Below are 72,089 nucleotides of genomic sequence, written 5' to 3'. Positions count from 1 at the left end.
TTGAGAAAATATTCTTTGTGGCATAACATTGATGAAAGGTTCACATAAGACTGATTATATGCATTCGCACTCTGTTCACACTGGTCGTAACACCATGTGTTTAGCATAAAGAACGAAAATAAATTTAAAATATGAATCTCCTTTTGATGGTGCTCATTAACTCTCACAAAATGTAAACTTCTCTCAAATTGCCAAACTTAAGGAGCTGAACTTTGGAATGTATTTTCTCGTCACGGTAAAATCATAATTATGCGAATTTTTTGGATTAGATATATCCGCAGAATATTTAAATATCATGACGGCATCGTAAGTGTTTGTCTTAGATGACATTTTACACTGTTGACTGTTTATGAAGGTGAGCTACAACGCCTTCTATAGATCCTAATGGGGAAGAAGCAATCAAAAGAGCGCTTGAAAAAATGAAAGATCTTATATTTACTGGAGCGCACTTATGATCCATAATGCGAGTGTTGTTTTACGCCTCGATCAGCACAAGTCTGGTGTGAAACAACAAGAGAGAATAAAATTGTATTTTAGTATTGATAATGGTGAAGATTATAATTAAATATTTTTTACTTCCTGAGCTGCATACGGCCTTAGTGATAGTTCATGATACTGTAACAGGTGTTGATGATGCAACGAGGTACGAGTGATTACGTGAAATTTGCCAGAGTTGAAATAATGTTCACAGTGCCGAGCTTTGGCGAGGCACTGAACATTATTTTAACGAGGGCATATTTCCCGTAATCAGTCGTACCGAGTTGGTCATTCTACTTATTACACATAATGTTATTCAAAAAGAAAAACAACGAAATAAAACAACCTGGAGACAGGACTTGTGACCTCAAAAAGCTGAATCGTATTCATGCGCGTATTATACTTCTCCAGAGGTAATAACATAACTACGCTATGGAAAGTAATACGTCGTAAAATCACTTTAGAATGCAACAAATACATTTTTTATGGAATAATTTATTAACATTTGTTAATATGATAAAAACGATCTTTCAAATGCAATATCATTGAACTTAGTAACAGCTAAAACGTTTTTTGATCAAGTCAGTGACGGGCGGCGGTGTAGTGTTGAAACACACTTTGGCCAAAACCTGTCAATTTTTTGGAAAGTAAACGGTTGGGAATTATAAAAGACAACCATCCCACGAATACATCTAGAAAAAGTTTTCTGTCAAGAAACTCAACAAGTTTGAAGATTAAACAACATTTTGTTCTGTGGAAGGCGTGTTACAATCACGCCATTGGTCGCAGTAGAGTACAGCAGTTCCAAGAAGGATAACTCTAGTCGGAATCCGAGTCAATGGGAAGAATACGCCTCTTTTGGAGCATATGGTCGACTCACAGAGGAGTCATTCGAGATGTTAAAGTGGAATACACCAACATAAAATGTACAGAATGAAGATTTACGGCATGCGACAAAGACTGTGACGTCATGGTGGCAGTCTGAGGCTGAGTGGGCAGAGTGGTGGAGTTACAAGGGGTTTGACAACAATTTATTGATGGACTGATGTTGTTTCTCATTAATTGAAGAGTAACTATTTATTGATTAAACATTTTTGTGGCAGACTCACTTGTCACACTTTCAAGTAACACCTTTAGTCGGTATCCTGCTGCTTCTATTTCCCCGAATTCAGTTATAACAACAAACAGGTTGTAGGTATTCAAGGGCTGTAACATTCTTCTCACTCTTCCTACTAGGCCACCATCAACTTTGATTGACCTTGATCGGGGTTAGCCTAATGGCGGCCATGTTTGCTTACAAACAATGCAAACGATTGTTGTTGGTTTTTTTAAGGTTATCTATTTTTAAAAGACTACTGTTTATAACGCAATAGTATTGCAAAATAATAATGTCTAATAAAAGGAGTATTCATATTCTTTAACCTTTATGTTTTCTTTTTTAAATCTCGGAATGTGTGAGTTCAGCATGTTTTTATTATCAATGAAACGGTAAAAGTTGTCAATGAACTTGGATCATGAAAAGTAGTTCCGTCAACCAATCATATTTCTTCTCTGCTTAGCTGACCAATCAACGTTGAGAATCACTGAAAAGCACATGTGCGATTGTCACAAAAATAATCACCTGTGCATTCTAACCCGTATGGGTGATATTAACCGCTCTTAAACACTTGCCTGAATCTTGCCTCTGCTGAACATTTTTGATGAAATTGGGACAAAAGGTCATGTTCCTCCCTCATAGTTGTTCCTATTCCAGAGCCTGGCCGAGATCGTACAGATCCATCAAATTATTGAACTACTTCTTTAACTACCCGTGTTTGGGTGACCATGGAGCGAACGAAGGAACGAAGTTATGAAGATATATAGGAAAAACATATATACTCACAAGATATATACTCACAAGATGTTCATATTGATGAATCTACTTGCAATACTGTCAACGCGTGGATGTGCGTCGACTGGGGAATTAGCTCATGTTTAAGATGAAGTGTACGTACAATACGTTGACAAGAAGAAGGAATACGTTGAGCTCAAACTTCTTTAGTTACATGACAAACAAATTCACAAGACATAAATGAGGTGAGCGGGAGTACCTGCTCAACCCCAGGGCGTTTCCTACAAGCAGCATTATGCTGCTCGTGGTCGTCTCAACACAGACAGTCGGAATACCGGACACGTACACGTACCGGACACTGTGTTTTTTTCAATATACATGTACATGTAGATGTGAGCATATGTTTACAGTTTTTGACAACAATGGACAGGTGAACAGAAGCAATTTTGAACAAACTCACTTGCCTCGTTGTGGGGCAGGACAGATGTCCTAGAACTCTCAGGAAAGAGGACATGGGTATTGGTAGTTTAATAATTCCTTGTTGTTAAAACCTGAATATGGAAACTTAGTAAAAACAATATTAAATGATACTATTCAGGAATATTCAACAGAAAAAACTGATGACTTTAAAAACACTGAACATATTAAACTTTCAAATTTTTAATTCCTTATTTCTTGAAACTTTATGAATGAAAATTCGGGGAAAGGCTATATCTTTTTCATCCTACATAAAGAACACAAAAACAAAAATACAGAAGAACAAGACTTAAAACAAACCCAGGTTATTATTAGCAGAAACTTTCAAAACATTTATGAAGAACTTTTGTGTGAACTATATAAGAAAACACGGAAGAAGTTAATAATGAGGAAGTATAAGGAATACAAATCCGACACCGAACCCGAATTCTTTGGTATGAAGAGTTAGAAAAATATTAAAAATATTTCTGCCATCTGGAAAATAGAAATGTCCCCCAAAATCAATCAATAAGTTGATAACTAATGATAACAATGAAATCACAGACAACAAATCAATACTTAATGAAGTAAAACTAGTTTATAAAAAATCTCTATACTTCTCGTGAAAAGTATAAGGAAGAAAACTGCTTGAAGGATATTAAAACCCCAACGAAACACTAAGAGACTATCTTGAAAGAGAAATCAGTATAGATGAAATTAGCAATGCTGTTTACAGGATGAAGAATAATAAAAGTCGTGTGATTGATGGATTTCCTATTGATTTCTTTACATTTTGGGGGAAAGAATTTAAAATATGGATCTATAGATTTAAAAACTGGAGGCCAAGCTCTTTACTTAATGATTTACTCGTGCCAATAATATTTAATGGTTGTCACTCCCCTCCCAAACCCAACCCCACACACCTCACACACACACCCCACACCCCCTCTCCTATTAAAAAAATGAACCAACCATTATTGGCATGAGTATATTTATAAACCTATCAGCTCCTGCATTGCTCAAAGATTAAAAACTGCTTTAGATGAACTTATTCACTCTAATCAAGCTTGTTTTATACCAGGTAGGACTATTAGCAAAACTACAATATTGTTATGATATAATGTTTGGAACAAATTCCTGGCTTGGTGATACTGCTTGATTTTGAAAAAGCGTTTGACACTGTTTCAAAAGATTTTATTAACCTAGTTTTACATCAATTTAAATTTGGCCCTGAAATGATAAGATGGATAAATTTATTAACTTACGAAACAACATCTCGTGTCATCCAACATGGTAATCTGTCTGACCTATTTGCAAATGAAAGAGGATGCAGACAAGGAGACCCACTATCCCCGTACCTTTTTCTTTTTGCTGTTGAGATTCTTGGCTTCTTGATACGAAATAATGAAAACATCAAAGGTATTGTCATCATTGATAATGAATATAAACTGGATCAAAATACTGATGATACTGAACTATTTCTTGGTGGAACAGAGTATAGTTTGTACACTGCTATTGACACAATTAATCATTTTTACAAAATGTCAGGTTTGAAAATTAATTTAGATAAATCAAATATAGATTGGATCAAAATCTAAATATATTGATAATTTGATAAAATATGTAATGATCTGAATTAGTAATTGGTGAGTTTGATGTACTAGGTATTAAATTTACACCAGATCTTAAATACGTATGTGTAAGAAACACCCATGTAATACACCTTTCAAAGATATATTTAATTTTGGAGCAAATTCTGAAACTTACATTAATATTGAAAATATTTTTCGGCATGATGTATTTTCTTGTTTCAGTTTGTATCACTAGAAAGTGGTTTTCTCATTTGTGTTTTATTCGTATTTATTACTCGCCCGTGGAAGATACTGCAGTGTAATATGTTTACAATTGCATGAGTGGACAGCGCACATCATGACACCAGGTGTTCACAAAAAGAGTCATCAATATGTTGGCACCCACCTCTCTCACAAGACTTAATGTGTGTGGTGGCAGTTGCAAAGTTTGACGCATCAATGACAACAATGATGTCCGATGCAATTCCACATTTTGATTTGAACCAGACCTCCCTGCTCTGTTAAGGTCAATAACTGTGGTCACATCTGAGGTCATCAATATGTTGATAGTGATTTATAAACACATGTTCGCGATACAGTAGGCACTGTACGATCAACTCGACGTTCTACAAAGATTTCTTATTGATAATGAATAGGTTTCTTTTATTTGAAATATATGTTTTTCATTCATATGTAATATCACCTCAAGTAGATTTATGAAATAAAGGTAGTGCGGTGGTAACTCTTCAACTAATTAAATCACGCAAATACAATCCCCCATGCAAACGAACTACTTCAAAGTTGATAGGACCCGTGAAGGTCCGGGTTAGAATATTGATCTTCAGTAACCCATGCTTGTCGTAAGAGGCAACTAACGAGATCGGGTGGTCGGGCTCGCTGTCTTGATTGACACATGTCATCGGTTCCCAATTGCGCAGATCGATGCTTATGTTGTTGATCACTGGATTGTCTGATCCAGACTCGATTATTTACAGACCGCCGCCATATAGATGGAATATTGCTGTGAGTGCGGCGTAAAACTAAACTCACTCACTCACTCACTCAGAGTTGATAGAGTGTCACTCGAGAGCACACTTTGCTTTAGGTTATTTTTGCCAACAGAACAATAATACGCATGAGAGTTTTACAATTTATTGCTCTACTGATAATTGCGAATCAGTGTCCATTTTGTTCTGTGGTTCGTTTCAGGTTTGGGGCAGGAACGCTGAAAAAAGAAAGAAAGTTAAGAATGCATAACAATGTGACGTTTTAGATACTGGTTTACGTGATGGAAGCGGAACTTTCCCTATTTCAGCTCTCATACTCTTGTTTGTTGTTTAACGTCACACTCAGCAATATTAGAGTCTAGACAAGTAATCTACCCATGAATATCATGAGCATCGATTTAGGTAATTGAATGGGGATACCATGTGACAACCAAGTCAGAAAGCCTGACCACCCGATCCCGTTAGACGCCTCTTACGACAAGCATGGGTTGCTGGACCAATTCTAACCCGGATCTTCAGGGTAAGTTTAACCATGCCTTGCAGTAACTCACTTTGATTGATGCAAAAAGGAAATACTATTATATAAATACAGATCAAAAGATTCCCCGATCATTTGCTTCAACACTAATGTATACACAAATCGATTAAAAAGAAGGTTTAATAATATAACTTTTTTGAATCATTGAGTATATTCTCTGGTATTAAGAGTTATAAGCGGAGTAAATACCCGTAGAATTAGCCTTTCCAATTTCCATTGTCAGAGTATAGTAAGACTGGTAAGAACTGGAATATATGTCATTGCATAATAGCTCTTGTGACACACAACGAAAGAAATGACATTCTACATACGTAGTAATAGTAGATAGAAGCGACAAAATCTTTTCCACACCCATAGTAATCTCTGCCAGCAACAGAGTCGATTGCACAATTGTGACTATATCATAAGTATGTAAGCATATATTTGTTTCAGCAGTATTTGTAAACAAATCGAGTCTGGACTAGACAATGCAGTGATTGTCACCACGCGATACGATGAGCATGTGTTTATGAATCACTATGAAATAGGTCCTCCTGAGAGGGTACGTAAGTCCCAAAACATTCAAAGTAATACTTTAATACTAATATTTTTTTATACGTATTACTTTTGTGAATTTACATCATGGCTAGATTCGACTACAATCGCCAGCGGCTAAAGGGATAGTGTAAATCCAGCTATGATCCATGCAGGTAGCAAAGGCACTGCAAGTCCCCATGTCCCTAGCATGGTGATCTACATTCAGTTGCTGGCGATCTATAGCCCATTTTCTATCTTGCATTGTCCTAATTTGAAATCCAATTTTAGAGATATATGCTAGATTTAATTCTTGATACTGTGATATTCTAGTTGGTTTTACTGTCCTTCGTTCTTAGGCTTTTTTTTATAATTTACATGTATTTATGGTGAATTTACAAAACTTAGTCACGATATCGCTGAAATACTGCCGATGTGACTTTAAATATTAACTCACTCACTCACGATGAAATAGTGATGATACCAGGCGTTCGCAAAAAGGTGAGCATATCCTCGTATGTTGAGCCTAGTCAATTGTTCACCTGAAATAATTCAGGAAATATGGTATAAGTCATAATAAGGAATTGCATCAGACATCATGTTTGTCACTGATGTATCAAATTTCGAACTGTTCTCCACATTTCTACTATAAAACTTCTGGAAAACTTTACTGAGGCCTTGAATGTTGTAACCTTGATCGAACTACTTCTGAGCAAAAGTGGCATGACGCTCTTTGAAATCCTGATAAAAAAGGTCAAGCTCGATTGTACCTCAAAAGTTGTGAAATGTAAACACCAAGCTATTGAAATATTGCTCGACATGAAAGGGAAGTTGACAATAGGAAAGTTGAAATCATCCCATTTCTCATAGAGCCTTGTGGCTGTGTTTTGTCACTCTGAAACTTTATGCATAGGTCTTAATATGAAACGGTTGAGGCGGTCTCTCTTGTCCCCTTAATTTCAAGTTCAGGTGGGTAAGTCAGTGGAAGGCAAATGGCTATTTGGTGGAAGCTTATGTTAACCTTCTTGGCCAAATTACATTGTTTTGATTTTGCCAACCCAAGCAGAGTCATATGCATAAAGAAACAGATCCGCAAGGAGGATAGCACAATTGGTGCATGAATACACAGTGCCATATAGAAAGTGGTCAGTGGTAACATATGTTATATTTGGGATTACACTTTCTTAGTAAAGTACAAATTCTAGTACTTTTTGTTGGGTTGAGCCCCATCCGGGATTCGAACCCACACCCTCAGAGTCAGGCACCTAATCGCCAGCACACAAAGTCAACCGCCTAACCCGCTTAGCCATCGCGACTTCCACAAACATGGAAGTCGGACAACTGGTAGTCTAGACTGCGGATTTGTGTACCCCTCTGATAAGTGTAAATTGGCACGGCTCCCAAGGCCGAAAGCTATGATTACACAATGCCATTTAGAAAGTGGTCTAATGTAACATATGTTATATTTGGGATTACACTTTCTTAGTAAAGTACAGATTCTAGTCCTCTTGTTGGGTTGAGTCCCATCCGGGATTCGAACCCGCACCCTCAGAGTCAGGCACCTAATCGCCAGCACAAAAAGTCAGCCGCCTTACCCGCTCAGCCACCGCGACTTCCACAAAAATGGAAGTCGGACAACTGGTAGTCTAGACTGCCGACTTTGTGTACATAGCATTCGGCCGTGAGAGCCGTGCGAATCACTTTTTTTAATACAGACGAAAAGACTCCACAGAATGTCCTAAGATCTCGAAGCTACATGAATGATTGAGTATAATCTTTGGCTTTTGGAGTGATAAAAGGAGTACAAACCCATAGAATCTACCTTTTGTATAAGGTTCATTTATCATTCTCAATCTGATTTGCAGATTATAGTAAGCAAGGTAAGAATTGCAAAATGTGTCTTTCCATGATGGCTCCTGTTGCAAACAACAAAAGTAAGCGAACGTCTACACACCTGCTAATAGTAGCGAGGGTACTGGTAGTTGTCATATTTGGGCTTCTGGTAGTCATACCTGGGCCTGTAGGAGCCATATTTGGGCTTATAAGGGTCATACGAGGGTCTGTAGCTGTCACCCTTTGGATAGTCATATCCCACGTATCCCCGGTTATCATAACCGTACTTTTGATCATAACCAAAGGAGGCCTGAGAGAGGGCCAACACTAGCGCCATCAACAAAGCAGCAAACAGGTTCTTCATCTTGACGATCACTGAGGGAAACGAAGAGTAATTATTAACAAAGTAGTATGTGCACATAGCATTTACACATGGTCACTGACATCTCTGTGGGTTCAGGTTTTCTTTGGAGAAAGAGTGAGGCGTTTAGTTTTACGCCGCATTTAGAAACAAAGTCCATCAATATTGCGGTACGGGACATCTGAAATAGGCTTCACACATTGCACCCATGTGGGGAATCGAACCCGGGTCTTCGGCGTGACCAGCGAACGCTTTATCACTAGGCTACCCCACCGCGACGTATAACTACTGAGAGAATAACTGAATCAATGTAGAATTCTTCCACACACACTCAACCTAATAGCTACTGAGTACTTACCAGTATCTCTACAAGACAGTGTTATGTGAAATTACGGAAACAGTTCTCCTTTTATAGAACAAGAAACACACTTTAGCCTATTTTAAATAGGCCTGATATAGATCATTTCTCGACAGTTGAGATATTTATATTTGTCTGTGGCTTGATTGATCAATAGTTATTGTAAAAGGTGAAAATATGTCAGAACGTAGGCATTTGAAAAAAAAAAGTTCTTTGTGGTATAAGCATTGATTAATGAATACCCATAAGATGGCCGACACGGGTCGTAGCAATATGTGTTTCGTAAGAAAGTTGCAGTCATACTGGAAACTCTATCCGTGAAGATCAGGGTTAGAATTGATCTTCAGTAACCCTTCAGTTTTCCTTCAGATGTATTTCTGAACAAAATGTCATGCGAAGAACGGTTAAAAATACTTGAAGCTTAATGCTATTTTGTACCCGTTAAGATCCGGGTTAGAATTGATCTTTACCACCCATACTTGTTGTAAGAGGCGACTAACGGGAACGGGTGGTCAGGCCCGGTTGACACATGTTATCGTATCCCAATTGCGTAGATCGATTTTCATGTTTTTTGATCACATGCAACCCAACTCACTCAATCACTCACTTATTTTTTACCTGGGTGAGCTACAATGCCGCCTTTAGATTCGAATTGGAAGGAGCAATGAAAAGAGCACTTGAAAGAATTAACGATTCTTTATCAACTAGAACGCATTTATTATCCAAAATATACTATACTGAAAGCCATAACAAATGCAATTTGACATTCATACTTTCTTTACTCACACTAATTTCAACATATATAAACCTAACTGGCAGATATGTTTTAAGTGAACATCTGTGAATAATTTCATCTGAAAATGTCCAGTCAACAACAACATCAGTGACGCAACAACGACATCACACAAAGGAGGGTCACTTGCAGTCAATACCGTGTGTGTCCACCGTGCGCTGCAAGACATGCTCGCAGTCTTTGGTGCATTGAAAGACACACATTTCTCAGGAACAGCTGTTGGATGGTCTGCAGCCTCTGATGGTCTGTGGTCTGATCATGACACCACCCCCCCTCCAAAACAATCATGTTCAAGGACACAGTTTGGCGCAAGTCTTTCTCCTTTACGTCGATAAATCTGTTGACGTCCATCTGCAAAGGATAAGTTAAACCTGGATTCATCTGAAAAAATGAAACTTGGCCATGACCTGTTGCCAAGATTGGCCCAATTTGCCGCCCATCGCTGTCTAGCAAGTCTGTGGCGATGCAATAAGGTTGGACCACGGTACGGGTGACGACACCGGATGTTGAAGGCAGCAAGGCGTCCTTGCACCTTTTTGGGCGCTGAAATGACGTTGACTTGTCCCAATTGTCCTCCTTGCCTAATCATCAGCTGTTTGGAACCGATTTCGCAAGTGTGAAACTAGGATATTGCGGTTTTGTCGAGCTGTTATCACAGGTGGTGCACCAGTCGACTTACAGTGGATGGATGCACATTAAAGTGCCTGGCAATCATCACATCTGAAGCACCGTGGCTGACCATACCGATAACCTGATTCCTTTCGTCTTGTGTCAAGTGTGGCATTTTCTCAAAGTGATTGAGTTCCACAATTCCTTGTGCTTTTACAGGGCCTGGGTGCAGGTAATGCATGTGCACAACGTGTTTCATGAATGTGGTTGTGTTTCCGAGAAATGTCACAGGTTCAGTTTTAAGTATCAAAGTTCATGTGAGAGGAATGCTCCGGGACTCGAACTCGAAATGGGCCATAATAACAGCCTTTTATACCTACATCCTCTGTATCGCAGGAACAAATCTTCAATAGAACTTTTGTAAGTTTCAGGACAACAAATACCAATTGCGTTTTTAATGGCTTACAGTATATTAAAAAAAACGCATACGCGTTTTGTATTTTTAAAAATCTATTAATTACCTATTGTGTTCAAACAATCGTCAAAATATGTAACAAAAGTGTTGATGACATGACTCTACACAATTGCACAAGTAAAACATCGACTTTACCTGAAAATGTTGATTTTGATGAGATTTCTTACAAGGATTAAAAAGGCATCGCCACAACGTAACAGAAATCACCTTCCAGTTGAAATTGTGCAGCAAAGAGCATGCAATGTCTTGCTATAAAATCCGGAAATCGGCATTCGTTTTGAAGAAGTTCAAGGTCAAATCACTACACCACGTCTTGACAGTGCGACACGGAACATCGCCATTGAAAGAATGCAAGCTGGAGATTACCAATCTTCTGTTGCCAGGCGTCTGAATGTTAGTCTGAGTACGATATCATGGCTTGCAGCTCGTTACAACCAAACAGGTATAACAAATGACCGTCCCGTACAGGCAGACCTCGAGTCACCACTGCAGTCCAAGATCGGTACATCCGGGTACTACATTTGCGTGATCGTACTGCCACAGGTGAGAGCACAGCAACCAGGGTGCCTGGACTTCAGAGGATAGCCGGTCAAACTGTACGGAACAAGTTGAGAGAGATTGGACTGAGAGCCAGGAGATCTGACGTCGGGACCGTGCTACGTCGTCACCATCGCGCTCAACGTCTCCGTTATCTAAAAGTATCCACTTGGTTGTATAGACATTACCTTCTTCTAAACTGATGTAAACATTCATGTACTTAAGTCTATTTGTGGACGAGTTCTACATGTTTGAAAATACAACATTTTCGCAACAGATTTCTGGTTTATGCTTGTCTTTTTTTGAATAGTATACGAGTGTTGTTCTACGTTGCGTATGTATGTATCATGAGCATGCATGTATGTATGTATGTACGTACGCACGTACGTATGCATGCATGTGAGCATGTATGTATGTGCGTGCATGCAAGTGTGTATGTGCGTATGTATGCATGCGTGCATGCGTGTGTAAATGTATGTTAATGCATGCATGCATGCATGTCTGTGTGTGTATGTGTGTCCCTGTGTGTGTGTGTGTATATATGTGTGCGTGCTTGCTTGTGCGAATGTGCACAATGAATGTGCACAATGTGTATGTATGCATTAGTGTGTGTGCGTGCGTGCATGTATGATGTATCAAATAGTACAAACTTTAATCTGCGAGTTATTTGCGTTCAACTCGGCAGTAAACAGACTCGTTTTAAAAGACCTGCACATTCAGGTTTAAAGTCCCAAACTCATGTTGCGGAGTTCTTCTGAACATTTGTAATACAACTTCAAGCTCTCATGAAACGAAATGTTATGTTGTGTCCTCCACAACATGGCTATGTTCATGCATTTAAAACCTGAACAAAAAGGCAAGCGAAGAACGGTTGAAAAGATTTTGTTTGAAAACTCATCTTATTTTGTACCCATTAAGATCCTGGTTAGAATTGGTCTTCAGCAATCCACACTTGTCCTAAGAGGCAACTAACGGGATCGGGTGGTCAGACTCGCTGACTTGGTTGACACATCTCATCGTACCCCAAATGCTAAGACTGATGCTCACTCCGTTGATCACTAGATCGTCTGATCCGGACTCCATTATTTGCAGACCGCTGCAATATAGCTATAATATTGCTGAGTGCGGCGTTAAACAAAACACCCAAATCATATTGTTTTGTTACTATCAGCAAAACCTATTTTGACCCGTGAAGATCCGGGACCCATCAACCCATTCTCATGGTGAGAGGCGACCCACGGGATGGGGGTGTCAGGGTCGCTGACGTGGTTGACACATCCCAATTGCGTAGATCGATGCTCATGGTGTCAGTAACTGATCCAGACTCGTTTGGTACAGACCGCTGTCGTATAGCATGCATATTGCTGTGTGAGGCCCTTGTTTAACATAAAACTATGCATGCAAAGTCTGTATATGCCATCAGATAGCACCATGTATGTATGTATGTATGTATGTATGTATGTATGTATGTATGTATGTATGTATGTATGTATGTATGTATGTATGTATGTATGTATGTGTGTATGTATGTATGTATGTATGTATGTATGTATGTATGTATGTATGTATGTATGTGTATGTATGTATGTATGTATGTATGTGTGTATGTATGTATGCATGCATGTGTGCATGTATGTATGTATGTGCGCGTGCGCGCGTATGTGTGTGTGTGTGTGTGTGTGTATGCGTGCGTGCATGTGTATTTAAAATTCTGCAAATGTAGTAAGGGTAAGGGGGTAGGCGAATTTTCGAAAAAGAATAGGGATGGGTGATTGGTTTGTTCGAAAGCTTGAAAAACGTTATGCTGACAGTATTTTTCTGTTAAAAAATCCAGAATGCTAAAGTGTCGGTTCCAAAATAGATAATCAAAGATATGCATTTTATAAATATTTTTATTTCCGATCTGTGCGTGCTGGCACAACACTTTGGAGCTGGAACCTTCCACCAGGCATGACCAACTGAATCTTCAGTAGGAACATCTGCAATACAAAAGTTCTTTGAGCTTCCTATATCAAACACCCCACCAAGAAGGCTATTATTCCAATTTATGCTAGCATCGCAACGCGTTCGTATTAGAACTCTTTTACTGGACATATTTGCTCACCTGATTGTTTACTATTGCTTTCATATCAAATGTAGCTCCACATCAAGTCATGTACTTAATGGGAAGTTGTCAAGATATTTCTTTTAAAAAAGCTGTCATGAGGTACGATCTTGGATGTGTATTTTTATGCCATTTAAGAACCAGTTACATCATATTGGCATTTTGTGGGTTTTTTTTCCATATCAGAGACTCCGAGGTCAAGGTCATGGTCAAGGTCAAGGTCTGTCCGTTTAAGGTTTGATACTTCTGTATATTTTGTCTAAGCTGGGTATTCATGTTAAATGGTAGCTACATCGTCTAGCTTTATAAAACCGTCATTATTTTTATTAGAACAAGACCCCTAAAGATCCGGGCTAGAATTAATCTTCAGCCACGAATGCTTGTCGTAAGAGCTAGGCGACTAACGGGATCGGGTGGCCAGACTCGCTGACTTGGTTGACACATTTCATCGTATCCCAATTGCGTAGATCGATGGTCATACTGTTCATCACTGGATTGTCTGGTTCAGACTCGATTATTTACAGACCGCAGTCATATAGCTGGAATATTGCTGAGTGCGGCAATAACAACAAACAGAACAGGACTGGGTTAGAACAAAGCTGACATATGACACACATAGATGCAGTAAAACAAAACTCAATGATGTTTATGACCTTATTCAGCTCCATTTCACCTCACCATATGAATCTGAACATTTGTATTAATGTGTGGTAATGGCAGTTGAGGCATGTGAATGTTCAGATAAAAGTATTGCTTTTTGCTAATGCCTCGGCAAGTGAAGGCAGCACATTTTACAAATTATGTTGTTGATTCACCTGAGGATTCGGAGATTGATTTGTTTAATATTATACACTGCCCACTGATAACGAAACATAGTTAACAAATTGACCAAGCCTGACCGCCGATTCCCTTTTACTCCTACAAACGCATTGGTTGATTGGGACCTATGCAAAGGTAGAATCTGATAATACAAAATCGTCTACAGTAATCTCCAGCCCCGTCTTGGGCGATGTGGCAGCCTAGTTGTTAAAGCGTCCGTTTGTCACGCCGAAAACACGTGTTTGATTCCCTACGTAGGTACAATGTGTAAACCCCATTACCCTGTCTCCCGCCCTCCCTCACTCATCTGTTGGATCAGTTTGCTTTCTTGTACTCTTTGCTATTTTCAACAATCATAAGCAGGTATGTGTAAGTATAGCAACTTATAGATTAACGCTAATAGAGGTTCAGGTAAAAGGCATTTGGAACATTTTGTTACCTTCTGACCACATGTGAGACGAGGACATCATCCTAGAACTGCCTTTGGGACAACATATCCAAGTGGTGATCCTGCTCTTGCTGCTGCAGCTGCTGCTCTTCTACCTGGATGGTCTAACTCGATATCTCCAAACCTGAACGTTGGTCGGTAGAATACAGACCCAGACAGACCAGCAGGGCGCACACCAACACTAGCACCAGGAGCTCCGGTGCCAACACTGGAACCGACGCTGGGACCGCTAGCGCCACCAACACCGACACTGGGACCGACACTGGCCCCGGGAGCGACGCCAGCACCGACACTGGGTCCGACACCGACACTGGGACCAACACTTCCAGCACCGGCTGTTCCTCCCATGAAGACAGGTCCCAAACCAGATGGACCGGCTGCGGCACCAGGTCCTGCTATTAGGTAGGTGACTTGAGGTCCAAAAGCTGCTGCACCTAGATTAGCACCGGCACTGGCAGCAAAACCTGGACCAGCGGCAGGGCCTGCATTTGCACCAGCACCAGGTCCTCCTTGTAAGAAAACGGTTCTAGGTGCAAAACCTCCAGTTGCGGATGCACCTTGTGAGGCAGCACCCCCAGAAGCTCCAACGAAGGTTCGCGGAGCGTTGATGATGACGTATTGAGGAAGGCTACCTGCGAAGGGACCGGGACCTCGTGCAGCGTTGGCTAAATTCAGGTATACTCTCTGCACTTGTCCTTGGGATTGTGAAGGATCGGCGACCCTCGGGAAAAGTGTCCCGACCCGTCCGGGTGACTGGAGATACCGATCGCCATTGAAGGTTGCCGCTACCAGCGCGGGCAGGAGAACGACAAGTGCAGCTATCATCTTGGACTTCTTCTGCAAATGTACATTTTATCTTTCAATACGTACATATCATCAACGAAAAATGGGCGGAAAATTCCGTCACAAGGGGTGGTGCGTAAGTCTAGTGGTAACAGCGTTCGTTCGTCACGTCAAAGACCCAGGTTCCCCAGATGGCTACAATGTGTGAAATCAATTTCTAGTGTCCCAAGCTTTGATATTGCTGGAATATTTCTAAAACCGACGTAAAACAATACTCCCTCACTCACTATTTCGTCAGAGATTATCATCTAGAAGCTGAGATTTAGGCACGGTTGGAAATCTTTCACGTGAAGGGGAAAGTTAGACTGAGTGAGTAAATGGTAACGCCGTTTTCAACATTATTCCAGTTGTATCACAGGTTATCATCATAAAGTAGGAGAAAAGGAGCACGCATATAGTGGTGGCAAACCAAGAAACATAACTCGGACGAACCGAAATTCGACCCCATAATCATGGTCCAATAGACCTACTGACCTTGACTGCTCAATATGAAGAGTGAGTTAGTGAGTTTAGTTTTACGCCGCTCTTAGCAATATTTCAGCAACATCACGGCGGGTGACACCAGAAATGGGCTTTACACATTATACCCATGTGGGGAATGGAACCCGTGTCTTAGGCGTGACGAGCGAACGCTTTAACCTCTAGGCTACCATACCGCCCGTCAATACGAAAATCGCCGCCATCTAGCTGGAATATTGCTGAGTGCGGTGTAAAACTAAACTCACTCACTCACTCAATACGAAAAATTGGAGGCAGCTCAAAAACGTGCTCTGAAACTACACTAAATGAAGAGGCAAGAAGTGTTACAAGCAATACAGATCACCTTTAAAATCTCGCTCGTCACGCCGAAAACCCAGGTTCGATTCCCCACATGGGTACAATGTGTGAACCTTTCCGCCGTGATATTGCTGGACTATAAGCGATACTCACGTTAAGTCACACGCACTCACTCACCCTTCAAATTAACCTCACTGGCTACATCAAGCCCTACCAACAACCTGACCACAAAAGGCCATACTTACCGCTGTACCTAACCTGTAGCAGGATTGACCACCTATGGCACTTCTAAAAAAGCGTTCCGTTTATATGGGCCAGGATAAGAATGATCACATTTTTTATGGATCAATTAGCCTTTGGTGTAAGCAATAAAAAAAACCAAGTTGAATGATGGCTTGTCTCTATATGACGTTCACGCCTTAGTATTTGACAGCAAAAAGGAAATATATATCCAGAATATCTGATTTACGTTAAGCAGTTTGGTCAGATGTAATGACCGATCAGCGACTTGTCAGACTTACTTCTTTGAATTGATGTTTACAATCAGTTTACCCAAGGGAAATCACGCTGTCATTTACAAAAGCTTAAAAGTAAACCGCACGTGTTCGTATGCATCAATCAATGTAAACAAGATTCATTTCTTTGCACTTAGGTCTGTGGTCGTCACAGGGACAAAAGCCTATGTGTACTTTGAAGATTGTTCGTATGTTTATTTTTTGTTTTATTATTCTAGGTATTTTGACGTTACTGGGACAATATCCAATGTGTAATTTAAAGTGTGCTCGTATATTTATTTGTTATATTATTCTAGGTATTTGGACGTTACTGGGACATTATCATACGTGTAATTTAATGTGTGCTCGTATATTTATTCATTGTAGTATATTATGTATTTGGACGTAACTGGGACAATATCCAATGTGTAATTGAAAGTGTGCTCGTATATTTATCTGTTATATTATTCTAGGTATTTGGACGTTACTGGGACATTATCATACGTGTAATTTAGTGTGTGCTCGTATATTTATTCATTGTATTATTTTATGTATTTGGACGTTACTAGGACAATATCCAATGTGTAATTTAAAGTATGCTCGTATATCTATTTGTTTCAATATGCTCGGTATTTGGACGTTACTGGGACAATATCCAATGTGTAATTTGAATATATATTTGTTTTATTAGTTTAGGTATTGGACGTTACTAGGACAATTTTTGTGTTTTGTGTGTAACAGACGGATTTCGGTGCCATCTGAGGCTATTGGATGATGCATATCCTGTCCTACTTGTGTCACCAGTCACAAACACGTACAAAGGCAAGTCAGCTATTTTCTTTAAAAAAACACGGAAACGTGTGCTAAAAGTCCAAATAGGGATATCATTTTTGACACTGATGCATTAAATTTGGAAATACCTCCAAATGTCTACCATTTAACATTTGAACTCTGATTCTATAACTCCGATCATACAGAACAGAACAGAATATGTTCAGTATTTTGGCCATATGGCCTAAAGTACAATTGTAAGCGAAGCGTTTTAAAGGTCACATGACAGTACGACTTATATATTTGCCGCAAAGCAAATGCATGTTGCAAGTAAATAGCATCAGTATTCTGACTATTTTGAAGACAAACCGCATTTACATTAGCGGGAAGATTTACCACATTTACATTACGCGTATGGATATCTATTTTTTTTTACAGACATATGACATTCGTCTTCCATGACTCCAATGTTACACGATGGGCATATTACATTTGAAATATCTTTTCTTCAGATTTACTGAAATTGTTTATTTCAATGTTATGGATAGAACTTCTAAATTTTCAAAAAGCACGTACTAATGATTTTTACATGTCATTGTGTTATATACATTTCGGTTGAAGAAGAGATTTATATCTACTGTAATGTTAAAGTAATTTCGAATTTTGTACATTAAAAACGAAATATATTATAGTCTTCCATATCTTGACTAATCCATACAAACGAGAAAACAGTTGTAAAAAATAAATTTATACATCGGACACCCAATTACAATTATATTTTCCATTTTCATTCTGCGACTTAACATTAAAAAGCATTAGTGCGGATAACTACAACAATTCATTCCTAACAATTTAGTCAGAAAGCATGTTATGGCGACCAACCTCACCCACATTAGCTATGTATGATGCAAATTTGCCAACATTTAAATAACGTTTGAAGAATACAGCAAAAATCCAATAACATTGGAATATTCAGTCCCTCAAATTTCAGCACCAGAATTATAATAAAATGGGAACAATTTTACAAATATGGTAGAAGCTGACTTGAGTGATAAGTGTTTATTTCGATCGAAAAAATGAAGTATTGGAAACAGAACTTTGCTAGCTTTATTTGCTTGAACAGCACATGATATTGACCAATTTAGTGCAGATGAAAATGTTATGCATCAATATGTATACTATATAACAGCATTACCAATTCCTCATGGTGTGCTACAATTCCCCTGTTCCGAAAAACAGTAACATTACTTTTATCCATATTTACCTTAAAATCCCAAGTTAGACAAAACTTGTCAAGAATATGTAGTTGTCTCTGGAGACCACTCACATAAATGAGAAAGTTACAATATCATCAGCAAAGAGTAAAAGCAATAGATTCTCAATTTTTTGTGTTACAAAAATACCATAGTTATAACTGTTATACATATTGAACACACGTTCATTGATGAAAAATATATATAATATTCGACTTAACATACAGGCCTGTCTTTAAACGCATATTTGTCGAAAATATTGGGGTCTTTGCCCTCCGGAGTTTTAACAGAAGCTTAAACAGGTAAGTACATATTCTAATTCAACTTAGTATGTAACACGAGTCAATGCTATAAATTTCCGACCGCATAATCAGCATCTACGGTCGCAATTTGAAAACCGATTCACCAAAACTTTTGAATGTATCCCTACACCATTGGGGTAACGCTGCTTTGCAGGACATTGTCATTTGCAGAAGCCATAGGTCAATTAACTCCCCTATCCAGCTAAAATGGGTGGAATTTGTGTCAAAAATGACAAAACAATATCATCAATTTAATTTTAAGTTCAAACAACTTACTCGCAACGGGCTGTTGACCCAACACTGTTAGATCATGAAACAATATTTATGACGTCATTATGGAGCGTGACGTCACCTGCTGTGACGTCATTTGACAACAGAACTGATAATGGCCCGTAGTTGAGGAATCAGCGGGCCACTCATTTCTGTAACTAGAGGGCGGTTTCATCATAATTCCGTCCATTTTATCTATAATACTATGATCTATTCATCATTGTCAGATTTAGCCTGTGTGCACATAGTAAACGTGTGTAGTTTGAAAAGGGAACTATTTTTCAGGCGATGGTGTAAGTTCAAGGAGTGATATGATTAACCTTTGACCTTGAGGAACTTTGACCTGGTTTAAAAAATGAATTTCACGAAAAGACAGCGTAAAACGAGTTGAATTAGAATGGGGATAACTTTACTGTGTTTGACGAATTGGGGACGTATACCGGTGGTTATATAGCCGCAAATTTAACGTTATATCAGCTCCGCTTACGCGTTGCCGATATAAATAAATTTGCGGCTATATAACCACCGGTATACGTCCCCAATTCGTCAAACACAGTACAGTTATCCCCTAATTTTAAGAACATACTATAATTTACCACAACATTTGATATGGAGCTTAAATCTGTCCACCTGGGGAACGCAAGCGTCGGCGAAACGTTCACGTCGACGTCTGTACACCCGCATTCTTCCATCGCGTCGTTCCAATAGAAATCGTGATTCATCACTGAACCAGATTCTACGCCAATTCGGTAGGTTCCAGGCCTGAACGTTGGTGCACCATTGAACTCGATGTCGACGATGTTGTTGTCGAAGCACAGGGCCAAAATAAGGTCTTCTGGCACGTAAACCCGCCTCTCTCAACCTGTTCCTGACGGTCTGTGCAGAAAACCTCCTCAATCCGGGTATTTGTCGAGCGGTACTGGTCGCCGTAGCTGTTCGATGAAGCAGGTGATGTACCCGGATGTAGCGATCCTGCGCCGCAGTGGTCGCTCGAGGTCGCCCACTACGAGGGGCATCTGCTACCGCATTCTGCCGGCGATATCTCTCCCAGAGCCGTGAAATGGTGCTTTGGTGAACATTCATACGTCGGGCAACTACACGTTGAGACTGGCCAGCTTCAAGCAAACCAATGGCGATATGACGGTTGGCTTCACTTAGACGTGGCATTTTGCGTTCGTCAACAATATTCCAAATACAGTGAATAATCGACAGACAGCGATCAACCTTTTATACCCTTCATTGAGACTCTCTGAGACAGGTTTCACGTGCATTGCATGTTGTGTATTCTGTGACACTACACGCCGAAATTGAAAATCATGCTGTTAAATACGGGTATTTTACGGATGGTGCGTTTTGTTGTGATGTTTCAAAACATAAACACCTTAGGACTCATAAACAGAGCAAAACCTTTTGTAAAATTAATCACGTTTTAATTCATTGCTACATGAAATTGCTACTTTCATGATGCATTTCTTTTTTTTGGGAGAGTATATTTAGATCATAAGGTCTGTAGTGTAAAAATATTATGGGGATTCGACCAAGAAGGCCAGTTGTCGCCCGTTTTGAGAAACTTCCATCGGCGCAATTGCTTGCGGTGGTATCGTCGAGTCCGGAACTGGAACCTTAGATACTGGACGCGAGTCTGGTTAAGTGATGAATCACGATTTCTTCTTCACCGACGAGATGGAAGACAGCGCTTCTACCGTCGGCAAAAATGAACGTGGAATATCTCTTTTAAATAGTTCTGGAACATTATTTGCTAATATTTCAAAAAGTCGTTTACGTGCCTGGGTTGATCAAAACGAGTTACTGGACGAGGCTTTTTAGACCCTATTATAGTACATATGATAACTTTATATTGCAATCTCTATGTACAAAATACCCAAAGGGCGATTCTATTGCGCTTTCATCGACTTTAAGAAACCCATTTTGTTGACCGTAAGAAATTGTTATTCATGTTACATACCAAAGGATGCCATGGCAAAATGTATGATATTTTAAGAAGTATGTATGAATCTGTTGCAGCCTGTGTTAGAACTAATTCCTGGAAATACTAAAAGGATCAATACTTCCGCTGACGTGAGGCATGGCTGTGTCCTAAGCCCCTTAGTGTTAATCTTTTTTTATTAATGAACCTGTAGATAATATTATGAATCATGTAATAATGCAATATTTGTTACTAGCAGAATCATGGATTTACTTTTACTTTTGTTTGCAGACGTTGTTACGTTTTCATTTGTGGTAAACGGTTTGCAAAGACAGCTGAATATTCTTCAAACATTTTGTGACACATGGGGTTAGAGATGAATGTGGAAAAATCTAGTATAGTTGTCTTTAGAAACGGGGGTATCGTGGCACATTCTGAAAAATGGCCATTCCACGGCAAAAATATCAATGTTGTTTCATATTTTATTTTCTAGTCAAACAAATTGGTCCATGGCATGTAAAAGCCTAGCAGTACAAGCTAAGACGGCATTGTTTTCCATTTTCAAACTTTTTAAATAGGTTTATTTCATTTTCTAAGATGCCTAGCGGTTAGAACAATCGAAAAATAAATACATTATGAGACAATAAAGGTATAGTTTTTTGATGACGTAACAATTGAATGACGTTATCCCGTCACTGCGCCATTCTAGTATGCCCCCTCGTAATCGAATTATTTTTACATTACGTCACAATGTAAGTGACGTCACGATGCATGTCAGTTGTCATCGCCTCGTACGGCCTCCTACAGTAAACTACTCCGTTGCATCCGGTTTCTTGGTTTGCAGTTGCTTCACGCAGCTAACATCACTGGTGGAAACATTACGTTTATGTTTTACGACGGTTAAAATGTGTCAATTCGACTCACAAGCTTTCAGCGACACGGTTACGTTCGCAATGTTTACATTCCCACAATGCAATCGTGGAATGTCGCTTGACTTCTCAGCTTCATCTGGATGTACTGATCTAAACTTACGTTGGTAGTAGAAATGCGACGTTCATATTGCCCCATATGGTTTACGCTAATGACAGATGTAATTAAAATAATTCAGAGAAGACATTTAATCAGAACGTAAACCGTCATCAAACTGTTATCATTTGTTTTTTTCTGGTAACGTTCGTCTTAACGTAGGGGGCAGACACATCAATAGAACAGCGCGCCAGTTAGCCCTGTGCGAGGATTCTTAATTTAGGTCACCGACACCGTCGTTTGTTTTCTGCCTTAAATTAATCGTAATTATCTTTAGAAAGTATTAAATTTGGCACCTTAGAAAAGAAATACAGTTCGCCCTACGTAATGTACGCAAGCGTCCTCGTGCTTTAACTATAATAGTTCAGGGCAAAAGTGTGTTTTATTACACTATACATGGTGGTAGAGCGAAGTGTATTTCTTAAATATTCTGCTTGCTTACTTTTTGACACTAAAATAGCACCAATGTTGTTATATGGATCAGAAATATGGGGCACAAACTATTTCGAAGCCATCAAAAATGTCCATTCATCATATTATAAAAGATTATTTTACAATAGGTAAATTTGCTTCCAATAAAGGGAAATGGGAACACGTGACGGAAGCTCGCCAAGCCCTGCACTGGCTACCAGTACACCCCCGTTGTCAGTATAAAATATTAACTTACACCGTCAAGGCCCTGCATGGAACTGCTCCAGCATACCTACAGGAACTCATCACACCGTATAATCCGACTCGATCTCTACAGTCTGAGTCAGCCTCTCTTCTCACAGTACCTAGAAAACACACAGCTAGGTATGGAGAGAGGTGCTTCCACAAGACAGCAAGTACCCTATGGAATAGTCTCCCAGTCGGTCTCAGAACAGAAACATCAATCACCAACTTCAAAAAGAACATTAAAACCTATCTGTTCAAGTGTGAATAAGCTCAATAGCCACCAATTTGACTGTTAAGCGCCTTAGAGTGATGTAGCTGCTCATCAAATAGGGCGCTATATAAATTTTGTACATTATTATTATTATTAATAAAGCCATACTTGTCGAAACAGGACGCTGATAACATGCATAATGAGAGTCAAACGAGAGTTATTAGATACTGGATTAAACTGGATACTGATTATCGCTACCCCCATCAAAGCTATCAGTTATTGCTATCATTAGATAATCGACGAAAACATTCATAGGCTTCAGATGTGAGAAATATGTTCTTTTCAAGAGGGTTTTCTTATGTTTGGTTCTTCGACAACGCAAAGTAACTGCCAGACAACTCCGTGACCAACTGAGAGCTGCCACAGGTACCCTGCTATCTGATCAGACTGCCAGGAACCGACTGTGGAGGAACAATCTTCGGGCACGACGACCAGCAGTACGACCACCACTCCTCCAGCGACACACAACGGCAAGACATGACTGGTATTGACGCCATGTTTGTTGGCAACGTGCTCAGTGGGCATTTCTCCGACGATTCTAGGTTTACTCTACAGTTCAATTATGGTAGAACTCGTGTGTATCGGCGTCCAGGGGGGAGGTTTGCTGACGTTAACGTCAACGGGAGATTATCAGACCCCTTGTTTTGCCATGTTTACAACGTGTTGGCGTTTGAATTTTCACATCTGACAGTAGGTCACTTTGACCTTATTGATCAGCAATCACTGACATTCCTGCTGTTTTTGTCTCCCGTTGTTGTTATCATGAAATGTTGGCTCGAGTTGTTATATGATCGCTACCTTTCATTGTTATTTATATTTGTAGTTATGGCCATTGAAAGTTGTGACCCTTAACTTGTTTTGAGTAGTATACATTGGAAATTTATCATGTTCTTATTGTTCTTCTGGTAAAACAGAAGACGAGCGTCACTTATGATTAGTCTGTGAGATTTTCTCTGCCTGAATGAAGTATTTAAAATGTACGAATGATACATCTCCAACGATGTAAAATCAACTTCATTCTAATAATCTTGATATTATCAAATGTATCGCCATTTTCATAAAACATTTGATGTCCATTCTTACATCACGTGTAAAACCACTATCTCATGTCACGTGACCAATAGTTGTAATTAAGCAACTTCTATTGTACTTTGCACCACTGGGCCTCAACTAGTGAATAAAACCTGCCTGTGTGTCTGTGTGTGCCTGTCTATCTCACTATAACCCCGATCATGCAGATCCGGGGTAGAATAGGTCTTCAGCAACCCATTATTGTCATAAAAGGCGACTATGCTGGTCGTAAAAGGCGACTAACGGGATCGGGTGGTCAGGCTCGCTGACTTGGTTGACACATGTCATCGGTTCCCAATTGCGCAGATCGATGCTCATGCTGTTGATCACTGGATTGTCTGGTCCAGACTGGATTATTTACAGACTGTAACTCCGATCATGCAGCTTATGAGTAAGAGTCCTCGGATACTTTGAAATTTTAAAAATCCCCAACCCAACCCCACCCCCACCACCATTCTTCCATCCTTCCGTCCTTTCAAGAGCATTACTTATTCGTTAGTAGCCAAGGCTTTCTGCAACATGTGTCAACTTCTTACTGTCAAAGTATCATCTCTGAAGTCAGGTACAAATCTTATCAATGTATTCAGCTGTGTTCAATCCAGGTTTATTTTCAAATTGTGTGCAGGACACGTAAATCCTTAAAAATATGAAAAGATTCGTCTGACGCCTTATTAATTGTCATTAGGTCGTGGAGGAAAAATGACAATCATACACCCTTCCATTAACGTCGTTCTTGATGAACAGTGATGAATTGTTCTATTTCATAGCAACCGTGAAGAAGTGTCCAGCATCAAAGTCATCTGTTGCAATAGATAATTATGACATCGAAGAACTAACAGGAAAAAAACTTTAATGATCAGTAAAAATTCTTATTTTTTCCGAGCAGACATTCCGATTAACGAACGCAGTGCAAGGAAGTTAGCACAACTCTAGAACATATGTACCGAGGATATGTATGGGGATTTGAAATGTTTCACCTCAAAAAGGTGCATTTCATGGTCGGGGATGTGTCTTCAGGATAATATGTTGAAAGATGACTAGTTTTTTTCAGAATGAAGCAGATGTATATTGTGCGGTTACTTTGCACTGGTAATCATAAACGTCATGTTGTGGGGCTTACTTTGTCTAAGTCATACCATTTTCAAGATAAGGGATTTTTCCATCACAAGGGATAACTATTTCAATGTAAGAACGATGACAGATCTTTTTACTACTGTTAATTTTCATTTAATTATTGGTTTTTAAAAGAAATTGATTTTGTTGATAAATTTTGAACAATAGTTTTGTAGATAGATGTATTTCAATGATTGGTAGTTTCGATTAGTAACTTAGATTGTTAGTGGCTGTGTCCTTAAAGGGGTTAAACTATCGTAACATTATTGTCCTCCTGAGAGGGTACGTAAGTCCCTAAACATTTAAGGTAAATTTAAACTTACCACCTTTTTAATCGAAGAATATGTGTTCTTTTAATGTATGGCTAGATTTGTTTAAATTGCTGACAGCTGAAGGGATGGTGTAAATCCAGCTAGGGTCCATGCAGGAAGCAAATGTACTGTAAGTCCCCATGGTCCCTAGTATGGTGATCTAACTTCACTTGTTGGCAATCTATAGCCCATTTCTATATTGTACGGTCAAAGTTTATGTTTATATGCTAGTTTTAAGTGTACATCTGTGATAGACTAGTTATTTTACTGTCCTTTGCAGACAGGTAAGTATATAAATCTGATTTTATGTCATGTATGCATTTACAAGTTTACAACTTTCATAGTCACAATATGGTTGAAATACTGCCGATGTGACTTTAGATTTTAACTCACTCACTCACTTCAAGATTAGGGTGCCTATGATATTAATAATATAATTAACTGTTGTCTGCTTTATCTAAGTTGAACCAGCTTCAGGATAAGAGCACCTATTTTCTTTACAATAACATGTAGTGGTGTCTGCTTTGTCCAAGTTAAACAAACTTCAAGATAAGGTGTCAGTTGTATGTACAATAACATGTAGTGGTGTCTATTCCACCTACAATACACTCTTTAAAAAACGCACAGGCAATTTTTAGAATATTGGACTCATGTAGCTGCGGCAAAAACAACACGAATATACTATTTTTTTCCAAAATGTCATCTTTGTGTGATTGTAAAAGCGTCAGCGCCAAAACGCGGCAATCTTAACTTTTTCCCTTGTTTTAGAAGCGTTTGAAGAAATATTCGCCAAAACGTCACCAAGAAAACATGCAAAGCAAAATGCATGTGCAAGTAAGCGGACAAGCATACGGTATCGAATACTATGAAAAGGCAAACGTTGTTGCCTCCTTGAAGCTGGGGAGTCGCAGTCTGCAGTTGCCCAATAGTGAACGTTCATCAGAGCACCATATCTCGCCTTCGGGATCGTTTCCTGCAGACCCTCCGCCCAAGATCGCCCGAGAAGCGGCCGTCAAAGAGTTACCGCCCAAGCGCAGGACCGCTACATCCGGGTTGTTCACTTGCGTTACGACCCGTGAAGATTCGGGTTAGAATAGATATTCAGTAACTCATGCTTGTCATAAGAGGCTACTAACGGGATCGGACCCGTGAAGATCCGGGTTAGAATAGGTCTTCAGCAACCCATGTGCTTGCCATAAAAAGCGACTATCTTGTCGTAAGAGGCGACTAACGGGATCGGGTGGTCAGTTTCGCTGACTTGGTTGACACATGTCATAGGTTCCCAATTGCGCACATCGATGCTCATGCTGTTGATCACCGGATTGTCTGGTCCAGACTCGATTATTTACAGTCCGCCGCCATATAGCTGGAATATTGCTGAGTGCGGCGTAAAACTAAACTCACTCACTCACTCACTAACGGGATCGGGTTGTCAGGCTCGCCGACTTTGCTGGCACTGCACAACACATCCCTGGTTTGAGAAGAATTTCAGACCAAACTGTCAAGAATTGATTGCGTTAAGTGGGGATTCGACCCTGTTTTGAGTGACTACCATCGGCTCAACCTCATGCTGTGGTGTCGTAGAGTTGGGAACTGGAACCTTAGAAACTGGCCTCGAGTCTTGTTCAGTGATGAATCAATATTCTTCTTCACCGGGGGGCGGTGGGGTAGTCTAGTGGTTAAAACGTTCGCTCGTCACGCCGAAGACCCGGGTTCGAATCCCCACATGGGTACAATTTGTGAAGCCCATTTCTGGTGTCCCCTGCCGTGATATTGCTGGAATATTGCTAAAAGCGGCGTAAAACCAAACTCAGTCAGTCAGTCAGTCTTCTTTACCGGCGAGATGGAAGACAGTGTGTTTACCGTCGGAGAAATGAAAGTTTTGCCCCTAATTGCATTCGACAGGTCGACAGATGATTCGATGGATGATTCTCATGGTTTGGGGTGTGATATCCAGCACACAAAGATCTTATTTCGTGGTGGCTCAGGCGAATTTGACAGCAAATCGGTACATCAACGAAGTCAATGCACGACACACACTTCCGATTATGGACCGATAGAGGGAGTTGTTCCAGCGTGACAAAGCGGCTTCACATACAGCACAAGTCATGGTCAGCTACCTTGCCAATTCCAATGTCAATGTCTTGCCATGGCCTTCCCGATCACCAGCTCTAAACCCGATAGAATACCTATCGGGTGAACTCGATCGACGTGTACGTCAAGTCAAAGCACGCCATCGCAATGCGGAAGAGTGGGGAAGAATTCCGCAAGAGAGACGTGTGGATGTTCACCTTTTTACCATTGAAATTACATGACATAATTGCTCTTAAACTAACGCAATAAATTATTCCAAAAATGGCTATGCGTTTCTTTTTTGAAGAGCGTATATGAACGTCACCATAGCAGTGTCAACCTTACCTACTAAACTATACTTCAAAAAGGGGGTCTACTTTATCTGCAATAATTAAATTCAAGGCAACGACGTCTACTTATTTACAACTTCATCACAGTCATGTCTATTTTGTCTGCAAAAACAAACTCCCAAGATGACAGTCTTAAAACTTTAAAATTGAAATACCTCACCTATGACAGCATATCAAGACAGTCGTGGAAACCTTATCTACAATCTTCAAAAAATGTAGGGGAACCTGAACTTTCAATTTGGATGGGAAGTATACGCGTTAACAAACTTCTTAAAGACAGACATCTTATGAACGCACCACCATTTCTCTTTATCACCACCCCTAAACACAACGGTTAGGATGCACGTGCACAACGCAGTAGGCTCATACACGTGCATGGGGTGTCATGCTTGATTTTGACTTGTCAAGAAGGTCGATAAATCACTGTAGACCATTAATTTTGACAATCATCTTGCATCACACAATTGTTAGTGTTTTGCTTGTTTGAAAATGAAAATCGTACACATGCAAATTTCACGTCATACACCAATCATCTTTCAAGGGCGATTACTGGACAAACAACTATGGTCATAAGGAAGTGCAAGTGGTGATGCACTCTCAAAACGTTCATTATTATCATATCAACATTGATTAACTCCGATTTATCTCCCACTTGTTTCAATCGTAAATTTAAAATTAAGTCACCCCATCTTTTTAAGAGAATAGAACAACCCCTTTCGGATATCAATAACAAAAAAGCGAATTTCTTTCAGTTACAACCAATTTTTCTACGTAGACCCGACCAAATAAAACGAACTCGTCCCCGTTTTGTATCTGGCCACCTCAGCGCTGGGAAGATCGTAACCAGTATACCTTAACGCAGCCTTACGATTGTCGTAACTCTTAGTTCGCTTGGTGGAACTGTGGTTTTACTGTAAGTAGGGCCTACTAATTAATCAGTCATGTGTCTCTGTAATAAAGCAGGACAATGTCTTATGTTCTGTCACAATGAAGACATAACTTGATTGAGAACATCCATTATAGTGACTTGAAACGCTGATGCCTCAGAGCTATGAAGGCGTACGTTTTGTCTCACTGAAAGCTAAAAATGACGGATGTGTCGGACATGCAAACGTTTGAAGTATTTTAAAGATAATGCATTCAATGATAGAATGGGTAAAAATAACTTTGCATTTTACACACTAAAAACACACTGCTATACAAATTGCAAAAACGTAAGAACAGAGTTGTATGCAATCCTAAAAGGGACATTGTCGCGTTGTCGCGTTGTTAATTTTTACACGTTTTGCTTGTTTTTGTGAGGGCAAAATGTCCCGTCTAGGGTTCCATAGTGTTTGGCTCTGTCAGGGACAGTGACTGTAAATTATAAACATGCCAGGTGATGTCCTATGATTACATCTGTTTATCATATTTTACATGATATATGTTGTATGGGGTTATCATATTTTACATGATATATGTTGTATGGGGTTATCATATTTTACATGATATATGTTGTATGGGGTTATCATATTTTACATGATATATGTTACATGGGGTTATCATATTTTACATGATATATGTTGTATGGGGTTATCATATTTTACATGATATATGTTGTATGGGGTTACATATTTTACATGATATATGTTGTATATGGTTATCATACTTTACATGATATATGTTATATGGGGTTATCATATTTTACATGATATATGTTGTATGACATGATATGGGGGGACATGATATATGTTACATGATATCATACATGATATATGTTGTATGGGGTTATCATATTTTACATGATATTTATCATATTTTACATGATATATGTTGTATGGGGTTATCATATTTTACATGATATATGTTGTATGGGGTTATCATATTTTACATGATATATGTTGTATGGGGTTATCATATTTTACATGATATATGTTACATGGGGTTATCATATTTTACATGATATATGTTGTATGGGGTTATCATATTTTACATGATATATGTTGTATGGGGTTATCATATTTTACATGATATATGTTGTATGGGGTTATCATATTTGACATGATATATGTTGTATGGGGTTATCATATTTTACATGATATATGTTGTATGGGGTTATCATATTTTACATGATATATGTTGTATGGGGTTATCATATTTTACATGATATATGTTGTATGGGGTTATCATATTTTACATGATATATGTTGTATGGGGTTATCATATTTTACATGATATATGTTGTATGGGGTTATCATATTTTACATGATATATGTTGTATGGGGTTATCATATTTTACATGATATATTTGTATGGGGTTATCATATTTTTACATGATATATGTTGTATGGGGTTGTATGGGGTTATCATATTTTACATGATATATGTTGTATGGGGATTTTACATGATATATGTTGTATGGGGTTATCATATTTTACATGATATATGTTGTATGGGGTTATCATATTTTACATGATATATGTTGTCTGGGGTTATCATATTTGACATGATATATGTTGTATGGGGTTATCATATTTTACATGGGGTTATCATATTTTATGGGGTTATCATATTTTACATGATATATGTTGTATGGGGTTATCATATTTTAAATGATATATGTTGTATGGGGTTATCATATTTTACATGATATATGTTGTATATGGGGTTATCATATTTTACATGATATATGTTGTATGGGGTTATCATTTTTACATGATATATGTTGTATGGGGTTATCATATTTGACATGATATATGTTGTATGGGGTTATCATACTTTACTTGAGTAGGTTATATTTTACGCAGATGTGTAATATATGATGGTGTGTGGCCCTGTGCATAGAGCCCAGTTTCCAATTTCTCTGAACTAACTCTAAGTTTTTACTTAAGTTACAGTTTTTACTCAAATTTGTGAAAATGCAGGAAAATGCATTTCCCAGAATGAACTGAAATCGATATTAAACTCAAACATAGTAGACAATTTGAGTTTGGTGGGTAGATTACTTCAATTATTTGGGCTTTATTATTTTTAAAATGCAATTGAGCAAAAATTCAACTATTTAAAGTTGTCAAATTCGGTTTGGAATTTGAGTACAAAGTTTGTTCCGAGAAATCGAGACCTGGTCACATATCAGTTGATGTTAAGCAATGTTGGTTACGGAGACATAGGTGAGTGTGTCCGGCAGCTTGACTCCTGAGAGCTTCCAGCACTTTAGTCATGCCCTGAAACGAAGGCACACGTGACACATCTGGTCTCATCAAAGGCAAGTGAGTTTGTTCATGAATCTGTTCACCCAGCAGTAAATGAGTACCCGGTGGGATAAGTCATATGATTGTGGACCTTTTAGATCCTCAAGGCAGCTTGGATTATAATGTGTGAACATTTTGAGCATGCAAACCATGGAAACAGGTGCTCTTTAAATAGCTAGTATTATGTTATTATCATTACATGTCAGATCATGGTTCACATGGATAGGTTATAGTTCATTTTTTATTTGGCGCACGTTGGCCTTTCCATTATGTATTTTACCCATTTTAATGAAGAATGTGATTCATGATGGCTGGTTGGTCGTATGCAGAAATATTCGAGCCTGGACCAGAAAATACATTGTTTAGCATGGGCATCGATCTACGCAACTGGGACTCGATGACAAGCATCAGCCGAGTCTGTCCACCAGATCCAGTTAGTTACCTCTTGCGACAACCATGGGCTGCTGAAGACCAATTCTAACTCGGATCTTCACGGGTTCACGCAAACAGGATTGAAGACTCCTCTATGGACCACGGGACTATACTGCTATATTTCAAGGTTAAAGATTGCAAATGAGGAAAACCACCCATGTATAAATTTGTATATTCGACAGGCACTTTTCACGGCAGACATTTGTTGATGCCACCATGCTGCAAAAATCACCTAACCTGACTACCCGATCCATTTCGTTCACTACTCTGATCTGCATGAGTGAGTGAGTGAGTGAGTGGGTGGGTGGGTCGGTGGGTTGTGTGGGTTTGGTTGTGTGGTGTGTGTGTGTGTGTGTGTGAGTGTGTGTGTGAGTGAGTGAGTGAGTGAGTGAGTGAGTGAGTGAGTGAGTATTGGGTGGATGGGTGAGTGAGTGAGTGAGTGAGTATGATTTCACACCGCTTTTAGCAATATTCCAGGAATTTCACGGCGACACCAGGCATGGGCTTTACACACTGTGACAATGTGTTGGGAATCGAACACGGGTCTTCAGTGTGACGAGCGAACGCTTTAGCCAATACGCTACCCCCACCGCACCTAATCTGCATTAGATGCTATGACCTGATATAACCCGCAGTCAACCAAGGGGGTTAATAGAATCATGCCTTGTCCTCTTCATGAGGTTATCCGCATTTTTGTGTGTTTTGTTATCTCCAGCCTCAACCTCGATCTGGTGAATATTATTTTCATTTAGAAAATGCAAACTGACATTTTAAAATTCAGAGCATTGTAAAGTAAGATTTTTCAAGAGTGCGGGTTCAAAGGCGACAATGCCAACTACGAAACATTTGATCAAATATGCGCTTCATACGAAACTGCAATCCAAAAGAGTCTCCACTCCTTACGTCATTTAACGTCCAATCAATTTACATACAAAGCCCATGGTTTAACTCATCACGCCTCTCATTCCAAGTCCCTACATACCTGTAGTAAAACAAAGGTTCGAAAAATGCCAAATAAGCATTTTCATTTGATAAATTGTTATTTTATAACAGTTCGATTTTGAACTTTTAAATTGTATTTAGTTAGTGCTATGTTCGTATTTTTCTGCTAATATTTTTATAACTCATTAGAAATTATGCGATCGGACGATTGAAGACAAACATAAATCATACATATTTTCTTATGGTGGAATTCTTTATCTGAGAAAGGTCGAAGGCATGCCTTAAGAATAACAAATACAATGTATGTCATTTGATATAGTTTATTGCATAAGAATGTAGGACATCGGTCCAATTAAACAGCATTGGTCCAACTTGTACAGCTTTGCATAGTAAAAATGTGGTGTGGAGATAATATGTTAGAAATAAAGATCAGGGTTTGGTTATATCCTGAGGTTATAGATATGATATATGTACGTAGCAAAGTTGTAATTGCCTTTGCATTATATTAAGACGTTAACAAAATAAATTTAAACAATGTTGGGTGAATCACAAACGTGTTTGAAATGTCTTCCTTCTAACATAATGGGAACTCGTCCTTAATAGAATTATTATTGCAGTTCAGGAAAACCCTTTCATCTACAGGAATATCATGATCGCGGGTTCCCTTGTAGAGATGTGTGCGAAATGCAACAAAACTGAGAGAAAGGTATTCGAAAGAATTAAATGGGATTTTCTTTCACATACATTTCGACTTTGAAGAACGGTATAAAACGAATGTATTTGATTTTGCATTATTTGACGACGAGAAGTTTGGAATTTTATAATGGCTTTACTTTCTAGGGTATCTGAGGGGGTATTGTGCAGCCCAATTCTGGTGTCCCCGATCGTGACATTGCTGGAATATTGCTTAAAACGGCGTAAAACCAAACTCAGTCAGTCAGTCAGTCTAGGGTGTCGGGTATCTCACATTGCCAACAACTTAAACCAGTACTTAATTTCACATTTAGCCGCAAATTTTGTCTGCCAAATCATTGACAAACATCGAAAATATACAGAGGCAGAGTATACAACCTTGGCGAACACCAGTGTTAAGTTCTAAATAGTTTGAATAACGATTTTTATATTTTACACGTGACTGGATACATTTAACATTTAGAAAAAGTGTTAAAAATAATATTGATTGCTTTGGAACATATCGATGAACAAAACTTCTAACTCGCCTAAAAATCCTCAAAGTAACAGATTGCAGTCAAAATACTGTGACTACATAAATTTTATTAGTAAGTCTTTGAGTGAGTGAGTATGGTTTTACTCCTCTTTTAGCAATATTCCAGCAATATCACGGCCGGGGACACCAGAATATTATTAGTGGTTGAGTATCCACTGCGAAAAACCTGCTTGCGATTCCACATCTTTTTCATATGCATCAAGCCAAGACGTTAGACGATGATTCGTAATTGAAACATACATGTTCCTAAATATGCTTAATATGGTACTTTGATCATAATTATCATCATCATCAAGGAAGAAGATATCCAAGAAAGTCGCTTAAATCGAGACCAAAATACATTACTCTGGGCAATATTACTTATAAAGCTGTTGTACATCTCATCGGAATACAACTTTTTACCAGTATCAAAGTGGTAAACTCACTACAGACTTACGTGTAAGTTTCAAGAGAATTCCTTTTTGAAATCTGGATCAAACATAACGGTTTTCCCTGCATCAGTGACTACAGGTTCAAAGCTACGTGACATCAGTGTGCAGGTTGTCGGAGGATGATTGATGTTGTTGTAACTTCCTCCTCAAAACTTGTGAAAAACACTTCAAGGGAAAGTATAACATAATCTGTAGCACAGACCCCATTACTAAATGGAAATGTAAAGTCACCAGCTCCTGGTCCTCTTCCAAAGAGTAGGACTGCACGGCATTATCAGTGTACCGGTATATCGCAATACCCTTTTCATATGATGGTCTACTCCCATTTGTGAGAACTCCCAGTTGTGAGACTCCCAGTTGTGAGACAGTGGAGTAGGTAATTAGCAAAGAAAACACACCTTACTCCCCTATCTGATAGAATGGATTAACCCCAGCTAATTATGGATTAGCTATTTAACTGAATCTTGTGGAGGTAACTTAATAAAACTCTAAAAGATAAAGTAATTAACCTACTCTGATAAATGGCTTTAAAAAATAAACACTTTGTGTAGGTAACTTCGTGATCATTTGAAAGAGAAATTAATTTACCTACTCAGATTTACGTGTTTGAAAAATCTAGCAATAACTGTTGTAACTATAACTAATCCAAATGTACTTATTAACCTTTGACTGCTCTTTCGCATCACCATTATTGCAGGCCTTCAACAAGTAGAATATATCGCCAGTTCACGATAATCTTTTTCAGTATTTCAGTATCTATTGAAAACAATAAATACTCTTCAACGGACAATGTCTTCTGTGTTGATTAACTCATTAATGAACTATGCCTCCTGCGGGTACTCTTAAGAAACAGGGCTGTTCCCACTTTCATCGTAGGGATGGGGAAGCACCACCTGTGTGCACTGAACCATTAATTAATGTGTCTCACAACTGGGAGTTCTCACAAATGGGAGGACACCCATATGATACGCATTGCAATATTTTTTCTGAGGACCGGTATATTGGGTATCGAACATATATGAAGTTTTGTGATTATCTTTATGGTTTAAATTAATATCTACACGGGCTTTTTCATTCAAAACAAATGTTTCCTTCCTCATTCAATGACAAAACGTCTTACTGTGATACAATAAATTGTATAAAAAGAAAATAGAATCTCTGGCTATGCGACTTAATTTTGAGATTGCTGTTATCAGAACCATAACATATATGTTTAGGGATTTATAATGTAGAAATAGGATTGGCATTCACAATTAGTGTCACTCACTGTCACACACTTAAGTTCCCAATAGATTGCAATATGTATCGCAATACGGGTACCTGAATCGCAATATATTGCAATACAATTTATTTGCCAATGCACAGCCCTACCCATTCTCTTCCCACAGAGGTTACTTGTCATATCTTCCTACGAATGACAAGTAACCTCTGTGGGAAGAGAATGAGCCCTACAAAGGCGGCCATTAAACAAGAGCGAATTAAGGGCGGCACACAGTTTCAGGCCAGTGGTTGATGCATGTCACCGTTTCCGAGCTGCTTATAAGGATGTTCATTATGTCAATCCCTGGATTGTCTGACTTTTAAGCCTTTGTAGCTCACTGCAACTTCTGAAAAATAAGGAAGGCGTTGTGTGCTACTCAACGTTGAATACTCGCACAAAATACAGTTGAACACATATACAAATATGTTTTGTATTCAGTACGGCGTTTGTAAAGATGCAGTTGTGCCGGGATCCATTAGCCGAGTTTGAATCCCGAATTCGACTTCATGACCATTCTTCTTTTGTCGAACAAGTCTATGTGACACAATTCACTGTGAAAAGTTGGTGATGGGACGGGTCCAAATGTTCTACTCGGGTACCCCACTCCCTATTACCCTACTCTACCCAGATACCCGTTATGTTAATTCCTGACATCAAGTTTGCAAGAAATGGCAATATATCCTTCAGCTCGGAAGCTAAAATTTGGAGTTTATCAATATCTTAACCATGTATTATATTCAAAAGAAGTGACTGTAAATTATGTCTAATTAAGACAAAACAACTTTTTATCATGAAAAAAATAACATATTACATTGTTTAATCTATTAGTCACATGATCGTAACGGGTCCGTGTATTGAGTCCCAGCCCGAAAAGGGTTGCAGCCTTTGGGCACTCCAGAGGAATGTGACCTTGGGTTCGAATACCAGTTCGCCGCGATTGTGTTCGATTGTGTTCGATCGTGTTCGATTGTGTCTGATTGTGCTCGATTGTGTCTGATTGTGCTCGATTGTGCTCGATAATGTTCGATTGTGTTCGATCGTGTTCGATTGTGTCCCATTGTGTTCGATTGTGTCCAATTGTGTTCGTCAGCACCATGCCCATGCTCGTGGGTGTCACCACATCTGTAACATGTTAAAATCGCACACTTCATGTTCATTTTCCGCTTTTCAATGACCGTTACTTTACATTTATACCTGGTTATGGTAATCGTTTGAAGATGAAAATATGATTTTGTATCGACGAGTTTTCCCAATAGAAGAAATGCACTCTGATCAATATACCTTTAAAGGGATATACGGTCCATCATATTTCGAGCAATTACGTTTGGTGTGTGTTTAGAGAACCTTTGCAGAAGTATCATTGCATTAATTCTAACATTTCATATTTTTTTAGCGAAAGTCTTGCTCATACATTACAGTCGTAAAGACCACGTAATAAAACAACTCTTTCTCATATGCGAACTGAAGGAATTGGGTTAAGACCACCAAAGTACAAGTCATTGTTCTGATTAAAATAAATCAATTTTCTGAGTTTCTCTCAGCTAGGTACCCGTGAAGATCCGGGTAAGAATTGATCTTCGTTAACCCATGCTTGTCGTAAGAGGCCACTAACGGGATCGAGTTGTCAGTATAAAGGGTCCCCTGAAGTACTTAATGATATTGGTTGGTTTGTTGTTTAACGCCGCACTCAGCAATATTCCAGCTATATCATTGGATTGTCTGGTCTAGACTCGATTATTTACAGACTGCCGTCATATAGCCGGAATATTGCTGAGTGCGGCGTAAAACTGAACTCACTCACTCACTCTCACAGCTAGGGTCGTACTTTCAAGGGACGAACTGTCTGTACTAATAAAAACTCCAACACATATAACAGATTCCTTTACTCGTAGTTTGACTTTTTCACGACATAGGTTCGAGGGTGAACCTAAATGATAATGCATAGCAATGTGTAGCACTTTTACTTTTACTGTATTTTAAATGCCGACTGTTTGCAAACATTGCGGTAACATGCAGTATGTGTTTTGCGCCAGTGAGGCTACTACTTACTAAAGTTGTATCATCTACAAGGAGTGTAGGAGAGCTAAGGCCGCGGTGGGCGAGCTGTCTAAGGCGCCAGGCTAGAAATCCAGCTAGCTTGGAGGTGCCGGGATCGAGCCCAGCTGTGACCGGGTGTAAAAAAACCTTGGAGTCAACTTTGTGTGCAGACTCTTTCAGTGTTGTCACAACCCCTAGTGTACAGTACACAACCCTGTGCACTTAAAAGAACCCACGAATCCGTTGGTAGATGACCAAATGGTGGCCACATGAATACGTGCAAACACCTAGTTGCGGGTACATCAACGTGCAGTGAACTTGGACAAAGTACTGTGACTATGTGTCCCAGTCCACCCAGCTGTGAATGGGTACCTCGTAAGGATGTGAAAGCCACATTAACTCGGTGCGCCTAGTAGGCAGCAAGAGTTGTATGAGTTGGCATCCCTGAAAATACGATATGCCGTAGTAATGGACATCCAATGATCGAAGGGATACAAAGCGCCTTTAAGCAGTTGCACTGGATATCGGCGCTATACAAATGTTTGTATGTATGTAGCATGACATTGCTCCCAAGGAAGATTATGTCCATAACAGAGTTATTCCGTTGAGACATGAGGTCATTAATAGCAAACGTAAAGAACCCCGTTTCGACTAGATGACTATTCTTCTTTTGTCGAACAAGTCTATGTGTCACAATTCACTGTGAAATGTTGGTGATGGGACGGGTCCAGATTTTCTACCCGGGTACCCCACTCCCTATTACCCTACCCTACCCGGGGACCCGTTATGTTAATTCCTGACATCAAGTTTGCAAGAAATGGCAATATATCCTTCAGCTCGGAAGCTAAAATTTCGAGTTTTTCAATATCTTAACCATGTATTATATTCAAAAGAAGTGACTGTAAATTATGTCTAAACTTTTTTCAAAGACAATACAACTTTTTGTCATGAAAAAATAACATATTACATTGTTTAATCTATTAGTCACATGATCGGAACGGGTCCATGTATTGAGGCAGGTACCCAAGTTCAATTCTCTACCCACCCGTCCCGGGTAGCCGAGTCCCAGCCCGAGATGAGTTGCAGCCTTTGGGCACTCCAGAGGAATGTGACCTTGGGATCGAATACCAGTTCGCCGCGATTGTGTTCGATTGTGTTCGATTTTGTTCGATTGTGTTCGATCGTGTTCGATTGTGACCGATTGTGCTCCATTGTGTTCGATTGTGTCCAATTGTGTTCGTCAGCACCATGCCCATGCTCGTGGGTGTCACCACATTTGTAACATGTTAAAATTGCACATGTTCATTTCCGCTTTTCAATGACCGTTACATTTATACCTGGTTATGGTAATCGTTTGAAGATAAAATATGATTTTGTATCGACGAGTTTTCTCAATAGAAGAAGTGCACTCTGATCAATATACTTTTAAAGGAATATACGGTCCATCATATCTCGAGCAATTACGTTGGGTGTGTGTTTAGAGAACCCTTGCAGAAGTATCATTGCATTAATTCTGACATTTCATATTCTTTCAGCGAAAGTCTTGCCCATACATTACAGTCGTAAAGACCACGTAATAAAACAACTCTTTCCCATATGCGAACTGAAGCAATTGGGTTAAGACCACCAAAGTACAAGTCATTGTTCTGATTAAAATAAATCAATTTTCTGAGTTTCTCTCAGCTAGGTACCCGTGAAGATCCGGGTTAGAATTGATCTTCATTAACCCATGCTTGCCGTAAGAGGCGAGTAACGGGATCGGGTTGTCAGTATAAAGGGTCCCTTGAAGTACTTAATGATATTGGTTGGTTTGTTGTTTAACGTCGCACTCAGCAATATTCCAGCTATATCATTGGATTGTCTGGTCCAGACTCGATTATTTACAGACTGCCGTCATACAGCCGGAATATTGCTGAGTGCGGCGTAAAACTAAACTCACTCACTCACTCTCACAGCTAGGGTCGTACTTTCAAGGGACGAACTGTCTGTACTAATAAAACTCCAACACATATAACAGATTCCTTTACTCGTAGTTTGACTTTTTCACGACAGGGGTTCGAGGGTGAACCTAAATGATAATACATAGCAATGTGTAGCACTTTTTCTTGTACTGTTTGCAAACATTGCGGTAACATGTAGTATGTGTTTTGAGCCAGTGAGTGAGTGAGTGAGTGAGTATGGTTTTACGCCGCTTTTAGCAATATTCCAGCAATATCACGGCGGGGTACACCAGAAATGGGCTTCACACATTGTGCCCATGTGGGGAATCGAACCCGGGTCTTCTGCGTGACGAGCCAACGCTTTAACCACTAGGCTACCCCAGCGCCCCTTTGAGCCAGTGAGGCTACTACTTACTAAAGTTGTATCATCTGCAAGGAGTATAGATCTACCATGACATTGTTCCCAAGGAAGATTATGTCCATAACAGAGTTATTCCGTTGAGTGAGTGAGTGAGTTAATATTTAACGTCACATCGGCAATATTTATTCCGTTGAGACATGAGGTCATTAATAGCAAACGTAAAGAACCATGCAGATATGACACAACCTTGTCTGACGCCTTGTTTTGCATGAAATGTGTCAGTGATAAAGCCAGTTTAGCTAACACGTGATTCCATGGAGTTGTATGATAGACGAAATTATCCAGTTTGCCAGCAAATGCCATATTTATTGTTACTTGTAAAAGACAGAGTCAAGCTATACCCGATCGAAGGCTGTCATGATCCAGAAATACGCAGGTGTGTCTTTCTCATTACAACGAGCAAGACTTTCCATCCAGGTAAGTACTGCTTTTTCAGCGCCTACGCCTTTTCTAAATCCAAATTAAAATCATGCGGAAATTCGGTATTGCAAGTTCTCCACTTGCCTATCCTTTCAAGCACACATCTTACCAATAATTACCAAAGACGTGTGTTAATGTTATTCTCTGCAGCTAGAAGGGTCGTTTGATATTTTCCATGACCTTTATATTTAGGAAGAATATGGCCCATATTATATATGAACCAAATAAAATGAAAGTCGTCGTGACTTCGTTTCACATACAGATTATATGTAAATACAGTCGTAATTTACGACCAAATAACTTGTATTCCTTCGCACGATTTTTCTCAAATCATGAAGGATGATTTACGATATGCAGTGTAGAAATTTATTTGTCTCGCCATCAATGTCATTTGATGACCTGAAGCAATAGCGGGTTTTTAATACCTCTTTACGATGTGATCCGTTGATTTTGTATTTCGGAATATATTTTTCAAGCGTGTATCAAAATTCGTGTTATTATTGTATCAAATGGCAACATTTGCTGTGTCAGCAATAAATCACTCACGGATATGAGAATAATAATAACGATAAAGCTTAATAAAGGACGAGGTATGATAAAGGCCCTTATAGGCCCACAAAATTTCATGATATTCAAAGTTCTACAACAGGATAATTTTAGCATCAAGAAGGCTAAATAAATTGTTGAAATTACCTCAAATTGCTTTTTTTATGTTTTAGTGCTGGTTTTTTTTCTTCTTTGAAGACCTCAAAGTTAACATATGTTACAATATCTTCTAGAAACCTACATTTTCTTAGTTTCAGAGTGAAAAAAAAGTGTGAGCAAAAGCATGACCCATCCCAATTTTTCACCACACATGAAGAGAGTAAATTAGAATGCACACCTAAAAAATTGTGGTGGGTCACGCTTTTGCACATATTAAAATGTTTAAAAAGTACATTTTTTCTGTTATATGAACATTGCCCCATACAACATCTCAAAAATAAACATTGGCGTAAAGTAATATCTTTGAAAACTACCCGTCACATTTACACAACTATACCATGATTCATTATTTATTTTGAATTTTTAGAGCACTAAATCAACTTATCAAACATGTTTATTCATAAACATTTTCAATACCATAAGGGACTCTCAAGGCTGATTACTTTGAGGTAAACAAGGGTAGTTTTTTGGACACCCTGTTGATCTCTGCAGGACAAGTAAGAAGACATCAGAAGATTTTTCAAAATATGATCAGGCAGCATTCTAAAGGTGAGAATCTTTGTAATTATTCTAGAATTTTATCATATTTGTTCTATCATCTGTATATCAAACACCTCTGAGTCACCTGTCACTGTCAAATAACACTGTCATTCAACAGGATGTAACTGTGTATAAACATACAAATTTTAACAAAAATAATGTATCTTGATGATTTCTAGGATATATTAGATTACATTTAACCAAAATGACTACACTTAACTGTATGAAAAGTTTACTGTTAGAATAAGAACATTGTATCAAGGTCTAGCAGATGGTGTACGCAAGCAGATGCCAAGTGACACATTGTTGAAACGTGTAATGTATAAGCTTAAAGTGACAAGCGATAATAGTAGAATTTGTAGCCTAGTGGTTACAATGATGGCCTGTCAATTTTTTTCTATTATCAGACATGCAGGTTCAAATCCTGGTCATTTCATTTTTCTTTTTCTTTTTTTTTGCAAAAGATTGGTCAGCCAATTTACAATGTTTAACTTAACTTGTACACATGAAAGACAAATTTTGTTAAAGAATTCTTAAGTTTTGTAATCTATGTTACACTGTTCAAAAAAACCTGAATTAACATCATGTAAATCTTTTTTAAGCCTAAAGACACTGACTGTTCCACTCTGTCTCGTAATAAAGAACATGGAGAAGGTAAGCATTGTGTCAAAATGTTAGCATTGTAATTTCTTTAAGTAAATATTTACAAACTGCCAAAAGCTGTTAATTAGTGGTGTGAAAATAAGTAATGTTACCCTTGAATAAGATTATCAAACTTTTTAAAACAGAATTTTCTATTGATATAAAGTCATCTGTTTTTCAGTTGAGAAGATCTGGCAGACACCAAGACAAGATGCCTGTATCCAGCGATACCCTGTTGAATGCTGCAGTTCTTGACAGTGATTCAGAAACTGAGATTGATGACCATGTGGATGAAGAGTGAAAGTGGATGTTTTATATCTTTGCAGTGAATGAGTTGTGAATAATTACTTTATGAAGATTTTTGAATACTGACTTTTAACACTTACATGGTGTTAAAATCAAGCTGTGCCAAGAATCTAATTTCACCCGAAATGGGCCCCTTTGAGGTCATGACCTGTGACGTTTAGTGCAGCATGATTGATTATTGTAACAATATGTTGTGAATGAAATGTTTACTGTATATTTGCAAGAATGTTTGTGAATACTGACGTTTAACACTTACATGGTGTTAAAATCAAGCTGTGCCAAGAATGCAATTTCACCCAAAATGGCCCCCTTTGCGGTCAAGACTTGTGATTTTTAGTGCAACATGATTGGTTATTGTAATAACATGTTCTGAATGAGATGTTTACTGTATATTTGCTAAAACGTGTTGTGAATACTGACTTTTAACTCTTACTTGTTAAAATCAAGCTGTGCCCAAAATGTAATTAGACCCAAAATGGGCCCCTGTGATATTTAGTGCGACATGATTGGTTATCATAAGTGCATGTTGTAAAATTGACCTATAGTTTATATTTGCAAAGAAAGTTGTGAACAATGAGGTTTTTTTGTAAACAATTGGCAAGTAATTGAATTACTGTCCACAATGTATTGCAACCTTAATTGGGCCTCTTGAAGTTAAAACCCTGTGATTGATATTGACATGTTTCTTGATCATGAATACCTGTTGTAAAACTGATGTTATCTGTATGTAAATAAACTGTTAGTTGTATATAAGTCATTATGGCACACTGATATTTCAGACTTCTTGCTTTTTTCATGGAACTGATGAAACCCATTTTCCAAAATCCCCTTTAATTTTTTGCATTGAAATTACGGCCTCAGATCATTTTCAAAAATAACATTGTCAGGGCATTTTTATGCAAAGCTATCTTGTCTCTAAACAAATAACATGTGTTCAGCCAATTATGTTTGTGGGCCAAAAAACACCCTTATCATACCTTGTCCTTTGTGTTCAGTTTGAGAACTAGTGGAGATCCGGGTTAGAGTTGTTCTTTTAGCAAACCATGCTTTAAGTATGATACTGCTGTGTTTGTCTTAAGAGGCTACAGATCGGGTACCGATGACATTAGTCAACCAAGTCAGCGAGCCTGACCACCCGATCCCGTTAGTGGCCTCTTACGACAAGCATGGGTTGAAGATCAATTCTAACCCGGACCTTCACGGGTGGAAAACTGCTGACAGTGTTCGGCTGATAATTCTGTTGAAAACAACAGACAAGTCAAAAAGTCATGACGCCCTAACTTGTGTGTATGGACACTCTATCCTTGGGAACTGGGTATTGTTTATAATGAGTGGTTTGAGGAGGTAGAGGGGATGCTCTGAGGATTCTATCACATCCATATTCCAGACATTGCGTTGTGGATTCTGGTTAGGATTGGTTATCAGCAACCCCATGCTTAGACTAACGCTTACTCTCTGAATATAGGGGCGGTGGGGTAGTCTAGTGGTTAAAGCGTTCGCTCGTCACGCCGAAGACCCGGGTTCAAATCCCCACATGAGTACAATGAGTGAAGCCCATTTCTGGTGTCCCCCGCCGTGATATTGCTGGAATATTGCTAAAAGCGGCGTAAAACCAAACTCAGTCAGTCAGTCAGTCTCTGAATATAAACTCAAGTACAAAAGAAACGCTACCAACTTTTCAAAATTACCCTGTGAAGAAACCACAAACACTAGAAACATGCAATAAAGTTTATTGAGACGACTGACATAAAAGTTATTTGATGATTGTCAACAATTATAAATAACGATATGGTACCAATGTTACAGAGGATTCTTTTAACGACACTTCAGCAATTTCATTTTCATTTTTTACACATAAACTTCTGCTAAAGAAAAGTCTATAGCAATGACTATGGTGAACTCTAGTAGCGAGTATGGCCTCCTCGCGCCTCAAGACATGCATAGACCCTTCTACGCATTGATGACGTCAGTCGTCTGACGTCAGCAGGTGGAATGTTCCGCCATTCTTCTTGGAGGGTGTCAGCGAGTTCTTGACGGTTTGTTGGGGATGTTGACGGCGCCGAACACGACGATCAAGAGCGTCCCACAAGTGCTCGATTGGTGACATGTCAGGGGAGCATGCTGGCCACGGAAGAACATTAACGTTGTTTGCTTGAAGGAAGTTCTGTGTAATTCTTGCCACATGGGGTCTTGCATCGTCATGCTGAAGCAGGATGCCCTGTTGGCGATTTCGCAGAAATGGCAGTACTGTGGGGCGAAGAATGTCATCGATATACCGTCTGGCCGTCAGGGTTGCCATTGACGATGACCAGTGGCGTCTTTGTTCTCCACAAATGCCTCCCCACACCATCACACTTCCCATTCCATAGGGAACGACCTCCTGAACGCAACAGGCGGCCTGTCGTTCTCCAGTACGACGATAAACACGTGCCCTGCCATCGTTTCGGTACAAAGAGAAATCTGCTCTCGTCGCTAAAGAGCACTCGCTGCCATTGACGTCGCTGCCATCGTCGTACTCGCCGTACCCACTCCAGTCGTCTCTGTCGATGTGCCTGGGTCAGCCGCTGTCCCCGGAACGGTCTGTAAGCCCTGATGCCAAAAGCTCTATGCCGCCTGGTCACTGTGTGTCGACTGACACGACGACCTAACGCCAACGCCGCCGATGACGTCACCGTCAGGAAACGGTTGCGCAAGTGCAATGTGCGCAGGTACCGGTCCTCGCGTGTTGTTGTAACCCTGGGTCGGCCAGTTCTGGGTCTATCAGTAGTCTGGCCAGTCTGTCGATATCGTTGGACGAGTCTGGACACTGTTACGCGGTGACAGCCGAGGGTTTGAGCGACGTGGTCGTGAGTGGCGCCCATCTCCAACATTCCCAATGCTCTTTCTCGCTGCTGCGCTGTCAATCTCGGCATTCTTCTGGTGTCGTTTTGAGACAATGATGCTGTGCTTGCCTTCTGCATCGAATTTATACCCCAGTCGAACGAAAATTGTATTTTAATGACTAAAAAACGTGCATTTCATGTTTTGTTTGGAAGTGTACAAAGCAAGGATTCTGTTCCAATTTTTGTTTGTAAACACCTAAGATGTGTTCGGGTGATATAGTTCCACTTAAGTTTATATAATTTTGATTGCAACAAATAAATCCATTTAAATTGAAAAGGAGCCCCAGGGAGACAAGAGATTCAGAACCTAAACCTGGACCTGGGCAAATCTAGATCTTGCTTCATTTAGGGCTTTAGCACTACAGGGAGGGCTATGCTGTAGGGGAAATAACATGGTTCAGGTACACTGAGACAGACTACCCTATACTAAATGGTTGGCGGAAGCGGGTGGCCAGGCTTGCTGACCTGGTTGATGCATGTGTCGTAGGCACTTTGATGGGGTATGGGTTTTATCGGGAAATATAGACATGTTTGTATATTCTCTGAGTTAAGTTAAAGTTGTGTTATCTAAATCTAAATCACAGTGCTGACAATATACATGAAATATCAGCAGCTTATTATCATGACCATCAGCACAGCCATGTACAGGTCAGCTGCCTGCGTGTAATTAACCCTAATGAACCTTTGAGTATGGCCGGTTGGCCACGGAAGTTTAACATTGTGGATGAGGTGCATGCTGGATACTGCAGGTTGACCATACATGTATCGTAATACGATACAGGGCAGCCTGACAGTCAGTAGTATATAGACAATGAATTCTTAATGTGACGGGACTTGACCCTCGGACAGCGGCTAGGCAGGTGGGCTGACGATCGCCTCTGTGATGCTGCCTGGCCGTTGCTGCGCTATCATGTAATTGCATACTTAAAGTAGTCGGAAATACTAGAACAATGCTTTTTAGCCTTAATATCTTTATAAAGGTGATAAATGTACTATGTTGTCAATATATCAACTCGCCTATAGTGTACCTAATTTTTATTTCAATCGATTTAACATTCCCATGCATTTAAAGGGCAGTTTACAGGAGAGAATTTGGTACCAAAACAGCAACTTAAGATTTTTTCAGAGTTTAACAACAGAAATCTGAAATAGTCTTTACATTTATGCTAATAATACAGGTGGTGTAAAAATATTGTTTTTCCTAAACAAATAAATGTTGAATGTTTGTGTTACTTTACTTAATTATCGTTTCTTTTTTGAAGAAATATTAATATAAATGTTAAGTCTTGATAAATAAGTTTCCCGTCGTGCATGCACATCTTTATCACAGCGTCCACTATGGCCAACGATTTGCAGTCGATTGTTGCAAAGGTTTATAAGTTTTTTTCTGCTTGAAAAAGACAGAGGTAAACCTTTCATTAGTTTAGAAAGGGTTTATTACAGAACTTGTAGAGCTGTTGGTATGTCGTTCCAACAAGTTTACAAAATTGTAAACAAATCAGACAAGACAGGGACCGTCTTAAAAGCAAAACCGGGACGTAAAACCATCCTTGACAACTTTGACAATGGAGTGCTTAGACGGGTGGTCTACAAACTTTATGAGACTAAGAATATATATATTCTAAAGAAGCTACACCAGTGACTTCGTTAAATCTTTGGCCAATGTTCACAACTAGATTAAACTGAACGAATGACATCCATATTTTTGCAATGAAATATACTGTTGACATACAAAACATTTATTAAAACGTTGCACATTTCTACAATCAATCGATAAGATAACACAAGTGATAGGATTCTTTCCAATGTACAGTAATTCGTATGTTTATTTCAAAACAAACACACATACACAAATGATCCCTTACAAAACCAATACGTATACTATACGTACACATATTCAACGTTTTGCAGAAAACATCTATTGATATGACCCCTCGCCCGAGCGTGTGCTCAAGTGTCAATTTCACCTGTCGATACCGTGGATTCTGATGACGTAACACAGGCAATTAATGTTTGTATCAAATAACGTCCCTCTAATCCTTATTTTTCTAAGTTTTTGGTATTTTCATCAGTAAAAACACAGTTTAGAGCATGTCTCAAAAATTATTCCCTCGGTCTAAATTAGGTAGATGTTTCTTGAAGTGATATTTGTTATTCAAGTAACTGTAATACCTCTGAGTTTTAAATATAAGTCAAAAAGCATTTTTCTAGCATTTCCGACAGTACTTTAGCTGCCGAATAAAGTGTTGTGGACCCACTGATGGACTTCTGTGTTTGAAGAGACAAAACCCCCAAAACCTTTAACCAGCCCGGGATATATGTCATCTTTTCCCGATTGTGCACACCGACGCTCATGATGTCAGCCATTAAATCCAGACTCGATTATTTACAGACTGCCGCCAAACAGCTGGGCAATTACACAAAAGCGTTAAACAAAAACAAATTTTCGATCCACAAAGCGTTCGTACCGTTACGAGCTATCGTAACTGCATGGTTGAATATGGGCTTACGTATATCCCAGAGTTACATTGTGGAGCGGGTCCCCTTTTTATGTCGGTTTTATCCTTAGCCCATCATGCAGAGTATACTGACACCGAACTGACGGGTCCTTGTTTCATCGGGGTGATGGGTTAGCCTAGTGGTTAAAGCGTTCGCTCGTCATTCTGAAGATCCGGGTTCCATTCCCCACATGGGTACAATCAATGTGTGAAGTCCATATCTGGTGTCTCCCACCGTGATATTGCTGGAATATTGCTAAAAGCGGCGTAAAACCACTCACTCACTCACTCACTCCTTCTTTCATCTCCTCGCTGTCGAGCTCCAGTCAGGGTAACATCAAGTATCTTTTTTTATGACTCGAACCATCAAACCTTCCAATTCGGGAGCAATGTCACCATGCGGAGAGCGGAAGGTCGTGGGTTCGATCCCCGGGCGCGTCATACTAAAAGACGTTAAAATATGGTACTTGTTGGTCCCTGCCTGGCGCTCGGCATTAATGGGTACAACAAGGACTGGTCGGCTCGGAGTCAGTATAATGTGTCTGAGTGGGGTATTCATGCTTCACTGCAGCATGGTATCTCAGTGAGCTAGTACTACAAAACCAGCTTAAGTCTGGGCAAGTACAAGCAGCCGCACATACACATACACACGCATGCACGTCGTCATATGAGCGAAATATTCTCAAGCACGACGTAAAACCCAATTTCACCTCACCCACCTCACCTAGATAGGTTAAGAAAAACTACATACTTATCAACTTCACACCTGGAACAAAGGTATGCACCCCTAACTATGTGGGCGGTGGAGTAGTCTATAAACAAATGGTTAAAGCGTTCGCTCGTCACTCCGAAGTCCCGGGTTCGATTCCCCACATGGGTACAATGTGTGAAGCCCATTTCTGGTGTCCCCCGTCGTGATGTTGCTGGAATATTTGCTAAAAGCGGCGTAAAACTAAACTCACTCACTCTGTGTTATACAGTCTTATGCTGTATCTTCTGTATGGTGTGTGTGTGTGTGTGTGTGTGTGTGTGTGTGTGTGTGTGTGTGTGTGTGTGTGTTCCATCCATCCCTAAATGCACGTGTTTGTATGCATGTTTGTGTGCGCATGTGTACTTCTTTTGTTGCAGGTTTTGAAATAACACGAGTATTACTGGGAACAGCGGGGACTTATTCAGTTCTTCACTCATACAGAAGTATGTTTCTGTACAACGACGTTCAGTGAGCATTTGGCTGTTCAATCCAGTCAATAAGTCCAGTTATTATAACTGGCAGTAATCAGTTCAATTCAATTCTTTATTCTCATAAACCACCTTGGTGGTACAAGAGCATATATTGTAAACATATATACAAATGCAAATTCAAGATGGCAGAAAACTACATATTAACATTTTTTCTGATAAGAGCTGTATCTTCTGTATGGTGTGTGTGTGTGTGTGTGTGTGTTTGTGTGTGTGTGTGTGTGTGTGTTTTGTGTGTGTGTGTGTGTGTTTCCATCAATCCCTAAATGCACGTGTTTGTATGCATAGTTTGTGAGTGTTTATAGATTTAATTTGAAACAAGAAGGGTGGTGTTGGAGAACAGACTATGGTCCACGCTATACCAGTGTATGAAATAAGCCAAAAAAAACAGCCAGACATCAGAGCTGGTAATTTCAAAATGTTACCAGCCCAAAATGGATTTAACCAGACCAGACAATCCAAAGAAAAGTTCAGTGATTTTGAATCGTATTTGCTGTGCGTCGAGTTTACGAAACTCTATGCATCAATATGTCAACGCAGTGCTTTGAGCTTGCGATGCGATAGTTCAATGTTCAAACAATAATTGTCAAGTCTAAATGTAACACTGAATTTGGATTAGATTTTAAGATATGCTAAATGTACTCAGATGTATATGGAACATGTTATCTAAGATTTTTACCAGACCATCGGGCTGGCTAGCTGTATATTTAGACCGTCCATCAGAAATCAAGCCCGTCTCGGGGTAACCAATGATTGTCATAGGAGGTTGGCACGATCGGGTCATCAGGCTCGCTGACTTGGTTGACACGTGTCATCGTATCGCAAATGGATAGAAGGATGCTCATAATGTTGATCACTAGATTGTCTGGTCCAGATTCGATTATTTACAGACCGTCCCCATATAATTAGACTCACTCAGCCTAAAGATTGTTCAGCTTCTGGATGATGGTGCTTGTGACTTATGATAATAATGTTCATATTAGAAATTATTGCAAGTGTACTTGGTGGAAAGTATCTCCTAAACACACCCATGGAGCATGTCCAGAAGCAAACCCATGCATTTTCACAAGTGCAGTTTGTGCACGTGCCACATATCGGTATATCATATGCATGGGTTACAATGCTCAGTCATTTTTCTGTCCCAATATGGTATGTATACTCATGTCACCCCTTCAAATTTTCTACTTGGAAAGGGGTGTGGGGTGGGGGTGTGAGGTGTGGGGGTTGGGGTGGGGACAGGGGTGACATCCATTATTGGCATGAGTATATTATCAGATGGCCAGAGATGAAAAATTATTGGTATGCAAAACTCTGGTATGTGAGTGAGTGTGTTTAGTTTTACACCGCACTCAGCAATATTCCAGATATATGGCGGCGATCTGTAAATAATCGACTCTGGACCAGACAATCCAGTGATCAACAGCATGAGCATCGATCTACGCAATTGGGATACGATGACATGTGGCAACCAAGTCAGCGAGCCTGACCACCCGATCCCGTTAGTCGTCCTTTACGGCAAGCATGGGTTACTGAAGATCATTAATCTAACCAGGACCTTCACGGGTCAACTCTCTGTTATGTCCTTAAAAGCAATTGGTAGTGAAATGAAAGACTACTACACAGTTGTCGGTCGTTTGGTCAGAAAATACAGATAAACCAATGAGGTGAAGGATAGCCCACGTTCTGGACGTCAGATCGTGAAGATCTTCATTCCCCTCAAGTAGTGTACTGAAGCAACACTGGCTACCATGTTGCCGGGTCTCTGCAGCCCAGAATCTCTCAAAGGTGGTGAGGTGAAATTGGGTTTAACGCAGTGCTTGAGAATATTTCGCTCATATGACGACGTGCATGCGTGTGTATGTGTGCATGTGCGGCTGCTTGTACTAGCCCAGACTTAAGCTGGTTTTATAGTGCTAGCCCACTGAGATACCATGCCGCAGTGAAGCATGAATACCCCACTCAGACACATTATACTGACTCCGAGACGACCAGTCCTTGATGTACCCATTAATGCCGAGCGCCAGGCAGGGACCAACAAGTACCATATTTTAACGTCTTTTGGTATGACGCGGTCGGGGATCGAGCCCACGACCTTCCGCTCTCCAGGCGGACGCTCTAACCACTACACCACGGAGGCGGTCAGAATCTCCAAAGGGGAGCCGGGTACAACTCTATATGGGTCATCCTTACTGAGCGATCATCACCAACAAGGACGTTTGGCTCGGTATTTACCACGGTATCGCTGGAATCTGAGGACTTTGCGAAGAATACATTGGTCTGATGTAACTGATTGCTTCATGTAACTGATGGTCGCGTGAGAGTCTGGAGGCAGCGACATACATCATTTGCCAAAAAAACCCCACTTCACCAAGTGTTGCTTTTGGTGGAGGTTGCTCTCAATACTATAAACGTGACATGGTGACAATACGTGGGAATTCGACGGGTGACAGGGGCGGACCGAGGACTTTGGAGAATGGGGGGATACGTATATATCATGAAGTCCAATGGTTAGGGAGAAATGCTCCTCAGATAATATTTTTTCCGGGGACAAGGGGGTGTGCTCAACACCCCTTTCTGGGTCCGCCCCCGAGTGATATGTATATCCAGGAAGTGTTAGATCTTCTTGTCCCTCATTTGCATAATCATCCTCTACAAGACCTGCAATATGGATGACAACGCTTGGCCACACCGTTCTCGTGCAGTGACCGCTTTCATTCAGAATAAAGCAGTGACTCACCTTCCGTGGCCCGCCATGCATCCAGACATGAACCCCCAGGAGCACAACTGGAATTTATTGGGCGACGGATACAAGCACGTGTATCACCTGTTCATAATATGCAAGAGCTGAAGCAGCTTTGCACCAGGAATGGCAGGGGTATGCGGCGTCGGATACAGGCGGTTATCCAACCACATGCAGGGTACACTACACATTGATAAGGTTACAAATACACGATATTTCCGTTTTTTGTCTCATCACATACACGCCATGTTGCCTGATACTCTCTACAGCTCCATTTTGTTGTCCCTAATGGCATCACTCGATTTTTGAGCCAAAACAGATGATTTGTGTACTGTACCATATCCATTATAAAACCGTTGAAGGAAACTGTCCTTTTGTGTTTTCATGGAGTCAAGACATGATCTGACAGATAAACATGCAGCTCTGCCAAACACCGCTGACGTTAGCCGAAACATTCAACTTTGTAAAAGTTCCTGAGTGCTCATAGGCGGATCCAGAGGGTCTGGGGTGTGGGTGTGGTGTGCACCCCTTTTGTACTGAAAGTTTATTAAATGACCATTGAAACTCTGATGAAAATGAAGTGTGCACCCTCCCTTTTCTCAATAGTGTGCACCCCCCCTTTCTAAAAAAGCTGTATCCGCCCCTGGTGCTTAACCTTTTCTCAGATGTATATGCATACATGTGACAAATTGGAAACATGATATATTGATAGATGTGAAGATCAGACAGACTCTTTACGAGCAACAATATAAAACCTGCCTTCGGGGTGTCTATCACAGAGGAAATGGATAATGACGAATTGTTATGGAGTATACACTTGTAAGGGAAAAAATACTTGATGTGACAAGACAGACTGAACAGAAGCTATTTCATTAGATGCACTGGTGTGTGTTCTGAGGTGAGGTGAGGTGAAATTGGGTTTAACGTCGTGCTTGAGAATATTTCGCTCATATGACGACGTGCATGCGTGTGTATGTGTATGTGCGGCTGCTTGTACTAGCCCAGACTTAAGCTGGTTTTATAGTGCTAGCCCACTGAGATACCATGCCGCAGTGGAGCATGAATACCCCACTCAGACACATTATACGGACTCCGAGCCGACCAGTCCTTGTTGTACCCATTAATGCCGAGCGCCAGGCAGGGACCAACCAGTAGCCTACTATATTTTAACGTCTTTTGGTATGACGCGGTCGGGGTTCGAACCCGCGACCTTCCGCTCTCCGGGCGGACGCTCTAACCACTACACCACGGAGGCGGTCGGTGTGTGTTCTGATGAATGTCAGAAGTGAAACAAATAAGTTTCTTAAAAGTCCTCAACATCATTACTATAGTCCGTTTGGCTCAAAAGCGAACCGGAGTAACAAATAGTGAACTGTGTCAATATTTCAATGATAGTTTGTAAACAACATTATATATTTCTAGGACATAAATTCTGCAAAAAACCTAAGAGTTGGTCTGATGTTTTGATTATGACCTGGGTTTCATTGAGTGTTCTATGTTTATTAGTGTTCGAGTTACATTGCAATTCATGAGTCCGCTTTTGAGCCAAACGGACTATACGGGTTTTGACATGCCTTGATCATGTTGATAAAATGGGGTACATAGCGCATTCAAACAAGTAATTTTATACTGAGGCAGATTTAAAACTAAGTGATGGTAATTTATACAGTCGTCATATGCATTTGAGTGAGTGAGTGAGTTGGGTGTTACGCTGCATTTAGCAATAATCTAGCAACATCACGGCGAGGAGAACCAGAAATTGGTGTCACATATTGTACCCATGGGGGATTCGAACCGGTGTCTTCGGCGTGACGAGCGAACGCCTCACCAATTAGGCTACCCAACTGCCCCTCATTTGGCATGAGGTTTCCGGGGTTCGAACGACCGATCTACCGCTCTCAGTGCAAACGCTTTCTTGACTGAAACATGGAGGAGGCCATCTTAACAAGGAAAGGCTAAATAAGAAAAAGAACATCCAGTTTCCTCACATATGACAAAAGGGTTAATCAATCGCTAAGTATCGGAGGTGAAAATGAAGCATTCCACAATACCACGGCGGAGACACCAGAAAGGGCTTAATTGTACCCATGTGGGGAATCGAACCCGGGTCTTGGCATGACGAAAAGCTTTAACCACTAGGTATGGGAAAACATTGTCCCCAGATTATATTCTTTAACTGTTGTTGAGCAGTATTCACTATTCAAGCAAGTTGAACACAAACTTTTATTGCAGTACATAATGAAATAGAACAGTTTATTAATGGTGTCGCGAAACCTAAATGGCATCCAAAGAATCCTCAAATAAGTATTTCTTCAGATGAAATTAATTCAGGGACATAACTCAAGCTTCGTTAAGAGCCGAACTAAGAAGTTTGCAGTAAGAGATTACCAGTCCCTTGTCAGTTAATGTTAAAAATCGCTCAAGACTCACGACAGATCCTCCGTTCCCGTTGCCAGAAGGGTTTGGGTTATTTAAAGAATAAATTGGGTATTAAATACTGCTCATCTAAATATGAGACATGACTATTTCAACTTCTGTTTGAAATATGTATGGAATGAGGAATGTCGTTGCACTTGGTCACGTGACAGGTTGTGTATTATGCGTCATATGTTAAAAGACAGATTGCATTATGAATGAATCGGCAGCTAACATAATGTATATAGACAATCATGAACGATATGTTTTGATAACATGAGAGTGAGCGAGTTTAGTTTTACCCAACACTCGGCAATATTCCAGCTATATATCTAAACAATCGAGTCTGGACCAGAGAATCCAGGGATCAACAGCATGAACATTGATCTACACAACAGGGATACCATGAAGTGTCAAAAGTCAGCGAGCCTGACCACCCGACCATGCCGTCTCTAACAACAAGCATGGGCTGCTGAAGATCAATTCTAACCCGCATCTTCATGGTTAGAACTGGGGATTCAATAACAGCAACTTTGTCAACTCTCGACCAGGTTACTTGGAAATGACAAACAGAAACTGATTTTTTACTTGCACTTTTATTGTTCGCAATGTTCATGGTTTACAATTGATATTTGAAAATTGTGCAAATCTCAAAATAGATACCATGCCATAGAACACTTAAAGACTGACAACATTTGCTCATAGTCATGATGAAATGCAAAGTGGTGTTGTCGAGGCATGGAATCATAACAGGCAAGATGATGATAAATGAAACAGAAGTAACCTTGTACATGGCAGATAGGGTCACAATGAAACAGCTTTACAACCGAACTTACAGCCCAAGTGAAAAAAAAATTTTACTGCATAAAGGTTAACATGAACAAGTCATCATGAATTCTTACAGTTCTTCAAAATGGGTCTTCTTCTGACATTCAAAAGTGGCATGATTACGATCAGGATAAACAAGGGCTGCGTAAGAACAACTTCATTAGCATACAGTAGACGAACATGACAATACAACTTCAAACAACAGTCTGATGATGTGGGGTCCCACAAAAGAAATTTGATGGATCAAGTTAACAGAGCTGAAATGATGGTCAAAGCAAATACTTATAAAACATTTTCCATAAAATTGGCCTTTAACTTCAATACTTTCTAAAAAAAACAAATAAAACATAAAGACATATTACACGAAGTTGCTTTGCTCTGACATGTCACAGGACATTATTAAATGTAGGGCAACATGAACAATCAACATGAATAATACAGTGTAAGTTTAAAACCAACATGATGAAAGAGCTGCACAACAGTGAGTGGCACAGGATTCAACTCTGCTCATAAGCAATGACCCACATGATTAACTCCCTAAATACTCAAAAGCTATGAAATAAATTCCACTTAAAATACAAAAGATTACTTCTGAAGGTAGATTCCTTTGCAACTGAAAGAAAAGGTTGACTGTCTTCTCTTTACTTTTTGCCACGTCCACGGCCTCTTCCTCTTGCACCTCGCCTACCACGTCTGGAAGGAGTTTGTGCCTCTTCCTCAACCTCAGCTTCCGCTTCTCCGACCCACTCTTCAGCCTCCCCCTCTCCTTCAGCCTCATCTGCAGGAGGATCCTTTGAGAGTAGTTTCTCTTCATCAGCTTCTTCCAAAGGAAGAACATCGTCATCTCCTTTCAGCTGTTCTTCTTCATTAGTTTCAGTTTCCTGGGCAGTTTCCATCTGTTCGCCTTCAGACTTGGTCTGGTCGGTTTCCTCTTGGTTCTCCTCTGTCGCTGGCGTCTCTCCATCAGTATCCATCTTCTCATCTTTCTCCTCCCCGTTAGCGTTCTCTTGTTCCTTTGTTTGGGCTTCTTCTTCCTTCTTCTTTGCAAGTTCCTCAATTTTCTTCTTGGCAGCCAACTCTCTCTCCTTTTGTTCGGCAATTTTGGTCTGATACTCAGTGACGGCATCGATCTTGGCTTGCTGGAAACAAATATAATCTTAATGTGAATAATACAGCAGTTGCAATTTTCCAGATTATAAGAGCAGCTTCTAACTAATAAAGCCTGGGTCAGAGTGAGTTTAGTTTAATGCTGCTTTTAACAATATCCCAGCAAATATCATGACGGCGAACACCAGAAACAGGCTTCACACATTATACCCATGGGGTAATTGAACCCAGGTCTTCCATGTGACAAGTGAAAGCTTAAACCACTAGGCTACTCCACTGCCCCCTCCCCTAGGTCAGAGAAACCAGTGGTTGCTGTTTGAGAAATATCACACCAGGTTACTCTCACAAATAGACAAGTTAATATTTGTGATCATTTGTTCCTTGTTTTAGCTACCTCTCATGACAGGTGCTTGGGATCTCTTGCAACACTGTATCCAAACTAGGAACTTTAAGAAGAGCTAGTAACCAATGAATATTTCTTTGCCAACAAGTGATCCAATGCCTACACATACCTTCCACTTTTCGTAGTGAGCCTCTGAGGAACAGTGATTCTGCTTGGCTGCTTCCTCCTTTTTGTAGAACTTGTTACAGAGCTTGCAGAAGAAGCCAGTCACAGGTACAACATAGTCCTTCCCTATACATAAAGAAGTATTTGCTTATTGCAAGACTGTTACACTGGGCTTTACGACTACTTATAAGGAGTCATATGGACTGGGGAATCAGTTTTAGCTTGAAAGATGAATACTGTATTTTGTCTCGAATATAGTCACCAGATTCTACGGTCTTATCGAAGCTGAATGCTCGTCTTTCTGATCTGACAATTATCATACCATACTGAAAACATCCTTCAGTTCAATTCCAGACTTACTAAATATTGCCTTGTATATAGTCAGTAATATTCCACCTGCTTGTTAGAGTGACGAGTTTTACGCTGCACTCGGCAATATTCCAGCTATATGGCTGTGGTTTGTAGACAATTGAGTCTGGACCAGACAATCCAGTGATCAACAGCATGAACATCAATCTACCCCACTGGGATACAATGACATGTGTCAATCAAGTCAGCAAGCCTGATCACCCGATCCCACTAGTCGCCTCTTACGACAAGCATGGGTTATTGAAGATCAATTTTTACCCAGATCTTCACAGATCCTACTTGATAGACAAACCAGTGGTTTATAGGATGAATGGTTGTGTCACTGTGACCAAGTCTCCCACTGTGTTCAACCAATGCTTACTTTAGTGTCCACCAAAACCATGGCAACTGGTGACCTTTCACAATGTTCACACAGAACTTACATCACATTTTGTCATTAACATGTGCGGTCAAATGTAACACGTTATATTTGGGATTACACTTTCTTAGTAACTGACTGACTGAGTTTGGTTTTACGCCGCTTTTAGCAATATTCCAGCAACATCACGGTAGGGGGACACCAGAAATGGGCTTCACACATTGTACCCATGTGGGGATTCTAACCCGGGTCTTCGGCATGACGAGCCAACACTTTAACCATTAGGAAACCCCACCGGCCCACTTTCTTAGTAAAGTGTAATCCCATATATAACATGTTACATTTGACCACTTTCTAAAAATGGCATTGTTTAATTTCATAGCTTTCGGCTGTGGGAGCCGTGCCAATTAACACTTATCAAAGGGGTACACAAAGTCCACAATCTCGACTACCAGTTGTCCGACTTCCATTTTTGTGGAAGCCGCGGTGGCTGAATGGTCTAGGCATCTGACTTTGCATGCTGGCGATTAGGTGCCTGACTCTGAGGGTGTGGGTTCGAATCCCGGATGGGACTCAACCCCAAAAGTACTAGAATCTGTACTTACCTAAGAAAGTGTAATCCCAAATATAACATATGTTACATTTGACCACTTTCTAAAAATGGCATTGTGTATTTCACTTTGTCATTAAGTTAAAAAAAATTTGGGTCATCTTTGAAACCTACCCATTGGGGTTTCCGCCACAAATTCAGGGATTTGCTCCTGTGGAAACAAAATGAATGTTTAATATTTGTGCTTAACATGTTAAGTACAGAAAACAATAAGCATTTTGATCTGAAGAAATATAATACTGGTGTTTTTTCCTGACTAACAGCTTTAACTGCCACTGTTCGTGAAAACATAATTATTGCTGACAATACAAGTTCTAATGAACAAAACATCCAGCATGACTCCCAATCAGATGGTTTCTCAAATCTTTACAAAGACAGGCATCATATCCAGACAACTGTTTTAATTCAAACGACTTAAAGTTATCATTACCACTTCAATATATTCAGGTTTGGGGATAACATCTGGGCGAAGTCTCCCTCCAAACTGCTCACGCATCTGTAACAAACCAATGAGAAAGGAATAAAAAAGCTGTTGTAGTGGTTTAAAAATACATGCAACGAAAGACTTAAATGGAATTTTGTTACAAAATAATGTCAGCTGCTCATTTTCTCTAAAACTGGTGGCTCCACATCACATCCAATCCTGACTGAACTGCAAGTCAGAGGCTTTTTGGTAAGCTAAGTGTATTATCACCAACAAGAAGAACATGTCATCAATATCCCCCGCAATGGCAAAATACTCTTCATGATTATGTCTACGAGTTATGATTATGTCAAATATTTAGGTGTGTATATAGAAAACTGGAAGGAGAGTATTGAAAGGTTTTTAAAGTTCTGCTCCAGAAAGGAGCACTATCACCAATTTCAGTCTATGTCAAACTTGTTGTCATGGAAATGCCCAAAATATTTTTTCAGAAATCCAAAACTACCAAAAGGCACCAGTACACCACCAGACCAATCTATGTGCCAAGTTTGGTAAAGAAATATTGAACGGTTTTAGAGTTCTGCTCCGGAAAAGACAAATGTGCACGCACGGACGGACGGATGGACGGACGGACGGAGTCCATTTTAAAATACCCCCCTGCAAAACGTGTTGCGGGGGATAAAAAGGAGGGATTTAAAAGGGAGTGAGTTGATTGAAAAGCAGCATGAAACAGTATTCAAGTTGAATCAGTTTCATCCCAGTGTGAGTTTAGTTTTACGCCGCTTTTGACAATATTCCAGCAATATCACAGTGGGGGGACAACTAAATTAGACTTCACACATTGTACCCATGTGGGGAATTGAACCCGGGTCTTCAGCATGACGAGCGAACGCTTTTACCACTAGGCTACCCCACTGTCTCCAGTGTGAGAGAAGGGCCTGAATCAGAACTTTGACTGTCACCACTTTGGTGTGCACAAGTACTGTATCGAGAAAATTTAGAAACATTATTGGGACAAACCAATATTCAAACCCAATCAGTTTATTATGACATCCCCTGGGTACATAATTCTGTACAGAGATTTACAGAAAGCGAGACAAGTGGACCACCTGTGACCCTTATGCAGCATCTGACAATGACAATACAATAAAGCAAATCACTGGGAAAGTCCACCAATTTAGCAAACTTTGAAGAGAAGAAATAGGTGGCCTTTTAGACGCAGACCACACATGTAGATGATATACACAGGAATGATCAAGGGGACTCCTACCTCCTTGTGCAGATCAGTGAGTCTGTGAGCCAGTACTTCAGAGAAGTTGGAGAAGCCCCCCACATTACACCAGGAGCAGCCTCTCTTCACCTGCGTCTCTCGGTGCTGAAATACATAAACAGGTTTGGCATTGTCATTCAAGTTTCAACACATAGGTCAGTGTACTTTGAGCTGATTCTTAATAATTTGTTCCAGTTAGTAACTGCTTAGAAGCATGTAACGGTCAGCTTCACTTCAACAACCAAATGTCCCCAAAACAAGAATAACACTCTACGGTGACAGGAGTTTGCCAAAGCACTCTGGAATGAATCCTGCCAAATATCCAGCAAATCAATGACTGACATATTTCAAAGTGAACTGAAGACCCTCCTGTTCAAACGAGCCTATGACCTGCGCCTCTGACAAAATTTTGGATTTAGGCGCACTACAAATATGAACTTTATTATTATTATAACATCTTGACAGTTCACCAACAAAAGAAATGTAACACTGTACTTACTCTATGCTGCTTGAACTTCAGGTGACTTGCCAGACTAACATGAATGTCAAGGTCACAAATGTCGCAGTGGTCAGTCCTGGAAAAAGACAAGAATGTGATAAACATCAGAAAACAATAGAGATCTGTCACTACTTGATACCATTCGATCAATTTCAAACATTTCAAAGCAGCAAAACCATACTTGAAAATCAAACTGAGAATTGAGGTCGCATGATCCTATTACTCCCTCAAAGAATTCACAGGCTGGTATTCATTAACATCAGTTGAAGATCAAATAAAGTACATGGCTTTTAACAGCTACATTGGAGTGAAATATGACTTCACTCATAACAATTCCCATGATCTATTCTGTCACTAAATCTTATCGGAGCACATTGACCAAAGATTCATTTGACCAAATCTCAATCTACTCACGCCTCTTTCTCTGGCAAAGGCTTAGCTCTCTCTTCTTCTTGTTTTGCAATTTTTGCCTCAACCTCAGCCTTCCTAGTAGGGTTCTCCTCCAGCTCATCTGCCTTTTCCTTGTGACGAGTTCCGGACAGATGATTTTGGTAGTTCTGCAAAGAATGCAAAGGAGAGTATGACAAATGATTTATCTTGATCGATTCATGACAACCTTTGCTAATAACAAGCCAATGAAACCATGCACAACTAGAATGTGTTCTACTCATAGTCTCCTCTCTCCCTTTCCATACATTAGTTCAAGTTGTTGACAAATAGGTTTACAAGTATGAAAAATATATAGCAAAAAAAAACACTAGTATTGATTCTGACACATGAAGCACCATTACAATCACTGCCATGTTGAGAGAAATATCAAGAGTGTCCCAAGGGAGATAATTCATTTGGATTCAAGCACAAGGCTATACATATGCATGTTTCTTGCTTTACTGATGTCCAATAAGGAGTGGTGATTAACCACAAGTGGCAGTTTTCAAGCTCATGACTTGATCACTAAACTTTGTACTATTTTATAGTCATCAAAACATGCTGCAATCCAAATGAATTGTGCATGTGTGGACACTGAACAAATATCTCTTCAGAACCATGCATCTACTTACCCTCTCATTGAAACATTCCACTTCACAGATATGGCAGTAGTGACGAGACAACTCCTTGCTCACCTGAAGACAAACAAAATGTTCATGTAACCACAGGCAGCAACAAAAGGCTCCATAGAACATTTATTAATGCTTCTATTAATACATTCCATAAACATTTCAGCAAAAAGCTTATCAGAGGGAAAAGTATGTTTAGTTTTACGCCACACTCAGCAATATTCTAGCTATATGACAGTGGTCTGCACATAATCAAGTCTGGACCAGACAAGCCAGTGATCTGCATCATGAGCATCAACCTACTTAACTGGGATACAAAGACATGTCAACCAAGACAGCGAGCCTGACCACCCAATCCTGTTAGTCGCCTCTTACAACAGGCATGGTTACTGAAGATCAATTCTAACTTAGATTAACATGGGTATCAGAGGGTAAGACAATGCTGGATGTAAGGTAGCAAACCTGCTCATTCATTATCATTTCACATTATTTGAAAAACAGTAATTTACCGTTTCCATTCATTGTTCTTTGTGGTAGCTGTTTAAGAAACAATGTGCCTTGGAAGCAGTCTTTCCAGATTCAGCTTAATAACCCAAATGTGGCTTCTATCATCATTGTACGTACATCTTAGTGATATCTGGTATGTTATTACTGACATTTCTGGATTACAGACTTCAGAAAAGGGGATAATGCCAAAAACTCTGATTGCCATTGTTGGTAACAACATACACTAGGATTTCCTAATTATCTTCCCAGACTGTGACCACAAAGTGATCTCTATAGTCGACTAAAGTGATCTCTATAGTCGACTAAATTGGATATTTACATCATGAAAATAGTAACCGGGCAAATAAGGCTTCAAACATTTAGCAACATCAAGCTACATCCTGGCAATTCAGTCATTACCACACTGGTCGCTGGCATGGGCACCAAGACTAGCCATAAAAAATGACAAGGAGGGTTCACACTTCCTAACAAGCTGATACTCCTACTCGGCCATTTCCTATCACAAACTGTAATGATATATAAGTTCCCTAGCATTATATGTACACAATAATCCAAACAATGTGACAGTAGCAGTGACAAATAAATTGGATTGCATTGGACCTTACAAGCAAGTGATGGAAACTTTACATTCATTAAAACGAATGAGCTGACCGCTGAAAGTATTTCATTTGCCTCCAAGCATAGGGTTATATGGTTATGTTAGGGAAGGCTAAGAACATTAATCATCAGAAATATCATTGATGGGAAGAATGATTAAGCATTATCGACATGAAAATTGTTAACACAACATCTTAATAAATAATTTTTTCATTTACACAATTAATACACAAAGTTACGTATTTATTCATTTTCTATTTACTAATGTTCAAACGGTTTTGACAGAGATCCATACCAAAATTTCACTACACATCATACATGTGAAATTATTAATTTGTTTCTTTCTTGCATTTTGCAAGTTACTTCTCCAATATTTAACAATAATCTGTCGATATTCAGTTAACGATTAGTCAGCCGGACATCTGTGCAACTTACTCTCGGCACTATTTTCGGCTTCCTCAGCTGTTCTCCCTTCTTCCTCCGGTCCCCTATAATACCAAGATGAAGTTCAAGGTCACATGGTCAGCACATCCTGATGCAGCAAACACACAGCTCATACAGATGGCTGCAGGCTGTATTACAAGGCAACATTACCCAACACCTTGGTCACTTGCATAAAGCAGACCATGGAAGATGAGTTACTAAAGATTAATTTTCAAATTTCATTTAAAAGAAATTCATACAAATTTGTATCTTTAGCATTTTGTCAAGATTAACATTGTGATTATAAAATTAAATAGCATGTTTCGCATTCACAGAATCAAAAAAAAAATTTTTTCAAAGATCTCGCCAAATTGTTCTGAATTTATCAAATGATCAGATGATGGTATTGTACTACATCAGTGTTAGAAAGTGCGTGGGTATACCTTTGTCCAACTATAAATTAATCTCATTCCCGACGTCTGTCAATGGCAATTTATCAACCAAAGAAATTAGACGTTTGACAACAGACAAAATTTTGCATGCTGAGACAGACGAAGACTGACAATTATCAGTTTTAGAAAACTTACCTGCCAACCAAATCAAAACCAAAATTGACTAACATTTTCACAAATTATTTGTGAATGATCTGAACCAATATTTAAAAATGAAAAAGAAAAAAACACAAAATACATGATCAAGCAAAGATTTTGTGTGTAAAGTTGCAAAATGGACGTGACAAATATTCTCCAGCAGTGTCATTTTTTTTCCAATTTTGAACTCAATTCAAGATGTCTACACGGACTCGCAACAAATGTTGTGCATTGCAACAAGGCCTAAGCGTTGTCTTAATATTTCAGAAGTAGTTAAGACTGCTCGTTGGACATGGTTATGGAGCAAACAGAACAATATCCCTGTTCAAATCTGACTCAGATCATAATCAGTACAGGGAAACTGTTTCTGCGGAGTGGCATTCGAAAAAGCAGTGTTCAGTAGACAATACTTGAACATATATATCCAGAAATGCAGGCACAAAATTTGGAATTATCAATTATTTCTGTCAGGTCCAGATTCAGTTCACTTGTCCATTTTGAAAACACCATAGTGGGTAGAAGGAATCCTTATTCAGTGGTGCACTAACACTAGAAGGGGACAACGAGAATGAACCAGCTACTGGTCACATACAGCACAAGTTGGCAAGCTGTACGACATGGGTCTGGGGTAATGTGGGAACATTTCCCAGACGTAGCATAGCTTGACTTCCTGGGATCTCCTAATAGGGCAAACCACCGATACACCTCATTACGCACAAATGGGGATGCAGCCTTTCCATCTTGTGAGCGAGAGTGTTTAGCTTTACATTTTCATGCCGATAAAACAAACTGCATTCTCATACTTGGCAGTTTGGGGAGGTTTCGTTTGGGTACTCATTTCTCTGCAAACATTACAATGACGCCAAGGAACACATCCCTTTCTACCACATTAACATTCAAACTTCAATGGTTCAGGTATATCAGGGACAATAAGGTAACCCTCATTTCCTCCAAGAGGCAAGTGCTGCCTTGTGCTGGTTCTGACTGCAAGCATTACCAGTGCCACAGATCACAAACCAAATAGCCCGAGAAAAGGGGGCAGAGATCAGGCTCTCCAAAACGGTTGCAACGGCCAGGGCTCTTCCTTAGGCTGCCAACAAGCAATCACCTTGAGAATTTCTGCGGTCCATTGGTCCTCTGGTCCCATTACCACCCTGCCTGTAACCGCCACCACGCCTGTCTCTCCTTCCTGGGCTAAAGCCCCCTCGGGCACCGCCTTGTCTGTTTCCTTGCTGCATTCCTTGACGGCCTCCTTGATATCTTTGACCGCCGCCCGCCCTTGTCGACCACCATAACCACGGTCTCTTCTATCGTCTCCATATGACTGAAATCATTAGCCATCCAACAAATGAGCTCCATGTATGGAGTCAGCCAGATTGAGGCTTCGTCGTGAAGACTTTTCCTCTTGACAATCTGGAAAGACTGGATTAAAGTATTCTCACATACTGGCATGTCTGAATAGGAAGTGCATGGCCTGTCTGAAAGCAATCTGCATGTGCTGTGGCCTCCACGGACAGTGCTTCTCTACGACATGTGCAATGTGTTAAGGACATCTCAAATATTTGTGGGTAAAATCGCCGGACAAAAAACAGATCTGTTTTGTTCCATAAAAGTGTTAGTTCTAGTTAAATCTATCCATACAGAACAATGTTTACGTGTTGCAATTTTCACAAGGGTTTTGTCATAAATTTTGGCAGTGCTCGAAACATGGTTGATAATAAAGTTTGTAACAGTATTCAATATCACAATAGACTCCTAAGTTGACCTAACATATCACTGTACTTGCTGAAAATAATAAACACTGAAAAAAATAATATTAGACATGATATATATGCAAAACATGACTACGACACTTCATTGTAACTCAACAGTGCCCAGAAATGTGCTTTGATTCGTAAACTGAACATCATTTTAACTGAATCTTTAGCATGCTCACTGACATTGTTACCTGTCAGAATATTACCAATTCCTTATTTTACATGTTAATGTACTAAACTTGGTGAGATTGCTAGTGAACAATACCTAAGGAAAATACTTTTTGGATTACATTTTCTATGTATCAAGTAGTCCTGTTTTAAAACTTTCCACTAGCTCCATCTACTGGGAAGTTCACAGGCCCATCATCAGGCTCTTCAGACGAGGCATTAATCATGACCAAATTTATATAACAAAGAACTAATAACTAGTAAAACATTAAGTAACCTTTAAAGCCATATTCATAATTTTGAAACAACATTTTCTACCTAAACCAGTATCAAATCAGTAAACTATTCAAAGTAGTTATTTGGAAATCACCACATAATAGAAGCTTTGTTAGATGCAGCTAAAGCATGTTCAAGCATACATACGTCAGAATCTCTTCTGCGGCGCTTGTTGTCCATGCGATAATCAGATCCCGATCTCTTTCTGTCCTGTCCATAGTTCCTCCTGTCCCGCCCACCATGTTCTGGTACATTCATCTGGACATCAGCGATCAGTCGACTCTGCTGCTGTAGCAGGTTGCTCGCCATTGCCAATTGAGATTCTCTCAGATTTAGTTGTTCCTGAAAATTACAGAATCATGTAGCCAGGACTTAAAGTGAGTGAGTTTAGTTTTACGCCACACTCAGCAATATTCCAACTATATAGCTGCGGCCTGTAAATAATCGAGTCTGAACCAGACAATCCAGTGATCAACAGCATGAGCATCGATCTTCTTAACTGGGATACAAAGACATGTCAACCAAGTCAGCGAGCCTGACAACCCAATCTTGTTAGTAGCCTCTTACAACAGGCATGGTTACTAAAGATCAATTCTAACTTGGATTAACATGGGTATCAGAGGGTAAGACAATGCTGGATGTAAGGTAGCAAACCTGCTCATTCATTATCATTTCACATTATTTGAATGGTCTGTAAATATTAGAGTCTGGACAAGACAATCCAGTGATCAACAGCATAAGCATCGACCTGTGCAATTGGGAATCGATGACATGTGCATCAACCAAGTCAGCAAGCCTGACCACCCGATCCCATTAGTCACCTCTTACGACAAGCATGGGTTACTAAAGGCCAATATTCTAACCCGGACCTTCACGGATTCCATGGCTTAAAAAGAATTTGAGTCTAAGTATTTAGACCCATTTACATTAGGTATTCAATTCATTTCATCTGGGTTTAGCCACAGGTGTTTTTAGTCCTGGAGCAATTGATTGAAGAATCTAGCAATCGATCCATCTCACTTGCATCAGTGATCAATAAGCTCTGTAGACTAAAAAACATTCATAAAAAATTAATCAAATTGAACTTTAGAAAGCATGTTTCTTATTGTGATGTTTGTCAACTAGTTTTGTGGTGCGGTTTACAATTACAACCGATTATTGACCTATTACTGAGCTCTGATTATCAATCTGCAAGTTGTGAGCAATAACCAGCACTGGCATTTTGCACCACCAAGAACATTTCTCTTCTCTCTCATTTCTCAACACGATGGGAACGAGGTTTTGAAAAAAAGTTCCTACGCGGACAAGAAAATGTCTGTGGTTAATTTTGAATAAAAAAGACAATCTTATGACGTTATGTTGTAGTGTGTGTCATGACAAATCTCAATTTGACAATTGTACATATGGACGGACGAGGGTCTGCAGAGTGTACAAAGTTCGTCACAAAGTTTGTCAATGTATGCTATCAGTATCAATGTGCCAGCTATGGCAGGTATGTATCATGAACTCAGTGCTGTAAGTGGTGTAAATGTTAATCTAGTAATCAAACAAAGGTTTTAAAAACTGATAAAGTGAAAACATGGCTGTTATATCATCTTAATAGCGATCTTAGTAATTTTTTTACACCAAATCGGATGTAGACTAAGGCATAGTGTTTGGAATTGGTTAAAATCTCATAATTGATGATTGGTTCATTACAACCGATCAATCATCGAAAATAATTGGTTAGCATCACTTATGAAAATTGTTAATGAACAAACAAATAAGGAAAAACACATGTAAAGTACTGTCGGAAATGCTAGAAAAATGCTTTTTAGCCTTATTATCTTTATAAAGGTGATAAATGTACTATGTTGTCAATATATCAACTCGCCTATTGTCTACCTAATTTTTATTTCAATCGATTTAACATTCCCATGTATTTAAAGGGCAGTTTACAGGAGAGAATTTGGTACCAAAACAGCAACTTAAGACTCTGAAATAGTCTTTACATTTATGCTAATAATACAGGTGGTGTAAAAATATGAATTAACGTTTTTCCTAAACAAATAAATGTTGAATGTTTGAGTACTTTACTTAATTATCGTTTTCTTTATTGAAGAAATATTAATATAAATGTTAAGTCTTGAATAATAAGTTTCCCGTCATGCATGCACATCTTTATCACAGCGTCCACTATGGCCAACGATTTGCAGTCGATTGTTGCAAAGGTTTATAGTTTTTTTCAGCTTAAAAAAGACAGAGGTAAACCTTTCATTAGTGTAGAGAGGGTTTATTACAGAACTTGTAGAGCTGTGGGCATGTCTTACCAACAAGTTTACAATATTGTAAACAAATCAGACAAGACAGGGACCGTCTCATATGCAAAACCGGGACGAAAACCATCCTTGACAACTTTGACAAGGGAGTGCTTAGGACGGCGGTCTACAAACTTTATGAAAAGAAAAATATATATAATATATCTTTGGCCAACTAGATTAAACTGACCGAATTACATCCATATTTTTTCAATGAACTATACTGTTGACATACAAAACATTTATTAAAAGCGCTGCACATTTCTACAATCAATCGATAAGATAACACAAGTGATAGGATTCTTTCCAATGTACAGTAATTGTATGTTTATTTCAAAACAAACACACATTCACAAATGATCCCTTACAAAACCAATACGTATACAATACGTACACATATTCAACATTTTGCAGAAAACATCTATTGATATGACCCCTTGCCCGAGCGTGTGCTCAGGTGTTAATTTCACCTGTCGATACCGTGCATGCTGATGACGTAATACAGGCAGTTAATGTTTGTTTCAAATAACGTCCAACTACCCCTTATTTTTCTAAGTTTTTTGGTATTTTCATCAGTAAAAACACAGTTTAGAGCATGTCTCCAAATTTATTCCCTCGGTCTACATTAGGTAGATGTTTCTTGAAGTGATATTTGTTATTTAAGTAACTGTAATACCTCTGAATTTTAAATATAAGTCAAAAAGCATTTTTCTAGCATTTCCTACAGTACTTTAGTTCCTTGGGTTTTATTTGGGCAAAATTTCACATCTTTAAAGGATGACTAGCATGTTAGGAACATAAATTTCTTGGAGTGTTTAAGATAAATTCAATCATGACTTAGAATGAGCTTGTAGTGCTTATGAATTGTAACAGACAAAACCAACCTTGTGAAAAATATTGTTAATGAAAACAGGTATTCCAGAATTGTTTGTGCTCGTTTTGAGTAAACATGATGGATTGCTTGGTCGTTTAGTCACTACCACCAATCATCAATTATTTCAATTAACCACTACTAAGGCACATATTTCTTACAGCCCAAGTGGATAAAGCTGTATTAGCTTTTAACTATAATTTAGCATTATTAGTTATTCATCTTTAAATTGGAGGATTTTGTCTTATCTCTATTATAGGATAAAAACGTCGCACCTTTTAAACTTATTATTTGAAATGATATCCAGATTTTAAAAATATGGTGGGTATCAATAAGTATAGATATCCACTTGAAATTGGAAATACCCACTTAGTTTAAAAAGTATGGGTATCATACCCACATGGCCAAATGCTTATCTGGCGCTCTTGCTGTAGAATTCATGTATACGTGAAGCCAGGATTTGATCAGTAAATAAGGATCTGGACACCTGGGATAATCATGCTGTGCTTGTAAATGTTTTTTTAACAACTATTTGTGAGAAAGCAACTCAGACTTTATTTGATAATATGATCCATGCTCAAAGAGCCAAGTTTGGAATCCTGGACTCAAGTTTAAGCACTGACTAAGTTTTTGTGGCAGATATCAATAGTCTGTGTAGTAAAGTCCAGTCGGAAATAGAAAAAAACTATTTTCTCATTTCTCTATACAATTTATGTAGTTGATATGTGCAAGTGTGAAATATATGTTAAACTAAGTTCGGCCTAACTACAGTCTCAGTGGTAGGGACATAGGAAACGTAGAAAAGGGACTTTACTGAGGAGAGATTAGTGCAGAAATGAGCAATGCGTTTTTTCCTAAGTCCAAAATGATTTATTTGGAACAGACCATGGCTTTATGCAATTAGTGTGCAACTTTATTGTATTACTAAGGACACTTTTTAAATGCCCAATTTGAAATTAGACGTAGCTTCATTATAAACGATGGCCGAGGTAAAAAATAATAACTTTCATGACATATGTATTTGCAGTTGTCTAAATATTAGGGATACAGAGTAACAGCATAAAAACAGTTTTTCCTATTTCCGACAGTACTTTAGTAATAGTACTAGTAGTAGTTAAGGCAGCAGATGAGGCATTTGCAACACTGATTTGGTAGTGGTCTGCAACAACCAGGAGCACTTTTGAATTATCTCCTTTTGTTTATATTGATAACCATAGGAGACATAATTTAAGTGGGGTGCTATTCAGAAAAATATACCAACAAGATTAAGATGGGAGCAATACAAGACCTTTACAACCTGATTTCCTGCTAGCCTCTCAGAGATTCTGAATACAATAATTGTGTCGCATTAAAATAAATGCAATTGTCTGACTTCAAGCTGGACAGTCATGACTATAAAACATTTGTCACAGGGCCTGTTGCAAAATCCTGCTGCCACATATTTGACTTTTTCGTATTGCCTTCTGTAACTGGAAACCAAAAACTGTTTCAATATAACCAAGTTCTTATCACTGATCTTGAGAGCCTATTTACCGATTTTAAAATTCAATCCAGTATGTATAATGAATTCTTGGTCAACAATGCTTTCCAATAAAGAAACATATCTGAGCTACCAAGTCTCACCTGTAACTTGTCGAAGCTGGAACTACTACTTCCAAAGCTGCCCATCCCACCAAGGCTTGATGTTGAAAAGCTTGACATTCCGCCATAGCCGCCGGAGGAGCCAGAATCTTGGTAATACCCAGTGTAGTCATAGTCAGAGCCATAACGACCAGAACCACCGGATCGGCCTGCACTGCCACTGCTGGTGGTGTAGGAGTCGCCGTAGTTATAGCTGCTTGAGTAGTTATCCCCACTGTAGCCTCGATTGCGTGGCATCTCGGAGATCTGTAAAGACATTCTTTCTGAAATGAGACCAGAGAATTTCACCACCATGCTTACACTGTGCGGAATAGTTTCCAAACGTTGCAAGCCAGTCGGGCTAGCTATGCCTGAAGTTACTAGCCCACAGAATAATTCAATAGTCCGGAATTTGAATGTAGACACAGGTTTCATCGTCAAGCTGCTAATATGATGATAATCTTTATCAGGCCATAATCTTGCATGATCTAAAAGTGTATTATAACTTAACAAGTTGGAGAGGGTGATAAATTTACAAAATGATTCCATGAAAATTCACTAGCCAGTTGGGCCAGTGACTGGAGACTTACTGGCCTGACTGGATTTTTACTAGAAATGGGCTAGCGGGCCAGAGGCTAAAGTGCTGACTGTACTCACTATAAGAATAACAGTATGCTGCTATGTCAGTGAATGTGTTAATGGGTCATCAGCAATAATCAAACTTCAGGGGTGGAAATAACTTTAAAATTGATAGTGTACTCCGGTACAGTGGCACATGTAATGTCACTTGCCCTGATAATTTTTCCACTAGACTGATTGTTTTCCTGCTGAGTTTTTAAATAAACAACATAATTAACATTGGAAAGTCAACTGGACACCGGTACAGTGTGATATACAAATTTGCTTGCCTGACAGATAAAAACACTGGACTCGGACGTCGGGCAATGGGTTATTTCCACCCCTGAACTTGATCAGTACAAAGAGAAAATAATCACACCTCAACCAGGAAAACAACGCCCACGAGTGGTTCACAGCTGTGAATTGCTGCAAAACTGGCGTTGTTGCATAAAACAACTTTCACTTACTAGTCACTCACTCTCAACTAAGTCATTAAGTCTGCCAAAAGAATACATATCAGTCATACAGTGACCATTTCAACCAAGCCATTCAGTCTATTAAAAGCTGAACCATTTCAGTGGACATCTATTTTAAAAAATCCAACTCAATGAGAAGGGCAACATCAACTCGGGTTAAGATTGACTTAAACATGATTATTGTTATTTTCTAAATGTAAACACTTTCTGTGAACTTTCCTGACAGCAAACACTGTAAAATTATCAATGGCTAGTATATCTTCAAATGAATAGCCATAATACTTTTGTCATCATTTGTTGGACCCGTTGC

General features: G+C 39.4%; 4 protein-coding genes and 1 long non-coding RNA gene across 5 annotated transcripts in view; all 5 read right to left on the bottom strand.

Moving 5' to 3' along the window:
* The window catches only part of LOC124290857, a 4,252-nt gene extending 3,620 nt beyond the window's left edge, over positions 1-632 (bottom strand). Inside the window, exon 1 of the mRNA XM_046727701.1 lies at positions 577-632. Coding sequence (XP_046583657.1) covers positions 577-590 — 14 coding nt within the window. The 5' untranslated portion in view covers positions 591-632. The remainder of the gene's footprint in view (positions 1-576) is intronic.
* A 4,839-nt stretch (positions 633-5,471) lies between these two features.
* LOC124290858 lies at positions 5,472-8,986 on the bottom strand. Its single transcript, XR_006902061.1, has 3 exons — positions 8,946-8,986; positions 8,348-8,601; positions 5,472-5,560 (listed from the first exon to the last, which is right to left on the bottom strand). It is a non-coding gene; the product is annotated as an uncharacterized LOC124290858 (long non-coding RNA).
* Positions 8,987-14,748: 5,762 nt separating this feature from the next.
* On the bottom strand, positions 14,749-15,555 carry LOC124290831 (uncharacterized PE-PGRS family protein PE_PGRS20-like). The gene has a single exon (XM_046727659.1). The coding sequence runs from the start codon at positions 15,553-15,555 to the stop codon at positions 14,749-14,751; it is 807 nt and encodes a 268-aa protein (XP_046583615.1).
* Positions 15,556-56,016: 40,461 nt separating this feature from the next.
* LOC124290827 (zinc finger protein on ecdysone puffs-like) lies at positions 56,017-66,184 on the bottom strand. The gene is made up of 11 exons (XM_046727656.1): positions 66,045-66,184; positions 64,805-65,020; positions 63,119-63,171; positions 61,583-61,645; positions 60,936-61,078; positions 60,522-60,597; positions 60,023-60,127; positions 58,759-58,824; positions 58,443-58,479; positions 56,996-57,117; positions 56,017-56,515 (listed from the first exon to the last, which is right to left on the bottom strand). Exons 2-11 carry the CDS (start codon positions 64,932-64,934, stop codon positions 56,018-56,020), a joined length of 1,293 nt encoding a protein of 430 aa, XP_046583612.1. The 5' UTR covers positions 64,935-65,020; positions 66,045-66,184; the 3' UTR covers position 56,017.
* LOC124290830 lies at positions 65,988-70,964 on the bottom strand. Its single transcript, XM_046727658.1, has 2 exons — positions 70,689-70,964; positions 65,988-66,239 (listed from the first exon to the last, which is right to left on the bottom strand). Exons 1-2 carry the CDS (start codon positions 70,962-70,964, stop codon positions 65,988-65,990), a joined length of 528 nt encoding a protein of 175 aa, XP_046583614.1.
* Positions 70,965-72,089: the final 1,125 nt, after the last annotated feature.

This window comes from Haliotis rubra, unplaced genomic scaffold, assembly GCF_003918875.1.
Source record: "Haliotis rubra isolate DU_JTF1 unplaced genomic scaffold, ASM391887v1 Scf476, whole genome shotgun sequence".
Lineage (NCBI taxonomy): Eukaryota > Metazoa > Mollusca > Gastropoda > Lepetellida > Haliotidae > Haliotis > Haliotis rubra.
Note: the sequence above shows the minus strand (reverse complement) of the source record. Positions and strands in the feature narration are given on the sequence as shown.

Excerpts from the sequence above, each read along its gene's own strand:
- LOC124290831 (XM_046727659.1), bottom strand. The coding sequence starts at position 15,555 with ATGATAGCTGCACTTGTCGTTCTCCTGCCCGCGCTGGTAGCGGCAACC.
- LOC124290827 (XM_046727656.1), bottom strand. The coding sequence starts at position 64,934 with ATGCAGCAAGGAAACAGACAAGGCGGTGCCCGAGGGGGCTTTAGCCCA. Across the intron at positions 57,118-58,442 it reads TGTGGCGGAAACCCCAATGG|GGAAGGACTATGTTGTACCT; the intron begins GTAGGTTTCAAA and ends CTTTATGTATAG. Across the intron at positions 56,516-56,995 it reads CTCACTACGAAAAGTGGAAG|CAAGCCAAGATCGATGCCGT; the intron begins GTATGTGTAGGC and ends ATTTGTTTCCAG.
- LOC124290830 (XM_046727658.1), bottom strand. The coding sequence starts at position 70,964 with ATGTCTTTACAGATCTCCGAGATGCCACGCAATCGAGGCTACAGTGGG. Across the intron at positions 66,240-70,688 it reads CCAGCTTCGACAAGTTACAG|GAACAACTAAATCTGAGAGA; the intron begins GTGAGACTTGGT and ends TGTAATTTTCAG.